The 70,257-nt window shown below is 43.5% G+C and overlaps 6 protein-coding genes across 11 annotated transcripts; 4 read left to right on the forward strand and 2 right to left on the reverse strand.

The window, feature by feature from the left end:
• Nucleotides 1–24,627: 24,627 nt before the first annotated feature.
• LOC127344836 (NADH--cytochrome b5 reductase 1) lies at nucleotides 24,628–28,531 on the forward strand. The gene is made up of 9 exons (XM_051371170.2): nucleotides 24,628–25,005; nucleotides 25,876–26,017; nucleotides 26,108–26,198; nucleotides 26,435–26,512; nucleotides 26,625–26,705; nucleotides 26,800–26,889; nucleotides 27,420–27,485; nucleotides 28,006–28,092; nucleotides 28,223–28,531. Exons 1-9 carry the CDS (start codon nucleotides 24,894–24,896, stop codon nucleotides 28,313–28,315), a joined length of 840 nt encoding a protein of 279 aa, XP_051227130.1. The 5' UTR covers nucleotides 24,628–24,893; the 3' UTR covers nucleotides 28,316–28,531.
• A 2,151-nt stretch (nucleotides 28,532–30,682) lies between these two features.
• Nucleotides 30,683–33,999, forward strand: LOC127344838 (cysteine synthase). 2 transcript variants are annotated; one of them, XM_051371175.2, is made up of 10 exons: nucleotides 30,687–31,029; nucleotides 31,348–31,457; nucleotides 31,573–31,630; nucleotides 31,712–31,975; nucleotides 32,096–32,233; nucleotides 32,760–32,811; nucleotides 32,916–32,965; nucleotides 33,073–33,132; nucleotides 33,249–33,329; nucleotides 33,463–33,999. In XM_051371175.2, the coding sequence occupies exons 1-10, from the start codon at nucleotides 30,796–30,798 to the stop codon at nucleotides 33,550–33,552; spliced, it is 1,137 nt and encodes a 378-aa protein (XP_051227135.1). In that variant the 5' UTR covers nucleotides 30,687–30,795; the 3' UTR covers nucleotides 33,553–33,999. The 2 variants fall into 2 exon arrangements, with proteins under 2 accessions (XP_071684560.1, XP_051227135.1); XM_071828459.1 differs by having other exon boundaries at nucleotides 30,683–31,029; nucleotides 31,573–31,975.
• Nucleotides 34,000–36,541: 2,542 nt separating this feature from the next.
• Nucleotides 36,542–40,023, forward strand: LOC127344840 (F-box protein SKIP24). 3 transcript variants are annotated; one of them, XM_051371177.2, is made up of 5 exons: nucleotides 36,546–36,870; nucleotides 36,950–37,123; nucleotides 38,821–38,983; nucleotides 39,069–39,196; nucleotides 39,458–40,023. In XM_051371177.2, exons 1-5 carry the CDS (start codon nucleotides 36,629–36,631, stop codon nucleotides 39,459–39,461), a joined length of 711 nt encoding a protein of 236 aa, XP_051227137.1. In that variant the 5' UTR covers nucleotides 36,546–36,628; the 3' UTR covers nucleotides 39,462–40,023. The 3 variants fall into 3 exon arrangements, with proteins under 3 accessions (XP_071684559.1, XP_051227138.1, XP_051227137.1); XM_071828458.1 differs by lacking the exon at nucleotides 39,458–40,023 and having other exon boundaries at nucleotides 36,542–36,870; nucleotides 38,821–38,948; nucleotides 39,069–39,200; XM_051371178.1 differs by lacking the exon at nucleotides 39,458–40,023 and having other exon boundaries at nucleotides 36,544–36,870; nucleotides 39,069–39,200.
• Nucleotides 40,024–40,535: 512 nt separating this feature from the next.
• Nucleotides 40,536–43,480, forward strand: LOC127344839 (uncharacterized). The gene is made up of 3 exons (XM_051371176.2): nucleotides 40,536–41,128; nucleotides 41,553–41,986; nucleotides 42,551–43,480. The coding sequence occupies exons 2-3, from the start codon at nucleotides 41,588–41,590 to the stop codon at nucleotides 43,190–43,192; spliced, it is 1,041 nt and encodes a 346-aa protein (XP_051227136.1). The 5' UTR covers nucleotides 40,536–41,128; nucleotides 41,553–41,587; the 3' UTR covers nucleotides 43,193–43,480.
• A 169-nt stretch (nucleotides 43,481–43,649) lies between these two features.
• LOC127344837 (pentatricopeptide repeat-containing protein At2g02980, chloroplastic) lies at nucleotides 43,650–47,007 on the reverse strand. Of its 3 annotated transcripts, none has more exons than XM_051371174.1 (3): nucleotides 45,996–47,007; nucleotides 44,581–45,647; nucleotides 43,650–43,975 (listed from the first exon to the last, which is right to left on the reverse strand). In XM_051371174.1, exons 1-2 carry the CDS (start codon nucleotides 46,938–46,940, stop codon nucleotides 44,820–44,822), a joined length of 1,773 nt encoding a protein of 590 aa, XP_051227134.1. In that variant the 5' UTR covers nucleotides 46,941–47,007; the 3' UTR covers nucleotides 43,650–43,975; nucleotides 44,581–44,819. The 3 variants fall into 3 exon arrangements, with proteins under 3 accessions (XP_051227134.1, XP_051227132.1, XP_051227133.1); XM_051371172.1 differs by having other exon boundaries at nucleotides 43,650–43,978; XM_051371173.1 differs by having other exon boundaries at nucleotides 43,650–44,046.
• A 5,338-nt stretch (nucleotides 47,008–52,345) lies between these two features.
• On the reverse strand, nucleotides 52,346–53,855 carry LOC127340134 (aspartyl protease family protein At5g10770-like). The gene is made up of 2 exons (XM_051365912.2): nucleotides 53,687–53,855; nucleotides 52,346–53,538 (listed from the first exon to the last, which is right to left on the reverse strand). The coding sequence occupies exons 1-2, from the start codon at nucleotides 53,853–53,855 to the stop codon at nucleotides 52,346–52,348; spliced, it is 1,362 nt and encodes a 453-aa protein (XP_051221872.1).
• Nucleotides 53,856–70,257: the final 16,402 nt, after the last annotated feature.

Genomic DNA, 70,257 nt, shown 5'->3' on the forward strand with positions numbered 1-70,257 from the left:
CCTTCAACTTTGATCCAATGCGAAGTTTGGCACCGTCAATGAACTTTTTCCACCTGGAAGTAACAGCCAAGCGGCCATCTCGTGGACCGACGGAGTACCGTCCCTCCACGGTGAGACCTTCACTCTCCATGACGAGGGAAATCTTGCCCCTTCGGCCAGCATTGAGATCCTTGGCGATACTTTTAGGCAATTTCTGATTCAAAGCAAGAGATACCAACAAAAATTAGTCAATGGCACCAATGCACTGAAGACTGAACCATGTGAGACTTTGAGCAGAGAAGACATCAAGATAAGAGCAGTTATGATGTCATATACTCACGAACATAGCCTTCAGATGCGTCCTGATCACCACACGGGTGGCCACAAAGAATGAGCCGAGACCTCGGTGATCTAGTCGGGGCAGGTGCAGGAGCTGGGCTGGTACACGAGCCGGTGCCGATGCAGGAGACTGTCGGGCACGTGCAATAAACGGTGCCTCTAGAGGAACCGGTGCTGATGCAGAGAGTTGGGCAGGTGCAGAACGGTGCAGCCTAGAGGAACCAAAGGTTGATGCGGAGCCCGCCGGGCAGGTGTAGTATATGGGGCCTCTACAGGAACCAATGTTGATGTAGGGGCCTGCTGGGTAGATGCAATAAACGGTCCGGTACAGAACCGGTGCGATGCAGAGAGTGGGAAGCCGGTGCCGGCCGGTGTGGGTGCCCTTTGTGACATCCGCTCTCGTTCCATCGGGGATCTGCAGCTTTGATCATGTTAAACCCAGCAAGCTAGAACAGAGGGAATGGTTTAGAACAACCGCTCGTAATGCAGTAATCAAAGGATATGAGTACAAAAAGTTACATATTATATATTTGGAAGTGTCTCCAACTACGTAAGCGATTACGTATATCTGCTGTTTGAGTTTCTGATCCTCAGCTCGTCGCCCTTCTTCAGACCGTAGTCAAAAGCAAACTTTCTCCAATCATGTCCATACAAATATGTGATGGCCTGCGTCTTGTAGACATACACCTCATAGACCGTGTAGGTGTTCATCAATTTTCCATTGCCATGCATAGTGAAAGACCCTTCATGCGGACACATCTGGTTAATCATTGGACGAAGTTCACAAGGTACATCTGCAGTGAAAATTGATACTAATGTAAGAAGCAGGAAGACTAAAAACAAGACTTTACTATATGCCAATTCATGCTAAACCACCGAGAATACATACTGTAACTCGTGAAGGAGTTATTAGAAAGGTAGATAGAGCCATAGGAGGTGTTATATGCGGGTATGTACATGGGCCCGCCATATTCCCGCAAGCTCGGCATCGGGATGGTGAAGGAAACATGGGAGGTACTACTGGTGCATAGCGCTGAATGTAAGTGGAAGAATTAGGTTGTGTAAAGTGCATAGTTCAGAGCAATGCAAATGTTAACAAGCGAGTGCATAACACTATGTTACAAACTGAACAGTCAAAATTTAGTGTATGATGAATATAAGCATGGTAATTTGGCGTTTCCGAATTCCAAGAAGCAAGAGATGAGCCGGTGATAATATCGTAAATAAATCATGGCATGTATATGTGGCTTAAGAAAATATACCGAACCCTTGGATGGTTACGGCCTACTGGTCCTTGGACTTGAGCTTATATAAGCATCCGGAAGGTGGGGGTGAACTTGGTGGCAGCCTCTGCAGATGCCTCATCGGCAGCAGTTACAATCCTTTTGACCAATGAAGGCTTAGCAGTTTCACTCGCATATGAAAATTGATGAGCAACAGACATCGTGATGATATATAAAATGAATCTATGAGACACTGATGCATATAGTGCCGGATGTAAGTGGAAGAATAGGGTTGTGTGTGTTTCTGAACTATTGGTAAGCATAATTAGACAAAGCCAGCAATAAACAGACAAATCAAATCATGTATGAGGATTAAGAAAATATACCTGCTTAAAAAGGATACCACCCAGCTGGCCCGTGGCCTTGTGCTTGAGGAGGTTTTCAGAAGATGGTGGCGGCACCATCATCTTCATAGCAGCCTCATCAGGATCATTTTTTATCCATTTGAGTAGAGGCACAGAAGCTTCATCCTGCATATGAATAGCAACAGAACTCATCATTGATATTTAATAAATCTATGAGATGGACTGATGCAAAAAGTGCAGGATGTAAGTGGAAGAATAGGGTTGTGCATAGACAACAGTTGACAACAATGCAAATGATTACAAAAGAAGCCAACGGAACTCAACAGTTTATATACTGGATGAGACAGACTGAAAAGTGAAAAATTAGTGTATGATGATTGTAAGCAAACGCAGTTGTTTCGAACTTTTGGTAAGCATTAGGCAAAGCCAACAGTAATTAAACAGATAATAATAAAATCATGTATGTGGATTAAGAAAATATACCAGATTCATTAAAAGGTCACCACCCAGCTGGCCCATGGCCTCGTGCTTGTAGAGGTTTTCGGATGATGGTGCCGACACCATCGTCCTCACAGCAGCCTCATCGGCCTCATTTTGCATCCACTTGAGTAAAGGCGCAGCAGTTTCAGCCTGCATAAGAATGGGAACAGATCTCAGCAGTGATATTGAATGACTACGAGACAGATCGATGCATATAGTGCTGGATGTAAGTGGAAGGGTATGGCTGTGTATGGACAACAGTTCACAACAATGCAAGGGTGTGTTCGGTTCTGAAACAGCGTGGAATGGAATGGAATGGTTCCATTTCAGAGGAATGGAATGGTTACATTTTTTTCGGTTGGAAAAAATGGAGAGCGGAATAGATCAAGGTTAAACTAATCATTTGCCTCAAAATTGTAATTAGCAATTGCAAATGACATTTAATCTCAAAATCGTAATTAACAGCGCCTAATGGTGCTCTTTTAATCTAAAAATCGTAATTAACATCATTTTTTGTTGGGTTAGGGAACTCGGAGAGTAGATGAACATTACTGTATGATGATTGTAAGCAAACGAATTTGGTGTTTCTAAACTTTTGGCTTCGAGATCTTATGGGCTTCAACTATAGCCTACCCCAACTTGTTTGGGACTGAAAGGTTTGGTTGTTGTTGTTGCTGTTGTAAACTTTTGGCAAGCATTAGAAAAAACCGACAATAAACAGACAAATATCAAGGCATGTTTTGTGGATTAAGAAAATATACCATATTCATTAAAAGATCACCACCATGGCGCGTGGCCTTGTGCTTGTAGAGGCATTTAGAAGATGGGGTCGGCATCAACATATCGGCAGCCCGATCACCAGCTTTGATCTTCCTTTTGAGTAAAGGCCCAAAAGTTTCGATGCATATGAATAGCAAAACAAAAGGCAGACCTCAAAGTGATATTGAATTACTGTATGAGATAGACTGATGCATATAGTGGATGCTCTTAGCCTTTTGCACCATGAACACTAGCTATGGACAGACAAAAAAAACTACTCCAGTTGACTCAGCTTTGTCTAGATACCTCCATCCCAAAGCTTAAGGCTTATTTATTTTTGAGAAATCAAAACAAGTAAAGTTTGACCAAAACTTTAGAACATTCTATCAACAAATATAATATTGTGTAGATACCGTAGGAAAATATATTTCACAACCTATTTAATGATATTAATTTTGTATTTTGCATGTTAATGATTTTTGGTAAAAGCTTAGTCAAACATGATATAGTTTGACTTTCTAAAAATAATATAATCCCTAAGCTTTGGGATGGAGGTAGTAGTATCTAGAGCTAAAAACACATCTAGATACATCCGTATCTACAGATAGTTGAGTCAATTAATTTGGATCTGAGGGAGTATCAGATTCAGACTACATCATGGTAAGTTGGTTAAAAAAAGTTACCCCTCGGCGGTCCCTGCCCATCTCGGCAGTGGCATTTCGCTTCTTGTGCTGCAGATTGGGCCATGCTCCTGCAGCAGGTGGGGCGCTATTCTCGTTCCCCATAGCCTCAGCACGGAACCTGGAGGTACCAACCTGATACAGAGAATATAGAGCATGGTGTCACAGAGGCTTTATGCACAAACAGTCAAGACATGTGCTACTTTAAGCATCTTCCGTAACAGGAACAGATTGAGGATGCAGACAGACAGAGTGGATAAGCAAACGGAGTACCCGCTTTATGGGCTGGGACGCAGCTCAGGCTCAGCCAACTGCCCACATGCGTGGTGGCCTTACGCTCCATTGCCCCCACCACCACCACCGAGGTATTTCCTTTCCTGTACAAGGTGACAAAAGATACATTGAGGATCTGCAGAAACTACAAAGGTTGCAAATGTCGACAAATAAAGGAAGAACACCCCAATCCAAGCAAAGGTAGCCCCCGCCCCCACCCCCAACACTAACGCCCAGCGCGAGGGTGACCAGAAGACACCCCTTCGCCTTAATAGGAAATAGTAGATGCGCAAGATATCGAGGTGAGGAAAAAAGAACCGATCTCGAGAAAGGAAAGAGCATTACTAGTACTACCTAATCCGCTTGGTCTAGATGCAGCTTGCCCCTCCAAGCTGGATGCCTGGACGGTGGAGGCGAAAGGAGGGGATCGAGCTAGCGGCTTGCATCCGTCGGCTGTCGGCACTCGATCGGGAGAGACAAAGGGGGCTACATAAAGGGGAGGGGTAACATATTTTATTACACAGTGAACTTACTGCTGTGACTAGTCATTACATGTCTCACTGAAACTGGGGCCCATAGTGTGGCACCCCAAATTCACTTGAACCTGCACGGCGGGACGCATTGGCGCGTCAAGAAAACCCCCGAATTGTAGCGGGGAAATGAAACATTTCACAAAAAATCGAAATTCAAGCACACTGCCACGCGCCAAGCACGCGGGTTGTTCCTTCCTCTTCCTCGGTTCCTCCTCCCCTATCCGAAAAAACCCCAAATCCCAAGCTCAAACAACAAAAAAAAAACAAATCCCCTGGCCGCCATGCATGTCCTAGTTAACCCGCTGGAGATCGTTCCCGGACGAGGCGGACCCCCCGCCCTGAGATCCCGAGTTCGTCCGTTCCGTCCACCTCGAGGCACTGCGTGCTGTCTCGCAGCGGCGGCTTGAGGGCGCTGCAGAGGAAGTTCCGGCGGAAAGTGCTCATGGCAACCGTGCAAGCTCACCGGCGTGCTGTATCCCGAGAGGAACTGGTCAAAGCTTTGCTATTCGCCAAAAAAAAAGCGGGCCAAGATCTGGTCAAAGCTTCGTCGATGGCTTGCCGCGAGAGGCTTGGAGTCCAGAGTCAATAAACTAGCTGCTGGAGGACTTGGGCGGTTTACACCGATTCATATTAACTGACTCAAGTTTGTTAGTCTAGTTAACAAATGCATCTAGATACATCCATATCTAGACAAAATTGAGTCAATTAATATGAATCAGAGGGGAGTGCCTGAAAGTGTTTCATGCTACCAATTAATGCGCTGGCAGGACTGGCTGTAGAAGTAATTGTGCTACTACTCATACGATGAACTGATTGTGTGGGTGTCAAATTTTGCAACACGATCATCCACTGAGTACTTAATTATAGTTCTAGCGCCAAAGGCGTACAAATCATAACAAAGATAGTACATACTACAACACCAGAACATAAAAGTACGAATCATAAAGTATCTCAACATTTTGCATCAGGGCTAGGTGGTCCTGAGACTACCGGGACGCCCCTGATGATCTCCGGGCGTGCATCCGCTTCAACGCAAAGCTGTGTACTCGGTCCACGACCTCCTTCTGTAGGCTGGATAATCTCAGGTGCAGGACCTTCGTCTATGAAAGGCTCGTCATCAGTACCATCCACAGGTGCATCAGGGCTGGGTGGTCTTGAGACTACCCGGACGCAACTGATGATCTCTGGGCGTGCATCCACTTCAACGCAAAGCTGTGTACTCGATCCGCGGCCTCCTTCTGTAGGCTGGATAATCTCAGGTGCAGGACCTTCGTCTATGAAAGGCCCGTCATCAGTACCATCCACAGGTGCATCAAACTGAGATTCATCTTCAAATCTCCCATCAAACTGAGAGACCTCTTCAACTCTATGCTTCTGCAATTAGTACATCAACAGATTAGACAAACATCTAAGGGATGCAACCTGAACAAATGTCGTTTTACATATTTACCTTCTCATCTGGCACAACACATGTCCCAGAGCTGAAACCCGGTTCCTGAAGCAAGCGCTTTTTCTCTCCTTCCCGTCCATCCATCTGCAACAAGTTAAATTTGAGTACAGAACTTGCACAGCAATGCAAACTATTGATCGAAACAGCGGCATCATCAATATAAATAATTAACTACATATGCCAGCACACATACAGTGTGAGCAAGATCTGCTTCTCCCGCTGAAGGATCATTATGTGGTTCACCATGATAAACCCACCTAACATATGTGCGGTCCATCCCAAAAATGTGTAAATGATCTTCCACTACATGGTGAGGCCTCTTCTCACCATTCATACATGTGCAGCGCGGGCAATACACGTCCAGGTCGTGACCTTCATGAGCTCTAATAAACCCCATAAAGGGTTGAACACCATTTATATATGAAGGGGAACATAAGTGTCCATGCAGTATCCAAGTTCTGTCCATCTGTTGAATTATGAGATACAATGGTTGGTGATTAATTTAAGGCGAAGTAGGAAATGTATATCCATCGAGTACAAAACTATACTAGTACATGATTATGCATTTCAGCAATCATGTCGAGTACAAAACAAAAAATGCCCCCATCGACATTTTAGCAAACAGATCGTGTACAAATCTCTACCATGGCATTTCAGCAAATTAACGGATCGAGTGCAGAACTGACTCTATATGCCCACGCAAATGAACAAATTGATCGAGGACAAATCGAGCGGAAAACTATAAAGTGCCAATTAGTTCGAGCATACTGACGATTTTTTTAGCAGCATCAAGAAAATATAAATCGTTAGGCCGTCTTGCCCGATGCATGATTGAGCTAGAGATAGCAACCCTACCGTGGATCAACTTGACCGCCGGTGCGTCTCGAGAAGAACGACGGGGAGGGGAAGCTTCTTCTTCGCACGGACGGGACGGGGAGGGGAAGCTCTTCGCACAGACGGGGATAAGTTGTGTAGCGGTGGGTGGGGGGTCATGCGGCCGGGCCGCCCGGTAGGTGGTGTTTAATGGATTTGCGTGTGTAATTTGCCGTGCACAAGGTTGAGGAATAGGCGGTTCCCTTTGCCGCGTGCACAATTCAAACTATCCCGCCCATGTAGTTTAAATTCGCCCTATTTTCGTTAAATCGACATAAAGTCATGTGAGTGGGTGGAAATTAGCAAAGTTGCTTGAAAAATAGTAAAACTCTGGAATTATCCTTTAAATATGCTCTACTTCCTGTGAAAATCGGGGTGTGGAGGCACGTTGAGCTGTTTTATTTGTACCTTCTTCATTAAAACTCCCATTTTATGCACTTTGGATGGAAAGAAATCATTTGTACATAAATTTTGACAACGCCATTTGCAAACATTAATTGTTTTACATGCCAAGATGCACCCATCCACCAAATATGGGGCAAAAGTTTATCACAATCTAGATATATATGTATAATTAGTGAGGGACCCCTTTTGATTTTGTGCAATTTCCACTAATTAGCTAGAGAGAAGGGGTCAGTTAATTAGGCCATGTTAGGGGCTATGTGTTTTAGATTAGGGTTGTGTGGATTCAAATACAACTTCTATATTTGTGTGCTATGATTAATCAAAACTAGACCGATCGACTGCGCACACATTATTAGAGGCACATGTCTTTGCGCACAAAGTGCATGTGTGTGTTGTTAGCCACCAACGAGAGAGCGGCGAGAGAGCGATTGAAATCTCCAAATTAAACACATATATAAGCATACATGGTTAGGCCATGCATGCATATTTATTATATATATTGTGAGGCAAATAAATTAAAGTACATGTGTATATATAAGTGTGTTTCTTGGCCACCAACGATATATAGATCGAGAGAGAGAGAGATTGAAATATATATATCCCCAAGAATATCTTCAAACATGTATTGAAATATATGCACGAATGATATGCAAGGTATGCCATGCGCACATGCACACTAATTATATATATATTATGAGACAACTTAATCAAACGTGTTTTCATTGGAGATCGAGAACTTGTCAAAAATCAAGTTAATTAATTTATCAGCGCTAATTAGTTAATTGGTCGCCTACTTGATGAGCAATTAAGTGTCGTTGGCCTATATATATATATATATATGTAGGGTTTAATTAGGGTTTAGGGTTTAGGGTTAGCTAGCTAGGGTTTTAGGGTTAGGGTTTACGGTCTAGGGTTTAGGGTCTAGGGTTTAGGGTTTAGTGTTTAGGGTGTTTAGGGTGTACATTTAGGGTTTATGGTCTAGGGTTTAGGGTCTAGTGTTTAGGGTGTTTAGGGTGTACGTTTAGGGTATAATTAGGGATTAGGGATTAGGGTTTTAGGGTTTAAGGTTTAGGGATCAACGATCGAGTGCACACACACATTATTAGAGGCACCCGCGCCTTTGCGCATAAAGTGCATGCGCATATATATAAGTGTGTTTCTTGGCCACCAACGATATATAGATCGAGATAACAGAGAGATTTAAATATATATATATATCCCCAAGAATATGTTCAAAAATATATTGAAATATATGCATGAATCAAGTTAATTAATTTATCAGCGCTAATTAGTTGGTCGCCTGCTTGATGCGCAATTAAGTGTCATTGGCCTATATATGTAGGGTTTAGGGTTAGCTAGGGGTTAGGGTTAGGGTTAGGGTTTAGGGTTTAGGGTTTAGTGTTTAGGGTTTAGGGCTTTAGGGTTTAGGGTTTAGTGTTTAGGGTGTTTAGGGGGTGTATGTTTAGGGTATAATTACGGATTAGGGATTAGGGTTTTAGGCTTTAAGATTTAGGGATCATCGATCGAGTGCACACACACATTATTAGAGAGGCACCCGCGCCTTTGCGCATAAAGTGCATGCGTATATATAAGTGTGTTTTTTGGCCACCAATGATATATATAGATCGAGAGAGAAAGAGATTGAACTATATATATTTATCCCCAAGAATATGTTCAGATATATATTGAAATATATGCACGAATGATATGTGCAAGGTATGCCATGCGCTCATGCACACTATATATATATATATATTATGAGGCAACTTAATCAAATGTATTTTCATTCGAGAGAACTTATCAAGATTCAAGTTAATTAATTTATCAGCGCTAATTAGTTGGTCGCTTGCTTGATGCGCAATTAAGTGTCGTTGGCCTATATATATGTAGGGTTTAATTAGGGTTTAGGGTTTAGGATTAGCTAGCTAGGGTTTTAGGGTTAGGGTTAGGGTTAAGGTTAATTAATCAATTAGGGTTTAGGGTCTAGGGTTTAGGGTTTAGGGTTTGGGGTTTGGGGTTTAGTGTTTCATTAGGGTTTAGGGTATAGGGTTAGGGTTTAGGGTTTAGGGTGTAGTGTTTAGGGTTTAGGGTCTAGGGTTTAGGGTTTAGTGTTTAGGGTGTACGTTTAGGGTATAATTAGGGATTAGTGTTTTAGGGTTTAAGGTTTAGGGATCATCGATCGAGTGCACACACACATTATTAGAGGCACCCGCGCCTTTGCGCATAAAGTGCATGCGTATATATAAGTGTGTTTTTTGGCCACCAACGATATATATAGACCGAGAGAGAAGGATTGAAATATATATATTTATCCCCAAGAATATGTTCAGATATATATTAAAATATATGCACAAATGATATGTGCAAGGTATGCCATGCGCGCATGCACACTAATTGTATATATATTATGAGGCAACTTAATCAAATGTGTTTTCATTCGAGAGAACTTGTCAAGATTCAAGTTAATTAATTTAGCAGCGCTAATTAGTTGGTCGCCTGCTTGATGCACAATTTAGTGTCGTTGGCCTATATATATATATATATATATATGTAGGGTTTAATTAGGGTTTAGGATTTAGGATTAGCTATCTAGGGTTTTAGGGGTAGGGTTAGGATTAAGGTTAATTAATTAGGGTTTAGGGTTTAGGGTTTAGGGTTTGGGGTTTGGGGTTTGGGGTTTAGGGTTTAGGGTTTAGGGTTTAGTGTTTAGGGTGTTTAGGGTGTACGTTTAAGGTATAATTAGGGATCATGGATTAGGGTTTAAGGTTTAGGGATCATCGATCGAGCTAGTGCACAGACACATTATTAGAGGCACCCGCGCCTTTGCGCATAGAGTGCATGCGTATATATATAATAAGTGTGTTTCTTGGCCACCAACGATATATATAGATCGAGAGAGAGATTGAAATATATATATATCCCCAAGAATATGTTCAGATATATATTGAGATATATATATGCATGAATGATATGTCCATGGTATGCCATGCGCGCATGCACACTAATTGTATATATATTATGAGGCAACTTAATCAAATGTGTTTTCATTCGAGAGAACTTGTCAAGATTCAAGTTAATTAATTTATCAGCGCTAATTATTTGGTCGCCTGCTTGATGCGCAATTAAGTGTCGTTGGCCTATATATATGTAGTGTTTAATTAGGGTTTAGGTTTTAGGGTCTAGGGTTTAGTGTTTAGGGTGTTTAGGGTGTATGTTTAGGGTATAATTAGGGATTAGGGTTTTAGGGTTTTAGGGTTTAAGGTTTTGGGATCATCGATCGAGTGCACACACACATTATTAGAGGCACCCGCGCCTTTGCGCATAAAGTACATGCGTATATATAAGTGTGTTTTTTGGCCACCAATGATATATATATAGATCGAGAGAGAAAGATTGAAATATATATATTTATCCCCAAGAATATGTTCAGATATATATTGAAATATATGCACGAATGATATGTGCAAGGTATGCCATGCGCGCATGCACACTAATTGTATATATATTACGAGGCAACTTAATCAAATGTGTTTTCATTCGAGAGAACTTGTCAAGATTCAACAAAGTTAATTAATTTATTAGCGCTAATTAGTTGGTCGCCTGCTTGATGCGCAATTTAGTGTCGTTGGCCTATATATATGTAGGGTTTAGGGTTTAGGATTAGCTAGCTAGGGTTTTAGGGTTAGGGTTAGGGTTAGGGTTAAGGTTAATTAATTAGGGTTTAGGGTTTAGGGTTTAGGGTTTGGGGTTTGGGGTTTGGGGTTTAGTGTTTCATTAGGGTTTAGGGTATAGGGTTAGGGTTTAGGGTTTAGGGTGTAGTGTTTAGGGTTTAGGGTCTAGGGTTAAGGTTAATTAATTAGGGTTTAGGGTCTAGGGTTTAGGGTTTAGGGTTTGGGGTTTAGTGTTTAATTAGGGTCTAGGGTCTAGGGTTAGGGTTTAGGGTTTAGGGTGTAGTGTTTAGGGTTTAGGGTCTAGGGTTTAGGGTTTAGTGTTTAGGGTGTTTAGGGTGTACATTTAGGGTATAATTAGGGATTAGGGTTTTAGGGTTTAAGGTTTAGGGATCATCGATCGAGTGCACACACACATTATTAGAGGCACCCGCGCCTTTGCGCATAAAGTGCATGCGTATATATAAGTGTGTTTTTTGGCCACCAACGATATATATATAGATCGAGAGAGAAAGATTGAAATATATATATTTATCCCCAAGAATATGTTCAGATATATATTGAAATATATGCACGAATGATATGTGCAAGGTATGCCATGCGCGCATGCACACTAATTGTATATATATTACGAGGCAACTTAATCAAATGTGTTTTCATTCGAGAGAACTTGTCAAGATTCAACAAAGTTAATTAATTTATTAGCGCTAATTAGTTGGTCGCCTGCTTGATGCGCAATTTAGTGTCGTTGGCCTATATATATATGTAGGGTTTAATTAGGGTTTAGGGTTTAGGATTAGCTAGCTAGGATTTTAGGGTTAGGGTTAGGGTTAAGGTTAATTAATTAGGGTTTAGGGTTTAGGGTTTAGGGTTTGGGGTTTGGGGTTTGGGGTTTGGGGTTTAGGGTTTAGGGTTTAGGGTTTAGGGTTTAGTGTTTAGGGTGTTTAGGGTGTACGTTTAAGGTATAATTAGGGATCATGGATTAGGGTTTTAGGGTTTAAGGTTTAGGGATCATCGATCGAGCTAGTGCACAGACACATTATTAGAGGCACCCGCGCCTTTGCGCATAAAGTGCATGCGTATATATATAATAAGTGTGTTTCTTGGCCACCAACGATATATATAGATCGAGAGAGAGATTGAAATATATATATATCCCCAAGAATATGTTCAGATATATATTGAGATATATATATGCATGAATGATATGTCCATGGTATGCCATGCGCGCATGCACACTAATTGTATATATATTATGAGGCAACTTAATCAAATGTGTTTTCATTCGAGAGAACTTGTCAAGATTCAAGTTAATTAATTTATCAGCGCTAATTATTTGGTCGCGTGCTTGATGCGCAATTAAGTGTCGTTGACCTATATATATGTAGTGTTTAATTAGGGTTTAGGTTTTAGGGTCTAGGGTTTAGTGTTTAGGGTGTATGTTTAGGGTATAATTATGGACTAGGGTTTTAGGGTTTAAGGTTTAGGGATCATCGATCGAGTGCACACACACATTATATTATTAAAGGCACCCGCGCCTTTGCGCATAAAGTGCATGCGTATATATAAGTATGTTTTTTGGCCACCAACGATATATATATAGATCGAGAGAGAAAGATTGAAATATATATATTTATCCCCAAGAATATGTTCAGATATATATTGAAATATATGCACGAATGATATGTGCAAGGTATGCCATGCGCGCATGCACACTAATTGTATATTACGAGGCAACTTAATCAAATGTGTTTTCATTCGAGAGAACTTGTCAAGATTCAACAAAGTTAATTAATTTATTAGCGCTAATTAGTTGGTCGCCTGCTTGATGCGCAATTTAGTGTCGTTGGCCTATATATATATGTAGGGTTTAATTAGGGTTTAGGGTTTAGGATTAGCTAGCTAGGGTTTTAGGGTTAGGGTTAGGGTTAAGGTTAATTAATTAGGGTTTAGGGTTTAGGGTTTAGGGTTTAGGGTTTGGGGTTTGGGGTTTAGGGTTTAGGGTTTAGTGTTTAGGGTGTTTAGGGTGTACGTTTAAGGTATAATTAGGGATCATGGATTAGGGTTTTAGGGTTTAAGGTTTAGGGATCATCGATCGAGCTAGTGCACATATACATTATTAGAGGCACCCGCGCCTTTGCGCATAAAGTGCATGCGTATATATATAATAAGTGTGTTTCTTGGCCACCAACGATATATATAGATCGAGAGAGAGATTGAAAAATATATATATCCCCAAGAATATGTTCAGATATATACTGAGATATATATATATGCATGAATGATATGTCCATGGTATGCCATGCGCGCATGCACACTAATTGTATATATATTATGAGGCAACTTAATCAAATGTGTTTTCATTCGAGAGAACTTGTCAAGATTCAAGTTAATTAATTTATCAGCGCTAATTATTTGGTCGCCTGCTTGATGCGCAATTAAGTGTCGTTGGCCTATATATATGTAGTGTTTAATTAGGGTTTAGGTTTTAGGGTTTAGTGTTTAGGGTGTTTAGGGTGTATGTTTAGGGTATAATTATGGATTAGGGTTTAAGGTTTAGGGATCATCGATCGAGTGCACACACACATTATTAGAGGCACCCGCGCCTTTGCGCATAAAGTGCATGCGTATATATAAGTGTGTTTTTTGGCCACCAACGATATATATATAGATCGAGAGAGAAAGATTGAAATATATATGTTTATCCCCAAGAATATGTTCAGATATATATTGAAATATATGCACGAATGATATGTGCAAGGTATGCCATGCGCACATGCACACTAATTGTATATATATTACGAGGCAACTTAATCAAATGTGTTTTCATTCGAGAGAACTTGTCAAGATTCAACAAAGTTAATTAATTTATTAGCGCTAATTAGTTGGTCGCCTGCTTGATGCGCAATTTAGTGTCGTTGGCCTATATATATATGTAGGGTTTAATTAGGGTTTATCGTTTAGGATTAGCTAGCTAGGGTTTTAGGGTTAGGGTTAGGATTAAGGTTAATTAATTAGGGTTTAGGGTCTAAGGTTTAGGGTTTAGGGTTTGGGGTTTAGTGTTTAATTAGGGTTTAGGGTCTAGGGTTAGGGTTTAGGGTCTAGGGTTAGGGTTTAGGGTTTAGGTGTAGTGTTTAGGGTTTAGGGTCTAGGGTTTAGGGTTTAGTGTTTAGGGTGTTTAGGGTGTACGTTTAGGGTATAATTAGGGATTAGGGTTTTAGGGTTTAAGGTTTAGGGATCATCGATCGAGTGCACACACACATTATTAGAGGCACCCGCGCCTTTGCGCATAAAGTGCATGCGTATATATAAGTGTGTTTTTGGCCACCAACGATATATATATAGATCGAGAGAGAAAGATTGAAACATATATATTTATCCCCAAGAATATGTTCAGATATATATTGAAATATATGCACAAATGATATGTGCAAGGTATGCCATGCGCGCATGCACACTAATTGTATATATATTATGAGGCAACTTAATCAAATGTGTTTTCATTCGAGAGAACTTGTCAAGATTCAAGTTAATTAATTTAGCAGCGCTAATTAGTTGGTCGCCTGCTTGAAGCGCAATTTAGTGTCGTTGGCCTATATATATGTAGGGTTTAATTAGGGTTTAGGATTTAGGATTAGCTAGCTAGGGTTTTAGGGATTAGGGTTAGGGTTAAGGTTATTTAATTAGGGTTTAGGGTTTAGGGTTTAGGGTTTAGGGTTTGGGGTTTGGGGTTTAGGGTTTAGGGTCTAGGGTTTAGGGTTTAGTGTTTAGGGTGTTTAGGGTGTACGTTTAAGGTATAATTAGGGATCATGGATTAGGGTTTTAGGGTTTAAGGTTTAGGGATCATCGATCGAGCTAGTGCACAGACACATTATTAGAGGCACCCGCGCCTTTGCGCATAAAGTGCATGCGTATATATATAATAAGTGTGTTTCTTGGCCACCAACGATATATATAGATCGAGAGAGAGATTGAAATATATATATATATATATCCCCAAGAATATGTTCAGATATATATTGAGATATATATATGCACGAATGATATGTCCATGGTATGCCATGCGCGCATGCACACTAATTGTATATATATTATGAGGCAACTTAATCAAATGTGTTTTCATTCGAGAGAACTTGTCAAGATTCAAGTTAATTAATTTATCAGCGCTAATTATTTGGTCGCCTGCTTGATGCGCAATTAAGTGTCGTTGGCCTATATATATGTAGTGTTTAATTAGGGTTTAGGTTTTAGGGTCTAGGGTTTAGTGTTTAGGGTGTTTAGGGTGTATGTTTAGGGTATAATTAGGGATTAGGGTTTTAGGTTTAGGGATCATCGATCGAGTGCACACACACATTATTAGAGGCACCCGCGCCTTTGCGCATAAAGTGCATGCGTATATATATAAGTGTGTTTCTTGTCCACCAACGATATATAGATCGAGAGATAGAGATTGAAATCCCCAAGAATATGTTCAAATATACGCACACACATGAATTATTAGAGGCACCCGCGCCTTTGCGCATAAAGTGCATGCATATGTGTGTTGTTACCGCCACCAACGATAGATCGAGAGAGATAGATAGATTGAAATCCCCAAGAATTAGAGGACCCCTTGCACAAGTGTTGGCCATCTATATATAATATGAATCCCAATAATGTTCATACATGATAGGGCATATGGTGTGAAGCAATTTTTTTCGAGAACTTGTAAAGATTCAAATTTATCAGTGCTAATGGAAACTAGTGCACATTAGAGGACCCCCTCTTACACGTGTTGGCCATCTATGTATAGTTTGAATCCAAATAATGTTCATACATGATAGGCTATATGTGAATCAATTTTTTCTTCCAAGAACTTGTCAAGATTCATATTTATCGGTGCTAATGGAAACTAGTGCGCACTAGACGAGCCCCTTGCGCAAGTGCTGGCCATTACATATAGTTTAAAACTCAAGAATGTTCATACATGATAGGCCATATGTGCAAAGGAATTTTTTTCCCGTGAACTTGTCAAAATTTAAGTTTATCGGTGCAAATGGAAACTAGTCCAAAAAATTACATAGAGGTCCAAGAGAACTAGACAATAACTAATAGGACCTGCAACTTTACAAAAAGGACCCCAAAACATATAGCAGAAAATCAGTCGAGTCCTTCTGGACCGCACATCAGATCTCAGCTCCGCATCCTTTCCAGCAACTCCGTCGCTGGGGACGCACCACTTGGGACGGTGTCGCCGGTAGTCGCCAGGACGAAGGAGAAGAAGGGCCTCAGCAACGGCACATTGGCTCTGAGAAGGGCCGCTGAAAGGCCAAGATGTTCACGGGCAAGACGTATGACGCCGTCGTATGCCCCGAGCTTGTGAACGTTAGCAGCTTGACTTCCCCATTGACCAGATCTGAAGCACTGACCAAAGCAAGCCTCACCGTTAGCGCCATCACCTTGATGGCACCAGATCGGGTTTGGCCAGCAAGATCCGCCGATTCACCGTAGGCCAGATCTGAAGCCGATGACGAGATCCCCGACTCCATTGCGCCATTCTGCTCATGGGAAACACTGGATCTAAGCTTACAACAACATAAACTCCCTCGGATCCAAATTAACTGACTCAACTTTGCTTATCTAAATATGGATGTATCCACACAAGTTTTTACTCGAGATACATACACGTCTAAGGAAAGTTGAATCAATTAATTTAGTTCGGAGGGTGTACGATATACAGAGAGAAGTCGGCGTCATCTCCGGCCGGCGAGGCTGCCGGAGAGAAGGGGGAGAGGAGCCAGGGGAGTGGGAGAGACTCGAGAGAGAATGAGAAGAGGAAGAAATGAGAGCTCCCTGGGGAAGAACATTATTTTTGTCGTTCTGCTCGTAGCTTGAAACTGAAAATTTCGGCCGCGCGCCAAATCATCCCGCCGCATCCATTCGAAAATCCCGTGACCAGTTTTACCCTTTTAACCCTGGTCCGGAAGCTACAACCCACCGACCATGGAGGGCTCATTCGGTAACAATGAAATATCTTGCCTAGATCCTGAACCCTCCCCACAGGCCCACACCCACCCACCAACCATTCGCCCCATTAGCTCAAAAATACTCTCACACGCCAAAGCTCTGACTCTCTACAGTACTAGATCTGCTTCGCCGCTGGCATACTCCTCCACAGCCTAGCCTTGATCGTGTTGGCTGTCCACCCACCTGATCCGCTCCCCCGCCGCCCTCGCCACCGACGGATCTGCTTCACCGCCGACCTCGCCACCGACGGATCTGCTTCACCGCCGACCTCATCCACAGCGTAGCAATCAACGCCTTTCCTGTCGACGCACCGGATCCTCTCCAACGGAACCGTGTCTACTTCACCGCGGCCCCTCCACGTAAGCCGATCTATTCCACCGACTACCTCGGCGCAATGCTGTATCAACTTCACCGAATCCCTTGCCAGCCAACCAGATACGCTTCACTAACGCCCGCTTCTACAGAAACAGGGTCGACTCATCGTCTCCCGCGTTCGCCGCCGCTGGAATGCAAGTTGCCGCCCCCGTCCACCCCGCCGCAGCTTGGTTAGTACGCTGGCCCGTTAGATCGCGGTGTTTCTTTAGCCATGTTTTGTGTAGTTATTTGCATATCTCATATGCCATTAAATTTCTTGATGTGTTACTTCGCATGAAGTTCGTTCAAATATTGTACAGTACTAAAGCATTATCCGGTCGCTACCATCCTGTTCATTCTACTGACACCTGTGTGCATCCACATATTTATAGGGGACCCATTCATTTGCTGCCAACTGTTTTTGTACTGCATGTTATTCCTTTTATAGTCATGCTATGGACATTTCCAATCTGGTTGTTCTTATACCACGTCATTAGCTCACCGCTAGCCGCTAGCTGTTTTCTCGTGTCTGCTATTCTTTTATCGCTTTTTATAATCATGCTATGTGCATTTCCAATCTGCTTGCTCTTATACCTCGTCTTTAGCTTATAGCTATTTTTTTCCATGAATGCTCATGTCGCATGCCTTGTATAGTTATTGCTGCGTGCATGTCCGGTCTTTGTATTATCGTAGACTAACTTGTCAATGTTATTTTTCCTAGGGATTGATCATGCGAACCACTTATTAGAATATCCAACATTAACAGCGGGGACGCTAGGGAAGGTTGGAATCTGAGTTCTTGGTTGGTAACTTTGGCAGTTTACTTCCGTTATTATCTATAACCTATATGCATTGTTCCTTATGCAAGAGATAAACACTTGGAACCCTGCCATAGCAATGCCATCCATGCTTTACTATGTTTCTGCCTATTTGATATGCTTGTCTTGGAGAAACTGCGAAGGTGATTTGAACCTGACATTTGGTCATTCTTAATGCCAGTTTACTTTATGTGGAAAACCTTGGCATTACCCTACTCTAAATCTGAATGTCTGAAATTCATATCTCATGCAAAGCAACATCTAGTTGGTTTTAATATGATATCTGGTAAATATTGGCTTATTCATTTGGCAGCTCAAGTTTTTTGTTATTTGAAACCAGCTGACTTGGTCTTAAATGTGATATCTAAACACAGATTAAGGACAATGGAGCAGGAGGATTAGCATTTCACTTGATGGCTGAACCTAAAATGACAGGCATGTCGACCACGACTAGTGCACGCAAGAGAAGGACTGCAATGAGCCAAGATGTTACGCTAAATGTCGTTATCGATCTCTACATTGCGTAATACATGTTTAAATAGTTAATTGTTGTAACTATTTTTGCAATATTACTGTAATGCAGTTTTAGTGAAGCAGTCATCATTAGAAGATAGTCGCCAAAGCGACCCTGTGCAACATTATGATGTAAGTCTGCTTAGTACAAGTTCCATACATTGTCTTATTTATGCACCTTGTTATTATCTTATATCTACATTGCATAATAAATGTTTGAATAGTTCACTGTTGTAACTATGTTTGCAATATTACTAGAATGCAGTTGTAATGAAGAAGTCCTTAGTAGAAGATATAGCGCAAAAAAGGTTCCGGCGTGAGCCTATGCAACGATATAATGTAAGTCTGCGCTTAGTACTTGTGACTATCTCATATCGACAATGCTTAATACATGTTTGCATAGTTCATCGTTTAATCTTTTTGCATTATTATCGTAATGCAGTTACGATGAAGCAATCTTCATTAGAAGAGAGGCCCACAAAAGTTCGATCTTTGTTACGATGCATCCTCTCATAGCCAGTCAACCTAGACCATTCTTTTCATCAAACAGTTGAACATCTCAAGGTTGTACTTTATAAAAGACATGGTATTGTCGCTTTAAGGTCTCAGAGTCGATATGTTGACCAAGAGTACACAAGATTCAATCAAGGCGATTGCCAAATGTCAACATGTTATTGATGATGCTAATAGAAGTCCTCAATGATTCTATGTAATTTTTTTATTTGGGCACATTAATTGCCTTGTAATTTTCCTAGTTATTTTATTTGTGTATGTAATTGTGTGTATCATTGATATCGATTTTAGGCTCATGAAATTTAATGCAAGTTGACTAGTCAAACAACCAGGGCCCTATAACAGATTGGGCCGGCCCATTAACGATAGTGTGGGACCCACTTTCATTTTGGGCCGGCTCACTTACTTTGGGCCGGCCCGTTAACAGGAAAGTGGGACCCACTGTGCTTTTAGCCCGCCCACTTGTCTTGTTGGGCCGGCCCACTTGCTACATGATGGACCCCACATACTAAATGGGCCGGCCCTTTAAGAGGAAAGTGGGACCACCTGCGTTTTTGGCCGGGCCCACTAGCGTGTTGGGCCGGCCCACTTGCTATATGGTGGACCCCACATATTAAATGGGCCGCCCTTTAACAGAAAGTGGGACCCACCTGTGCTTTTGGCCCGCCCACTATCTTGTTGGGCCGCCCACTTGCTATATGGTGGACCCCACATACTAAATGGGCCGGCCCTTTAACCGGGAAGTGGGACCCACTGTGTTTTTGGCCCGCCCACTATATTGTTGGGCGGCCCACTTGCTATATGGTGGACCCCACATACTAAATGGGCCGGCCCATTAACAGAAAGTGGGATCCACTCGTGCTTTGGCCCGCCCATCGGCTTGGTGGGCCGGCCCATTTGATCTAATGTGGACCCCACGCACTAAATGGGCCGCCGATTAGCGAGGAAAGTGGGACCCAGCTAATTGGGCCGCCCAATAACTTCTTGGGCCGCCCACTTGCTTTAAGGTGGACCCCACTTTGTAAATGGGCCGGCCCGATAACATGAAAGTGGGTCCCACATGTTTTGTGGGCCGGCCTTTTGCTCGTTGGACCGGTCAAACGAGTGCATTCGGCCCGGCCCACATGCTTAGTGGGCCGGCCCATTAATGTTTTGACCAGTCAACCTTAGAGGTTAGGCCCGGCCCACGTAACTAATGGACCAGCCCAGCTATATAGTTGACCGGTCAAACTAAGTCAGCTGGCCCGGCCCGCAAACTTAATGGGCCGGCCCGCTTAAGATGTGGCAGGCCTCGTGTGGGCCTACCATCTACCACGGGGTTTCAGCGGTTAACGCCGTTAACTGGACGTCAGCAGTCAACGGGCTCCCGGAAACACTTCTGCAACGGTCCGATTTTCCGTGGCGGAAGGGCACCCAAGCGCGACGGACCGAAAAATACGTGGTAGGACTTTGCCTGACGCAGTTTCGACAACAGAACCCATATCGTCGGGTTAGGCCCATAGGCGACGAAAAATACCCCTTAGCGGACGATTTTGAGACGTTGTCTATTTGAACTTTTCTTGTAGTGTATGATATGAGATATGAACTTGGGCAATATGCAAATGTGTTGTTCATCATGTGAATGCTTACATGTTGATATGATATGCATAATTATGATGAATGTTTGATTTAAAGTGTGTATGCGATGCATAATTAGATTTCAAACTTTGTGTGCATTGTAGCATCATAATGTCTCACCAAGAGTTGGTTGGCTACATTACCGAAGAGAACAAAAGAAGAAACAGAAAAAGGATAGTGTTTACAAATATGTATTTCGACGTGTCTATGGTTGCTTTAGCTTATGCTAGTACTCTAAGGGCACCGATGGACCTAGGAGCCATGAATAACTATGAGCGGAAGGTTGCATATAGGAAGTATGTATTGAGAAAAACATACAATGAGTGGGAGACAAGATGCTATAATGAGCTATGGTTAACCAAAAGAAATTTTCATCTGACCACCAAAGGTGATTCCTTTCATCTGAAATCCTTGCTAAACTAAAGAAGATACCAATTTTGGAGGGTACTGATCTGCTAATAGCTTATGGGAAGCTCACCGCCGCGCAGGTTTGAATCACTCATGTCACTATCCATGGAGATGAGAAAGCCATGGCTCTTGAACTTGCCTTGATGATTGCTACCGTGTCTGGTTATTCTTATGTACTGCTCCATGACCTTCTGATGCACTTTGTAGTTTATGGAATGTATTTATTATCCATATTTTACAAATTGTTGCAAGTAGTTCACACTATTTTGTGTCAAATGGAAGTATTTTCTAGATTATTAAATTGTTATTATGTGAAAAATAATATTGAATCATTCTTATATGTACATGTATATTTTCAGTCATATTACACAATTTATATTATTCAAAGTCAAAATAAAATTCAATTCCACATAATGTACATCCAAAAAGGATTTAGAATTCCATTGTAACCTTGATTCTACATGTGAATACCAACGCGCATCCAAACAACCAAAATGGTATTCCATTAAAATCATTGATTATGTATTCCATTGCCAATTCAATTTTGAGGCTCATTGTGTGCAATCAAACAGGGTTATAGTGATTAACATAATAATAGAAAACGCATCAACTGCGCAAGAAAACGACAAATAATCACTAATTGTGGAAGGTTGCTAGTTTTTAACAGAGAACGGCCACGAAAGGCTCGGAAGCTGAATTATAAGCGGTGGGCACATAAATTACAATGATGCCCTTTCATAACTATTGCCCTCAAAAACCTACAATTTGAAGATAAGGTATCAAAATTTACAAAAAGAACCCTACCACAAAAATGGAAAAAATAATCAGGTGCCTCAGAGCCAACTCCACCACTCGCCGGCGACCGCAAGGCACAAACCGCACTGTAATATGAGAGGAAGTTGCTCGAGATGCTCTCCTTTCCGACGAAGAACCAAAAACGCCGGCCATCTCGACGCCTACGGGGACGAGCCACTTGGGGGCGAAGCGACAACGAGCTCCAGTGCATGGTTGATAAAGACCTCCAAATGGAGGTTGAACTCGTGGACGAGGGCTACCAATCAGCCATAGGATTCAGGAATTTTTGTCAAAAGGGACCACCCTCCCCAATTCATCGACAAAAAGGACCACCTGTGAGTAGAATTGATAAAAAAGACCACCTCATGTGTGGCGGTAGAGCCCCCAGGCGACACGTGTCGCCTGCCGCCACAGCCGGAGGCGGCAGGGCCTGCCGCCGTTGCCCGTGGCGGCATGTCCACCTAATCAATGAATAGTGTCCTGATCGATGAACAGTACACGTTAGCTACAAAATTTGTTGAATTTGTCTTTTTTGCTGAGCCCAAAATACAACGTATTTTACATTGAATTTTTTGCACGATTGTAGTGCATAGAGTTAGCTACATGTAGATATATTTTTCGATTTTTTTGAGATGTTTAAAAAAAATTCAAAACTGGTTACTATTCATAGATTAGGATAATGTGGACATGCCGCCACAGGCAAGGCAATGGCGGCAGGCCCTGCCGCCTCCGGTTGTGGCGGCAAGCGACACGTGTCGCCTGGGGGCTCTGCCGCCACATACGAGGTGGTCTTTTTTTTGTCAATTCTACTCATAGATGGTCCTTTTTGTCAATGAATTGGGGAGGGTGGTCCTTTTTGACAAAAAATCTAGGATTCAGGGGCGAGGCAAAGCATCCAACATGAGTCCCCTGGTGGTGAGCTCTCCAAAGAGCGCGTCGTCGCGACAAGAACAACCACAACTTCCACATAGCACCACTTGTGTGATTTATTGCAGCAAGAAGAGAAGAGAGATGATGGAGCAAGGCCAACCAAAGCCACTCCTTGCCATGGATTCGGCAGCGAGGTGCTAGCATAAGGCCCTCCAGCACTCTTCCCCCGTCCATCCACCTCGAAGCAGAGAGGAAGAAGAACACAAGGAAGAGCATGGGTGGATCTGGATCTAGCCGCCTCCTTATTCACCGGAGAAGCTACAATTAAAAGAAACCAGAACCCTCTCCCACTCGTCGTCGGCCACCATGGCCACCAGCGGCGAGGGGGGGAGAGGTCGGTGAGGGGATCCAGAGGAAGAGGCTCAAGCAGAGCAGTCTCCACATGGGTACTCTCTTGAGAGGTAGGGATTGCGTATGGGGCCGTAAGGTTGCTATTCAGAAGTCTCATGAATGATTAAAACAAGGAGTAGCTACATGTGTCTAGATACTACTACATCAACAATCAAAATCATACAACGAACAATTTGTGGAACCCAACACAATTGAGCTTCTATGGAACGACGGGCTTATGCCCAAATTGATGGGAGATTGCTCAATTTGGTCTGTTCAGTCTTGTTCGGTTGGTTGGGCTAAAAATCGAATTCTACCAAATCCAGTTCATTAGTATAAATGGAAAGAAAAATTAGCATGTGATGCGAATAACCGAGATTTTGGTTAGTTTGGTTTCAGCGCTTCAGTTCAGTTTCCGTTTATGCCCACCATGACCCAGAAGTGCCAATAGCTCAGCCGTTTAAGGCCGAACAAACTTGATTTGGTCATGCAGCTGCAGTCTCTAATAAGGAAGGCCAAATCTAGCAAAGTGGCAAACAATATATGCATTTCATCGGAAACCAATCTGAGATTGGATGGTTATGAGGGTGGTTGTACCCCTATTTCATTAGAGTTTAAATTCCAGGTTTGATATCTGTGTGTCTCATTCAGTGGGAGACGGCGTTCCCGTCGACAGCGAGGCGCCAGTGGCGACTTCGTCAATTTCAAGATCCAATTCGTTGGCTCAGTCTTCTATGTGAGCGTCTACGTTTGTACCGTGTCTCTAAAAAAAATGCATTTCATCTCTTTGACAGCTGAAAGAGAAGGTGATGCGGCTGGCGCTCCAAAGTCAAAAGTAAGTAATCCGCTCCTGAGATATTCCGATCCGACCACAGGAAGAGGAAATGGGACATGCACAAGTGGTATACCATAAAGCGGTCTAAACAACTGACCAAGCAAGCAAGTATACCCAGATCGGGAAGCACACACCAGACACCACGCCGGAAACGAGTTGGGCCAAGACAGCGACTGATGTTGGCAGGAAATTACTCTCCCAGCCCCAGTACTGTGATGTGCGAACCTTGCATTACCACTCAATACAACGCTGAAAGATACAATTTTTTTTGTAAACATTCTTGTACCAGTATGAATTTTGAAGAAATTCAGGAGAATCTAAAAAAAAGAAATTCAGGAGATTGTGGTTTCAGAGAAAGAGCGGTCTCGGATCAGGCGCTATGTCTGGTGTGCAAACTGGCACATATTGTAAGTTTTTCTAAGGCAGATTTGCAGTGCAGACAGGGAATCGCGCCAGAGATTCAGTCAGTACAAGTCTGAATTTTGACGTGGGCAAAGAAGGGCGAATACGACCTCGCGATCTCCGCCACCGCGCCCACCGGTTCCGTCTTACCACCACCACCGCAAGCACCACGGCACCACCACCACCGCCACCTACCGCCGTTCTCGCAGCTAACCCGCTCCACCATATCTAAACCCAGCTAAATCCCCACACCGGACAGGCACCGCAGACCAAACTGAGGCGCCCAACCAACCAACCAACCCCCTGCAGCCAGACGTCGTCGCGAGGGGGACGCCGGCGTGAGCCATGGATTTCCTGCAGGGCCGGAGCGTCGAGACCATGGCGGCCATCGCCGTCGCGGTCGTCGCCGTCGCCGTGGGCGGCGCCTTCCTCCTCCGACGATCCAAGAAGCCCAAGGGTATGTACGCTCGTTTGTGCGCAGATGCATGCATGCTTAGACGAGATGCCCGTGATCCGTACGCGATCTGGTTGTCCGGAATCCGTGGGCTTTCGATTAGTTTCGGTGGAAAGCGAGTGGAGCCGCGAGCCCTTCTAATTCTGCCCATTCTGATATGCGTGGTAGTGGTACCAGCTAATTCTGCCCCTACTTTTTACTAGCTACGCCATACCTGACTGGTTCTGCTGAGTGTCCATTTGTAGTCTCGAAGCCGCTAACTGTCACAGTACGGATACAAGAACACGAGAAACAATATGGCTTATTAGCTATTTCTCTATGTTAAACAGAGCCACTTTAGTACTGCTGATGCCTGAAGTTAGTCTGTTGGACGACTAAGATACAACTCCTAGGGAGTTGTTTACTCGTGTTTCAGTTTTGACGTCTCGTTCAGTGAAACCTAATGGTCAGAATGTTGCAGCTGTGTTTCTCTCTAAGCAGAGAGCTGTGCTACTGGCTGAATTTTCCCATTTGTCTTGGTTGATCTAGTCTTACCATGTTACCATGAAAAGTGCTTGTAAAGAATTATTGCCTGGACTACAGGGTCTAAACAAACAACCCATTTTACATGCCTAGTGTCTAATATCTACTGATGTGAGTTCAATAAATGGGCGTCTTGTACTCTGCAATATCTTGTTTATTTTGTTCTTTATTGTGCGTGGTTCTCTAGTATCTTAGAATTAGTTGCTTGTGGAGCTGTGTGACTCATCTACCATCAATTGTTTCTTTCTTTCATCACCCAAATAAATAACTTGTGCTCAGACATTATTCCTGTTGTTGGAGGCTAATATGCTATAGCTTAATGTCATGTTGGTGTTCTTTTCCCATAATCAGGCTGCTTGGATCCTGAGAACTTCAAGGAGTTCAAACTTGTGGAAAAGACTCAAATAAGCCACAATGTTGCTAAGTTTCGATTTGCTCTTCCAACCCCTACTTCTGCGTTAGGCCTTCCAATTGGTCAACATATCAGCTGCAGGTATGAATTCCATTTTGCTTCTGATTTCTGTAGGCTGCTTCCATAATGACCTTTTATTTTAAACGGTGTTATGTTCCCTCCTTCTGACAGAGGACAAGATGCTACTGGTGAAGAAGTAATCAAGCCTTACACACCTACTACCTTGGATTCTGATCTCGGAAATTTCCAGCTTGTTATAAAGGTATGTGTTCACTTCTTTATACTATGTAAATATTTTGTTTCACAATCATGAATTCAGCTTGTTATAAAGGTATGTGTTCACCTCTTTATACTGCGTAAATACACTGCTTCACAATCTTGAACCTTTATCCTTTTGTGCCACACTGCTTCACACTGCTTCACAATGTTAAAGAAAAGAAAACCCGTAGTTTGTTAACTCTTGCTTCTTTAACATTTTTTCTTTTCCTCAAAATGCAGATGTACCCTCAAGGAAGAATGTCCCATCACTTCCGTGAAATGAAAGTCGGCGATTATATGTCTGTGAAGGGACCTAAGGTAATACTCTTTCTTATCCAGCACAGGTGTTCTTATTTATAGTCCACATTCACGATGTCATGCTTATTTGGCCTTCAATTGTAAGTTTAACACGATTTTTTCGCTGGTCTAGGGTCGTTTCAAGTACCAAGTCGGGCAAGTTAGAGCTTTCGGAATGATAGCTGGTGGATCAGGGATTACTCCGATGTTCCAGGTAAACACAAGTTTGAAGTTCAGCATTGCAGTCAATGATGCTACAAGCCAGTTTTTTCTCGTCTCCACTAACAATATTTTTTCTGTTCTCATAGGTTGCAAGGGCAATTCTTGAGAACCCTAATGACAAAACGAAGGTTCATCTAATCTATGCAAATGTCACAACTGAAGACATCCTTCTGAAGGTGGAATCACCTTTTTTGTTTTATGTAGAAACCCTTATTTTGGTTTTTGTGCAGTCATCGGATACATAATCTATATTTTAGACATATATGTTCAAACTATTGACCCGCTAGATCGGAGCTGAAGTGCGTGCATATGACACATTTGCAAGGTCGTATCAGTTATATATTCACTTTGTTTAGCTGTTGATGATAACACTTGAATGTCAAGTACTATTTTTTTTTTTGTCTTTCTGCTCACTTTAGGGTATTTTTTGTGCGAAAAAACTAGAATGTTCAGGTAATACAGAACTTGTGCACAACTTGTACTGCAGCAAAAGGGAAGTCATACATTGTACTTTGTAACTCAAACTAATATATAGCTTCACTAACTTACTTTTCTGATGTAGTGTATAACTGATAAGTTACTCAAACCCATGAAAGCAACATGTGATTGAGCAAAGAGATATTCTTGTGTGATGAATGCACTTCAATGGTAGTATTGTTCTATATTGCTTTCGTGCCAAATTGATAGGTCTGTTGAATCTGTGCAGGAAGAGCTGGACAGCATGGCTGAAGAATACCCCGACCGCTTTAAGATCTACTATGTGTTGAATCAGGTGCACCCTATGTTCTTCTCAGGTTTTAACTAGACATGTGCATCAAATCAGTATGGTGCATTTGATGCATGGAAGGCATTAGTAGCTTTCTTAGGCAACATTGGAATCCAGGACTCTATATTCTACATTTATCCTCGGAACTAGCAGGAGCAGTTTCTGTTGTGAGTCTCATAGCCATAACATGGGCTGTTCTGTTGGTAGTTGAGCACACGGAACACGGTAATGTAGCACTGCTAGATAATTGCAGGGCAGAGTGCTATGCATAAAGACTGTCACACAGATAGGTTTTGCGTATTGTTGGGATACTTTAAATAAATAATTGCTAGTATGTGCGACAGACATATTTGATTGGACGAAATTCAAATTCTGAAATATAACCGCGTTATTAATTTCTCTTTTATGTTTAAAAATAACTGTGCTCTCATCACCAGTCCATGGTACAGAGGTGCATTGACGGTTATAACTAACATTACTACACTGGCATTGCAATAGATTGTGATCCTGTCATTTGCTTCTGCAGCCTCCTGAAGTCTGGAACGGTGGTGTTGGGTTTGTGTCCCAGGATATGGTTAAAACTCATTGCCCAGCGCCTGCTGACGATATTCAGGTAAAGCTAAGTTTTTATTCCTTTGGACTTTGTTTACAAGCAGGTGCAGCAAGTGTCCGGTCATTTTTTTCAGAAACTTGTGCCTCTATCGCCTCTCCAGGTTAATGCATGTTTTTCAATACCATTTCAGGTCTTGAGATGCGGCCCTCCTCCTATGAACAAGGCGATGGCTGCGCACCTTGAGGAGCTCGGGTACACAAAGGAGATGCAGTTCCAGTTCTAGGCTTCTGGAGGACCCGAATAAGGCCCCTACGGCCGAGACGGTGTTTGACCCCTTTTGATAGCTTACAGAAGCAATGCATGATTATAGCTGTAAGACACGATTCTTGCACCTCGATTTTTGTGGGCAAGTGTTAGCTGCATAGCTCGGCAGAGGCCCACATGTCATTCGACTCCACTTGTATTACTGGTTCAAAATGTGAACATTGGATGCGACCAACCGTGGGCTCAACAGAGATATAATGGCATTTACCTATGGAAAATGCTTATTATCAGGCGGAGGCACCCGGGCTTGCAACCTCCGGTTTGGCAGCGTGACACGCGTCCACCGGGACCACATTAAACCTTATCTCCTCTTCTTCCTCCCCAGAATTTTCCTCCCGAACGTGCTCGCCTCCCACGGTCTGAGGCCGCGCCCGCCGCCGGCTTGACCTCCGCGAGCGCCTCGCCGCCGGCCCTCCACCTCCGCGAGCTGCCCCGCCATGGCCCTCCACCTCCGCAAGCTTCCCCGCCGTCGCTGCCCACCACCGAGCGCGCTCTGTACCGGGGCCGTCACCGACCCGGTGAGGTCCTCGCGCCGAGGCGGCGGCGGTCAGCCTCTACGGGAGCGCGGCGCCGGCTCCTTTCCTCGCGACGGCCGGCCTCGACGCCGCCGCCTTCTTCCTCCGCGGTGTCGGCTCGTCCGCCACGACGGCCGCCGCCTCCATCTCGGTCGCCGCCGCTCCTTCCCCCGCGGCGCCGGCTCCATGCGCCGCCTCCGCCCGGGCTGCAAGCGGCCACGGCCGGAGCTGCAAACGACCTCCACCAGAGCTGCAAACGGCATCGCCAGGAGCTGCAAACGGCATCCGGGTGAGCTGCCCTCGGCATGGCCGGGAGCTGCAACTGGCCTCCGCTGGAGCTTCAATAGGCATCGACCGAAGCTGCAAACAGCCTCCGCCCGGCCGCAAGCGGCCACCGCCGAGCCGCAAACGGCCTCCGATCGGGCCGCACCCGGCATGGCCGGGAGTCGCAAACGGACTTTGCCCGAGCCGCACCGGCGCCCGCCGAGCTTCAATAGGCATTGACGGGAGCCGCAGACGGCCTCCGCCCGGCCGCCGTAGCGGCCACCGCCGGAGCTGCAAACGGCCTCCACCGAAGCCGCAAACGGGCTCCGCCGAGCCGCAATCGACATCGATGGGAGCCGCAAAGGACCGTCGACCGGCGCAGCCGCGCAACCCGCGTCGGCGGACCTGCAAAGGAGCACCGTCGGAGCTGGACGCCGCCGCCGGCGCATAGCGACAGGGTCGGCAGACCGCAGGTGACGGCCCTACCATCGGGTGGAGGCGGTATTGCAAGGAGAGGGCGTTGATGCTGCGGTGGTGCTGCCGACCGGAGTTGACGCGTCTCCGGCGAGCTTGCCGGACTTTTTTCTGGGTGCATTGGGGACGGTGGTGCTGTGGTGGTGTGGTTGTTGCCGTCTGTGTGGTGTGGAGATTATTTTGTTCTTTTTCTGTGCAGGAGGTTGAAGAAGTACGGGGTTGAAGATGCACATGGGTGGTGGTCCTTGATGGACACGTGTCGCGATGGGGAGTCGGAGGCACGGGAGAAATTAGCCTCCGGAGGATTATCAGCACTGTCCTTTACCTATTGGTAAAAGTAAAACTTTGTATTCCCCCTGGTTAACACAAGCACAATCCAATATGATGGTACCATTGTTTAAGGAAGTTAAAACTGAGTTTCTATTCCTAACCGAGTTTCTCTTCACTTGTACCTTCAGAGCTGCTAGCCTGTGTTGGCGTTGGTATGCTCGTGTCGGTGTTTATAAGGAAACCACTAATTTTAATTTTATACGGGGCCTAGATTTAAGTACTCCCTTATTTACATAATTCTAATTTAAATTTGAACTAAAACGAACGACAAGAATTATTGAACGAAGGGATTACCGAATTTGGTCTGTGTGCTACAAAAACTCAGTTTCACCCTACAAAAACTCAGTTTCGCCCTATTTAGGCCTTGTTTGGTACTAGAGTTTTAGTGGGGATTAGCGGGGATAATCCGCTCAAAATTTTAAATCCCCACCTATCCCCAATGCATGTTTGGTGCTAGAGTATGAGAGAGTTTAATCCCCACTTTTTCCCCAAATTTTAGTGTAATTTTTTCAATCCTCAATACTCTACCCCTACCTAGTGGATTGGGGATGGGGTTTTGTGGAGATTGGCAGTAATTCACCCAATACTCTATCCCCAGTAATCTTCACTGATACACTAGTACCAAACAAGGCCTTACCGTGGTGGTGGCACTTCGAGAGCCTGGTTTCGAACGCAGATATTTTGCAGAAAATTTTAGGTTGCAAATTCTAAATTGCCAATCTCAGAGCAACTCACAGAACTGGCCAGGGAAGCGGCTAAACCCCCGAACCCGACAACGCATTCCCCATTTCCCCTTATCCGAAGGACGGCGCTCCTCTCTTCCCCCTCTCTAAAACCCCTCGCGCAGGCAGCGGCCATGGCGACGGCGGCGCCGCCAGCCTGCTCCCTCCTCCTCCCATCCACCGCCGCCACCGCCTACGCTAGCGGTCGACGAGCACCCCGCTTCCTCGCCTCCGCGCGCTCTGCCTCAGCCCGTCGGCCCCTCTCCACGGCTTCCTCGCCTAGGGTCGCGGCCCCCGCCGCCGTCGAGATCCCGGAGGAGTACGTCGATGAGATTGAAGCGGTGAACATCGCGCTGGACGTCACACAGGTGTGCGGCCTATTCCCACCCTAATTATTTTTGTGCTTCTTACACTGTAGTTATCTTTGTGGCCTCTATAAAACCGCATCCAGGAGTTGTCTGAGGCCACCAAAAAATCGGATTATACTTGAGAGAGTGGGTGTTCGATTCTGGATTGTTGTGATATGCTTAGGCAACATTTTATGTCTGGTTTGGATACTGAACATCGGCTATTTTCACTGATATATGAATTTTATAAATCAATCAAACTAGGCACTACCGAAATCCCATAGGTCCTTTTCTATTTCCTTTTTGTTTTCATATAACGTTTTCCATCTTCTTGATCAGCTAATCGGGAAAACCCCAATGGTATATCTAAACAATGTTGTTGAAGGTTGTGTCGCTAATATTGCTGCAAAGCTTGAGTACATGGGACCTTGCCGAAGCGTCAAAGATAGGTATCCATTGTTTTCTTGAGATTAATTATTTCTTATCACAACAGGTTTGCATTGTTGTTGCACCATGCAATGCAAATGTTGTTTGTACCACCTCTCATTCAATATGTTTTGGCAGGATTGCGTTAAGCATGATTACTGACGCCGAAGAGAAAGGACTAATTTCTCCAAATAAGGTTAGGTTGCCCTTCTGTATATGTCTAGAGTATTATCATCATGAAGGTGGTAACTTATGGCGTTGCTTTATACTTCTGCAGACCATCTTGGTAGAACCAACTACAGGGAATACTGGCATAGGCCTAGCTTCAGTAGCTGCTGCCAGAGGATACAAATTCATAGCAACTATGCCGTCATCAGTAGATGTTGAGAGGCGTATTCTTATACGCGCATTTGGAGCAGAAATCGTGTTAACTGACCCTACAAAGGGACTAAAAGGAGCTTTTGATAAAGCTGAGGAAATTGTTTCAAAGAGGCCAAATGCGTACATGTTTCATCAGTTCAACAATTCAGCTAACAGTGAGGTTGACACTTCAAGTCATTGTCATTTACTCATATGACATCTGTAACACGGCACATGTGAAATTCATTCATTTGCCAACTTCTTTAAATGATCTATTGAAAAGCCACTTGGATAATTACAGATCCACTTTCAAACCACAGGCCCAGAAATATGGGAGGACACACTGGGTACTGTTGACATACTTGTTGCAAGCATTGGGACAGGCGGTACTATTACCGGCACTGGTCGCTACTTGAAAATGATGAACAAGGATGTTAAGGTTTCCACTCTTTCCCTCATTAAGTTGTTTGATTCATGTTAAATAAATTGCGCTAAAATGATTATCTTTTATTGTGTCAACTTAATTGATTTTGCATCTTTGCTTAATCTTGTTCTACTAGATTTTATTCTCCTGCCATGGTTACGTTGGTTTAATTGATTTTGCATCTTTGCTTAATGTTGTTCTACTAGATTTTGCATCTTTGCTTGATTGAGTACTGCAATACTGTTTTTACATTCGTGCACTTCAGCTTTCAGGAGGACTTACATGTACTCTACTATTTAACTAGTCTATGAAAAAAATAGTAGTGCCATCCTTCTGTTCCTTGTTTCATTCTGAAGTTATTTACCATCAGAATTTCTAGAAACATGGTGATTTCCACATTGTTGATAACTTGATATATTTCCACAGTGGCATCTCCCTAAAATTTTGCAACCTGAAACTGTTTGACTGTGCCCATGTATTTTCCAGTCAATTTTGTCTGTTATACGCTTGTATAACCTTTGTCTTGTCATGTCATTATCAGGTCATCGGGGTAGAACCTGCTGAAACTAGTATCATTTCTGGCGACAGCCCAGGTAAATGAAATAGCACATAGAAAGTGAATGTATTTGATGAGATGAGGTTGTTAAATATTCTGTCATTGGAATTTACACCTCTTTGGTTAATGTTCCAATGACAGGTTATATTCCAAGCATATTAGATGTTGAGCTGCTCGATGAGGTTGTGAAGGTCTGGAATGCTAACTTTAGTACTCTGTTTATGTGTTGTGGATTGGGCTGAACTTCACAGTTCTTATAAGCCATCAAATTGATTATGATTGTTGAACTTGCATGCAGGTTACCACGGGAGAGGCAGTTGATGTTGCAAGGCAACTTGCACTGAGAGAGGGCCTGCTGGTAAGCATCTGCACAACCAAATAAAAGTTACCAATTTGGCTTTTTGTTTGTGGTAGCATTTGCCTTAAATTTCCCAAACTGAGATCCTTGACTTGTTACGTTGGTTGTTTTTACAGGTTGGCATTTCGTCAGGTGCTGCAGCAGTCGCTGCTATGAACGTGGCCAAAAGACCTGAAAATGCTGGAAAGCTGATTGCGGTGAGACATTTCATCCATTTGAATATGTTATCATGATAGCATGTCTAGCTGTTTAAATATTGAAACAAATATTCCTTTCTAATGAACATCCTCCTATCGACTCACATGTTTAATTGAACACATGAATTTGCAGGTTATTTTCCCCAGCTTTGGAGAGAGATATATCTCTAGCATCCTGTTCCGTCCGATATATAACTCGGTTCGAAGAATGAGGAAGAGATAACTGACTAACTAGAACGGTGAATGTGATCGTTTGTAAACCGGACTGCCTTCCGTGACATGTGGAATTTGAAGAGTCAAAGTCCCTGGTAGATGCACTTCAAGCAGGGTCTGAAGTTTTGAAATGCAATTGCCAAGGGTGAATGGTCATGGAAGTTTGACATTGCACGCAGTTTGGCTGCAGAACTGCAACTTGGTTCCAGGAAAACCGAGCAAAAATGATGATTTAGACTTTTAACTATCTGCCTCGAACGCGATGGTGAAACATGAAGAATTAGATGTTGCAGCTCGCTTAGGACCTTTCTCCAATAGTCTAGGACCTGGAGCAAAATAGTTGTGTGACATGATATTTCAGCTGATCTTACCAAACTAAATTTGTCCATTGTTCTTATTGGTTAGCCTTGTATCGTATGATCTCATCTTTTTCTTGATAGTCTGTATGTTCTTCTTCTCTTTTAGTGGGCTTATGGTTCACGTTATTAGTTTTGTTTATCTTGAGATTGGGAACTTTTTTTTGCAACTTCACATAAATTCAGATGCATCTGCTATTAAGCTACTTCCTCCGGATCGGTTTAACGGGCGCGCACGCAATTTAAGGTAAAGTTTGACCGTTGAATTGGTCAATAAAATATAAATTATATATCTACAAAATTTATACCATTAAATTCGTATTTAAACAAGGTTTCTAATGATATAATTTTTGTAACATATATTCTATATTTTATTGACCAAAATAATGGTCAAAGTAATTTTTTAAACTACGTGCTCGCCTGTTAAACTGGTCCCGTTCAAACCAAATTACAAAGATTTATCTGCTGTTTCAAATGTGACTCGTGACGTGAGAATCATGCATCTGCTTGTGAAAAAATGCCTCGGGGAAAAAAAAATGCCTCGAAGATAACCACCCAAAGTCAAAACGTTCAGATACATCTATAATATCTAAATAGGAGCAACCCACTAAGGATAATTCTCTTAACATGCAAGCATGCCACATCATCAGGTGGGCCTACATTTTTTTACCAATCAACAAATCAGGTTGAAAAAATTAGTCAGCATTTCTTTTCATTCCATCCCTCGCTCCACCTCCATACCCAATTGACTCCACTTCCGCGTACATAATAATAATAATAATTTTGTTAAGCAGTACCCGCTCCACTTCCTCCAATTCTCCACTACAAGGCAAGCACCTCTTGGTCTCCTCTTTGCTCATATCTATTCCAGATTAATTGTCAGTAATAATTAGTACATGCATTGCTTCCGGCCGGTCCCAAGAAATATATTTACTAGTGAATCCTCCTCCGACCTCCCACACAGCCACACCATCTACTGCTAGCACCTCTTCATGCCCTCTTGAACCACACCGATCCTGATCATCATCTGAAGTCTGGAGTTCATCGTGTGGGAGTGTATTGCAAATGATATGAAGGCCCTGTACTCCGCCATCTGCACTCCTTCTGAAGCTAGCCGGAATTCTGCTTCTCTCTTCTCGGATGTCTCCATTGGCCGGCCGTAGTTCAGTAGTCTGGTACACACTACACAGTAGTCCTGATGATATGGAACCAACATGCTGAATGTTGCTGCTGGAAATGGCGTGATGTTCTACCCTATTTTGTTGCAGGGAGTCGCACCAGTTCAACTGCCCCTGTATCTATCATATGTGCATTGCTACATATTCATTCTTTTCAGTAAATTATTATGATGATGATGATATTTTGTCTCATGTGCGATTTAATCATGGCTGGCTTTTTGCATGTTGCGGGAACTATATACAGATCGCCTGTTACAAAGTGCTAGGATCTGTCTACTTCTAGGTCTCTGTTTCCTACCACTAAATTTAGAACCTCTAAAGGCTTGAATTTACCTATCTTGAGTTATCGTTCTAACACGTATTTCCTTCTGGTGTTTTATATAATTATGTATGCATACAGATCAGGAATCGGAACTGAATTGATCAAACTCTCAATGCTGAACTGCAGATGATACATTCGCCGGCGATACTGCCATGTCCATTGACATGCTCCTTTTCTACATAGCAGGTATGAGATCCACACTTTTTCTCCGCACTCTTCCTTCCTTATTTATTTTGTTTGATATTTCGCTCGTCTGTAGGTTATCCGATTTCAATTTTATTTCCATTTCTATTGACAGGTTTAACCCACACCAATTTTGGCCCGACATTCATATGTCCGTGGGTCTTGATCTCTCCTCCATGTGAGGCACTCTCTTTGATTGTATGACAGTTCCACTTGCTGTTGTAGGATTTCTTGATTTCTATATGATATTTATGCTGGTTAGTTTTAATTTAGGTTACTAATTTCTATACGATAATTATCTATAACAGTTCCACCATCTTCTACCATCTACATGAGGTGCAATAGGTATGTCATTTGTCATTCATGCAGAGAACATTTTCCTTGGCATCTATAGCTCTGTCTGCCTCTATGTCAGGTATGTAGTAGCTAAGTTTCGTGAGAACATTTTTTTTTTGCGAATATGAACAAACCTGATTGGACGAACACATGACATTCCACGTGCATCATCATAACCCAAAGCGGTAAACATACATGCGTATATGCACAATCGATCAGTGACCTTCAGGTTTGCTTCGTAGGAACAAGGACTACAACTCTGCATGCAAATTTTAAAATAAAGAAGCAAAGAAAACAAGTTGTTCCGATTCTGCCTTGGTAATTTTCAAGGTATTCCAACTAGAATGCAATACATCCCGAATTATGGTTTTGTTCATCTTCTCAGAGTTTTTTTTGTTAAGATGAAAACTTGATGTTTTTATTTGGGATCATCGACTCATTTGATACAAGAAACTTATTGGTGTGCATCACACTATTATCTAAAATTATACAATATTTGGATAACCTCTAAGTTATTCTACACTATTTTCATATGAGATTTTAACATTTGATGTGGTCAATTATTAGTTTCTAAAAGATCCCGCAGCAACGCGCGGGGTATTTTCTAGTTCAGTCGGCGGACGCGCCTTCCTGATTTCTCTAGCCCGCCGAGCCGTCGAGGGAAAGGCGCGATAGCCAGCTGCGTCGTTGCCCGCCCGCTCTCAGATCAACATGTCGGCGTCCGATCTCCCCGACGAGCTGTGGGCGCGCATCCTGGAGCTCGGCGCCGCCTCCGCCGCGCTGGGGTTCCGCGACCTCTGCTGCCTCGCCATCGCCTCCCGCCGCCTCCGCCGCCTCTCCCTCCACCCCTCCCTCTGGTCGAGCCTTCTCTCCCGCGACTTCCCCTCCCAATCCCAGCCCTCCTCTTCGCAGCAGCTGCAGCTTGTCGACCCCAAATCCCTCTACAAAACCAAGTAATTACCCCTCCCCGCCTCGTTGTTCAGCTTATTTAATCCCCCGTCTGGGCGCCTGACTTATGCTCCGCTGCCGCAGGTTCGAGAGGCACAAGCTGCGGATGGCCGAGGCGAGGCGGCGCGCTGTGTACGAGGCGGAGGGGCGGCTGCTGGCGTGCCGGAAGCGGCTGACGCAGCTGGAGGGGAGTATCCGCGCGGAGGGGGATAGGATGAAGGCCGCCGCGCAGGAGCTGGACAACCTCGAGAGGGTCAGGTCGGTTGTAATTTCCTCAACCTGTGTTTTTTTCTCTCCATGAGTTGAATGCCTTTTTGGTGTTGTGAGTAGAAACATCAATTTAACAGACTAGCTAATGCAACGAGTAGAAAGAGCATCGGGATTTTGGGACGATTGGAGTAGCAATTATTCAAGTATCCCCGATTAATCAGTTAGAATTAGTACTGAATTGCCCGTAGCTGCACTATGGGGGCAAAAGTTATTGCTCAAGGCTAGTGTGAGTTTCTCCTGCTACCCTTTCACAACTGTACAGGGAAACTCTGGTTATAATCTCAGTGATCTCCTGCTGTTGCCTGTTGGTCCTGTAAGACTACTCATAGTGGGGAGTAACTAACTTAAGACCTCCTTTAGCAAAACAGTCTCTTGCACGCCTGTCCAGCACTTGACTTGCTGCACTGCTATTTAGTTGGCAAAATGTTTGTCATAAGTCAGAACAATTGCTTCCATGGTTATTGGTACTGCTTATCTCGCAAGAGCTTGTCCGAGGTTGTTCTCTTGGCTGACACGTTCAGCATAGCATAGCTACTTCTGCTGCCTTTTAAACTGAAATAGGACAACTCTGATTATCTCATGTTTATGCTCTGTATCGGAACTTGGAACGATCCATTAAATTTAGAAACACCTCCATTAGTATGTTGTTCTATCAGGGTAAAATGCCCCTGTTTACACTATCCTTGGTATCTATAGGGCTTCATTTTAAGCATCAATAGCTTAAATTGCTGGGGTAAACCAGGGTTCTTTTAATGGTCAATGGACAATTAAGTTATATGATACACTCTCTGCTCTCCTTATCCTTACATAAACAATTAGTATCTCCAGTGTTTCTCAGGCAGGAAAAACTGAAAATTTAGACCTTGGTATAAGAGTACATCAGTTCCTCGATTTTATCTTATTCTTGTATGTTTGGGAAATTCCTCCTCATCGGTACTATCCGTATGCTGCCTTTTGAGCTAAAATAAGATAACTCAAGTTCTCTCATATGAACGTGTTGATATTGGAACTTGACACGGTGCATTAAATTTAGAAACACCTTCATTACTATTTTGTTGTATCAGGGTAAAAGGCTCCTGTTTACATATGGTCAAGGGAATAATTCAAACAGTGCACAAAGGAATTGTACCTCACTTGCCAACATTCAGGTCTGCTGTAACTGCAGAAATGAATAATACATATTATACATAGTGGATAGAACATCAAGAAACATGTAGATTTTTAGTCTAGTGCAATCATTTCTGCAAAGTAGGTTGCTATCCAGATCACTTCACCCATAATTGTGTGCATTCATCTCTTTTTTAAGATGTTGCTTCTGTAGTCCTTGTCTGGTAAAGGAACAAATACAGGCTGTGTGAAGTACCTCGTTAGGAATTTAGCATCATGGAGAATGCTTATGGTTGCAATCGGGCCTGTATTAAGCATCGATAGCAAAGTGCTGTAGAGTTAAAATAAGTTTCTTCTATGGGTCAATGAAAAATTAAGTTATATTAAGTACTCCATTATCTGCTTTCCTTAAAAAAAATATTTTCTCCGAAGGTTCTCAGCCAGGGAAACTGAAACTTTAGACTTCAACACAAGAGTACATCACGTCATTGATTTTTTGCTTAGTCTCATACGTCTGTGCATCTCACCTGGTCACATATGCTGATTGCCTAATTCATTATTGTCTGAAATGTCAACAGGAGAGCTTCTGTGGCATTGAACGTATGGCAACCACAAGTAGTCCGTGGGCGACAGAAACAGTTGGTTCAGCAATGCACTGTTCCTGTTGATTCTCGCCTTAGCGATCTACGCATGGAGCTGAAAGTTTGTAAGCAACAAATAGCAACTTACAAGAACGTTTACGTATGTGATCTCTGGTTTCAGCAAATTTGCAGAAGACCTTACATGGCTAGCCTTACTATAGTTGTGCTTTTTGATCTATTAACAGAACAAGGAGAAGCTGAAGTTGAACGAGTGTGAGGAAGCACTGAGACGAGCAAAATATCATCCACTGCAGAATAGTAGTCAGACAAGCTCAACTGTCGATGAACCTCAAGCGAAGAGGAAGAGGCTGAAGTAAGACTGTTCTTTGCCATCGAATCTTCCTTTGCCTCATGTTACTAGAATTTGGGCCAACAAAGTCGTATTCATTTGCAACATGTTTTACTTTCACGATAGAGGAGCATGGTGTCTGATGTGCACACTCACAGTTCTTTTTGAAATGACGTGCTCATAGTTCTTTCCGTAGTCGAAGTGGATAAGTAGCAACGTAGTATGGGCGCCACATTTTTTCTGTGAATTTAACAACGCCAGCTTCATTTACTCTATTTTGTGCAGGTAAAGGTGTCTCGTGGCCGTTGGAAACGAATCAAAGCCAGACGGTTCTGTTTCCCATCCTTCCTGCAGTGGAGGAGGTTGCTCAAGAGCCTACTGCAATGCAGCAAGTGCTATGCATCTCAGGGCAAAAGATTCTGATGCACCGCAGATTCCCCGACGGGTTCGTTTTCAACTTTTTCATTGCGCCATGGCATGTGTGCTGTGTGCACATGGCGTACGTGGCATTGTTCCTTTCCGCGCGGGCAGAATGGTTGAAGCTCGGCTCAGCAGAGCTTTCCAAGTGGCCGGAAGAATCCTATCCTCCGCCGCCCAGCTGCCAGCGACCCCATGGCACAGGGACGCCAACCATTTTGCAGAGCAGATTAGTCTGGCCCTGGTGCTTGCCCTCCACGAAACCGTGGGCGGTCAACTGTTCTGCAGCAGAAGGACGACATATCTGACCCGATTGTTTGGGTTGGGTTGACCTGTGTTCTGTAGAGACGTACTGCACTGTATGAAACTATCTGTTGACTGTTGTATATGTTGCCTCCTGTTTCGAGTTTGGATATGCATGGCTGTGGCTGATATATGTGCAACTCGTACTAACATTTCATCAGCATTCATTTATAAATGTGCTCATACTGTTTTTTTTTTTCAACTTGGGCGCCGGTGCCAATTGTCTGACGGCGATAGTTTCTGCCACGGCAGTTTCGCCTACAGCTGCATCCCAACTCCCAAATCTATGTTTAGCATACGCATCGATATTCAGCGAGCACACGATGGACATGACTCCCCCAAAACGGGAAGAACAAGAAAAATCTCAGTCAAAACAAGATGGCACTGAAGATCATGCCTGATATTCATCGCGATTTTTGCCTGGTCCAAATCGAGAAAATACGAAAACCGTTTCCCCCTTTCCCCGGGCTGTGTATCCTACGTGGCGCGCCTTCCGTGCCGCATCTTCCCGCCCGCCACGCTGTTGACCCGTCCACCTCTCACTGCGCGCGGGGCCCGCCCCAGCCTGTCACCCACCATCCTCGTCCGTATCCGGGCCCCACTCGTCAGGCATCCGAAATATAAGACGCACCCCGATCCGCCCCCGGCCTCTCGCCGTTCCAGTAGCCAATCCGCGCACCTCGCCTCCCGCATCCTCCGCCGATCCGATCCCCAAATCGCCTCTCCGTCCTCGCCGTCGCCGTCCGCCGTCGTCATCTCCGACCGCCGGTCCGGTCGACCCACGCGCAGGGCGTGACCCTCCCCGCGCCGGCCCGCCCCGCCCTGATCCTCCTCCGCCCGCAGGTGGTAGCCGCGAAATCCGACAAGTTGGATACCTAGGCGAGGATACGATGTCTGCGGCGCGAGCCGCGTGCCCCTCCTGCTGCTGCGTCCTCCGCGCCGTCGCGTCCGCCGACTCCTTCCCCTCCTCGCACCGCCTCCAGCTCTCGTCCTCGCATCGGTTTAGTAGTAGTGGTATCGGTAATCCTGGTAGTAGTAGTTCTAATTGCCTCTGACGTTTGCCTCCCCCTCGTCGCCCACGACCTTCGGTTCGATCTCGCCCCTGCGCTCGTCCTGAGGCTTGTCCGGTTGTGAGGGTCTGTTGCTTGGTCTCGGGATTTCGTGTCTCCGCAAGTTTGGTCTCTGGGTTTGACCGGTGTGTTGGCGCCTGTGATTGCTGCTTCTCCGACGAAAGAGGTACGGAAAATTTGCCGGTTCCATTTTTTTTTTGAAATTGTAAATACGCGCAGGTTTACTTTTCTGTTGGAACTGCAAATGTCGTAGAAATGTTCAGATATCGAACATGGAATTACGATTCTTTCAAATATGAAATATCTATGACCATATACAGTTATAAGATAGATTGTTGCTCTTTATTTATTTACACCATCAGGGAACATTGTAGCCCATGCTATTGACAGGCTTTTAACATTTTTTGCGCGTAGTTGGTTTACATGAGCTTCAAATATGAATAATATATATGAATGCACATAGATGTGCACTTGATTCTGTTATGTTGTCTTAAAACTCTACCAAGTATTCTAGTGTGTGGTCCTTGTTGTGTAGTCCTTTTAATTATTCTAAGGTTTGCTTCTGATTCAAGCTTTGTCCTGCTATGCAGGGAGTTCTCTTCTGACCTTGGGGTTAAGGTTGTGGATGGGCGGACCTTTGGTAGGCTTCAGTGCCGAAGGTGTGAGCAGCAGCTCATGTCTCTGCCCCAGCACCTGTGAAAAAGCAGGTTCTCAGCACAGCTCTTGTGCTCGCCCTGAAGATGAGAATTTTGAAGCTAGAGTAGCGCATGCGCAAGATGGTTTTGGTGTCGAGGAAATCGGACTGGCTCTTGCTGAAGTGATGCAGGTATATGATGACAATGATGAAGGGAAAGATCTGAGCGAAGACTCTGATGAAAATGAGGATTCACTTTCTGTTGAATCAGATTCGACTGATGGCTTGGTGGATGTTGACACTGAACTGGTCACATCGTCAGCCTCCCTTAGTGGCAATGCATCTGAATCTTCAATTGGAAAATCAGAGGATGGCGATTCTGTATCAAAGGTGAGTATTTCATTGAAGTAGGAAGTATGGAGTCTTCCTTGTTAGGATTATCTTGCTATTCAAAGTGTTTGTTCTTGTTCTATTTATACCAAATGAATCATAGGGCAATAACCCTTTAGCTTGATTGAAAGATGGTTCTGTAAGCATTACACCTTTATTTTTTACCAATGACTCTGGCTTCTCATAAATTATTATAACTTGTTTAGAATTCCAGATAGTTAAATGTAATTCTGCGCTTGTGATATTCCACTCCTCTGTAGGAGGAGGTTTAACTACTCTGTTTGGATAAATATGTTGGGTTGATGCCTCTATGCCAGTTGTGATGCAATGTTGCATATTTGTCTGAATAGATTTGAGAATGATGTTCATTCGTTTGCATTATTTACTTATATTTTTTTTTTCTGTTCATTTTAGTGGCTGGACTATGCTTATCTGAATTATATGTGAAATATGCATGATCTCTTAGGGCTGTTCTTCTCCAATTATTGTATTGCTTCCGTGGAATGTTTTATTTTGGACATGGATTGACCATACCCTGATTTGTAACATCCATTGTATATGCAGGTGACCCCAGTGCTGGTTTCTGCAATGAAAGGAAGCCGAGCGAAGCGGGGTATTGTCACAAATTTGAGTGTTTCATGGGCCCCTGATGTATATGATCCTCCTGTTACTTCTGACTCGCACACCGTGAGGCCTCACCATAGAAGTTTGAGGAAGAGCAACTACAAGTACAAGCCTCCAAAGGGAAGCAGCAGCAGCCGCAGTAGCAGTGGCAGTAAAAAGGACAAGAAGCATTCTCACCACAGTAGCAGCAGCAAAAGAGATAAGAAATCATCTTACCGCAGTACCAGCGGCAGCAGCAGAACTGACACTAGTGATCCTCAACATCTCAAGGCATACGACAATAGCATTAGCAGCAGAACTGACACAAGTGATCCTCAACATCGTCAGGCACATGCCAGCAGTATCAACAGCATTGAGAATACAGTTCCTGAGTATCATAAATTATCTCTATGGCTGCCACCAGATAGTGTCAAAAAGGAAGAGGCCGTATCTCCGGCACCTGTACTGAAGAGCATTGAACCAATCAAGCGTAGCGCTAGCAGCTGCAAGGAGGCGCCCTTGAGCATGCTATCGCGTCAATTTGTGGCTGCCAAGTACAAGGGGATGTTCTCCTTTTGGGGTCAGAACCAACTAGCTTCTTAAGTATATGCGAGACCTCGTGGGTGCTACTCATAGGCTGCTTCCTGGTATCGGGCTACCAACAAAGCCTTACTTTGCTTATGTTTCAGTATGTGAACTTCAGAGTTGGTATCTCATTCTTTGTTGAACGGTTTGCTCCACATTCGTTTCAGCAACAGTGATCGTTGTTATAAAAATTGTCAGTTGAAGTATGTACGCCCTTGTGTTTATTTTGTGTAATCAGCACGATGTCTATTTTGCTGTCTGTTTGAGTTTTATATTGAAGCTGAATTTGTTTGGCTTCGTTACAAATCATCAAGTTTTATATTGAAGCTGAATTTATATTCTTCTTTTTTTTTTCTGTTAGCCTTCGTTTGGCTAGCTGTTAAGTTTTCGATGAGATGATTAGTACTCTGTCTACCATTAAGTTGTAATGGCGATGAGATGAGATGTTTTCATTCCAAGAAATTGAAAAAATGGGTAAAAGGCGAGTGTAAGATTTGTCTAAATTGCATGTGTAGATACATTTAAATTAAGGTGTAAGATGTAACCAGTACAGTAACCGATTAATAGGCTTGTGGTGATGTAACCAGTTTCCCAGTTCACATCGAATCACACATTTTCAGCATTGCAAAGTTGAGTCGTGCCTCCAAAGCCTAGCAACACCATTTTTTACTTCTGGGACCGGCACGAGCAGCCACCGAACAGGTCATGTTCACCAGCTACCTTGCCTGACAAACGCGAAATGTTCTAGCGTCCCAGCCCTCCTGCTCTTCCACTGTGGTCTGAAACTCTTGGACCTTATGCCTGCTGGTAGCACCATGCGGGAAATGGAGGGGTTTAGTACTGAGAAATGTTGGTGCCCATCGAGTAGCCACCTTGTCATGGGGAATAAACATTAATCAAACATTTGAATTCTAATGCATCCGATGGTAGTTTTAGAACTGATCAACATGTAGAGGTCGTGTTATCAATGGCACAATTAATCATTATTTTGTTTAAGCATGTATCAAAAAACAAACATTGAGAAAGCATGGACAGAGACCTTTCAGAGACATATGAGCAAGCCATGACAGCAATGCAGTCGCCTTCTCTTCTAGGTTATGTTAGTTTGGTAGAAAATCCGTTGTCGCTAATTTAGATAAGAACGACAGTACTTAACCGTCAAAATAAGGTAAAAAGAGTACCTCAATGATGTAAAATATAGTTCCATTGAAGTATGTTACAAACGATGCAACTAATATTTGATAACGCATGGACAGAGACCGATAACAGACATTTAAACAAGTCATGACAGCAACATAGTCGTCTTCTCTTTTAGGTTATGTTAGGTTGATAGAACATACCTCCATCACTAATTTATATATGAACAACATGACCTAAACATCAAATTACGGTAAAAAAAAAAGTACCTCGGTGATGTAAAATATACTTCAATAACTTTCAGTGGTGGTATCAGAATAGGAAGCTCCAATATCTGCACCTGGAGTTAATTAATCTAGGTGTGAGAACATGCACATACGTCGTTGCACAATGTGGTTTTTTCTGGTATTTCCATCTTATCACTTCTGAAACAACCTTCTTCTTAAGGCATCACATCTGGCACGCTTTGAATAATCATTTAATATACGTTATTCAGTCGGTTAAGCAATCACCAGAAGTCCTTGCAAGAACAATGTCCTCCAATAAATCTATGGAAACGAACACGATCCCTGACAATGATCTCTCGGTCATATGATTTGCTTATTATTTTTGTCACTTCATGGCAATCAGGACAGAACCGCAAATTCTTTACTACCCGAATGACATGTGGTGCTTTTGTCTTCAACAACCCATACGCAATGGCTAACCTTTCACTGTGCTCACAAAGTGCAACTTCTTTTTCCTCTTCATCAACATCATGTAGAACGGCTGCAGTCCAAGGCTTGTGTCCAGCACGTAGCACCCGGTCAGCTATTTCCCTCAGCACCAGCCTTATCTCCTTGATTTCAGGGTGTGAACCATCGCTCACCACAAACTTGTGCATGTAGCCATTTATTTCAATCGAACTACAGCCAGCAACAACAGTAACTTTGTTAGCCTTCATCATTTTCCTCATATACCTCACTCTATCCCACTGGGAGTTCGACGCAAACAGATTAGAGAGGAGCACATAGTTCTCTGAATTTTGAGGTTCCAACTCTAAGAGCCTCTTAGAAGCCGATTCTACTATATCAACTCTGTTCGAGTTTTTACTCGCCACAAGAAGATTCCTCCAAATTACTGAATTTGGTGATATGGGCATGTCTGTAACGAATGAGTAAGCTTCATCCAAAAAGCCAGACCGACAGAGAAGGTCAACCATGCAACCGTAGTTCTCCATTGAAGCTTTAATGCCCATTTCTTGCATAGTAGACCAGTATCGCCGGCCATCATCCACTAACCCATTGTGAGCACAGGCGGACAAAACACCTATAAATGTGACATTGTTGGGTCTCACCTGAAATATAAACACGAGAATTTTGGTGAGAGCCATTAGAATGGATACAAACTCTCCTTTGTAAAGACTGCACGCTATGACAATTTATAGCAAAGTTGAGCACGTGAGCTGATACACATCAGACAGTGTAGGTAGAGATCATCCATGTAGTGCATGAAATCAGTTAAGCACATTAGGCGTTCATGAGAAAAGTGAGAAAATTTTCTGGTATAATAGCATAAAACCAGATGCTGAACAAAGGTAACCAGCATTACATTTTACCACGCGAGCTAATGTATATGATCATGTTATCAACAAAAGCTAACCAAGCAAATATAACTGTAAACAAATCGGTGCAACTTTTTTTACCTTAAGCTGTAGCATTCTTGAGAAAAGCCCCAAGGCATCCTCTGCAAGCCCATGCATCGCCAGCCCAACTATCATCGCACTCCATGCCTTGGTATCCCTCTCCACCATAGCGTCAAACACCGACCTTGCCCGCTCTATCAGACCGCACTTTGCATACATATCAATTAACGCCGTGCTCAGCTCAAGATCGACTGTGATCCTCTTCCTATCTATAAAAGCATGCACCCACCTGCCCAAATCAAGAGCGCCTGCCTTGGCGCATGCGGAGATGACGCTGACCATCGCGACCTCATCCGGGTTCACCCCAGCAGCCTGCATTTCTCGAAAGAGGTCCAAGGCTTCGTTCACCATCCCCACTCTCGAGTACCCGCCGATCATGGAGCTCCAGGCGACCAAATTCTTGTCCTCGGCCATGCCATCGAACACGTCCCTGGCGAGCGCAACCTCCTCGCACCTGGCGTAGAGGTTAAGCAGCCCGGTCTGCACGTACAGGCTCGGTTCCAGCCCATGACGGAAGGCCTGCGAATGTAGCTGCTGACCCTCTCTGAGAGCCGGAGCCGTGGCGCACGCCTTGATAGTGAACGCGACCGTGAAGCTGTTGGGTGGCGGGGCGCCCGCCCGCAGCATGCAGCGGTAGAGCAGGAAGGCGTCCGCGGCGGTGTTGCTGGTGCCGGACAGCGCGCGGATGAGGGAGTTGTAGCAGAAGGTGGTCGGTTCGGGGATTTGGTCGAACAGGCTGCGCGCGTAGGAGGTGGCAGCGGAGGCGGCGAGGAGCTTGGAGAGCGCGAAGGCGTAGGTGAGGCGCGGGAGGCTGAGCCTGAGTAGGCGCGCGTGGGCGCCGCGGAGAGCGCGGTGGCCGGAGCATTGGCGGACCAGCGAGACGACGTGGGCTTCTAGGAGGTGGCGCGGGAGGGTGGCTGCCTCTTGCGGTCCGAGATGTTGCATCCGGGGAGAAAACAAGAAAGGTGAGGAGATTTTCCTTGAGCGGGGGCGCACAGCGTGGCTCCGTGGAGCATCGGCGAATGGATTTGGTGTGTGCTGGTGCCAAAGGTGCCAAGTTTAAAACTCATCGCAGTTCAAAGTTTAAAAACATCAAAAGTTTAACTTGTTAAAATTCGTAGCACATCAATTTGGCATTTGGTATCCACTTGGATTTAGGCCACCTCAACGGACCACCGCAATTCGGACACAAGATCGATATGTTTTTGTCCGTATGCGGTGGCAAGCGGACACAAGTAAGACGGCCTATTTGTGGTAGCGAGCAGCCCCAACGGTTCTAAACCACAAAAAAATGAAAAGAAAAATTAGCATAGTTTACATAAATATAGGGCATAGCTATGGACCCAGAAGTTCACAGTTTACACTGAAAAGGAAAAATATAGGGTAATGGCTTGCAAGCCGGTGGTTCCTCGTCCTCCTGGTCAGTGCCGCCAGTGTCTAGTCCTTGTTGCCGAGGTCGATGGAAACCTGTGGCGGCGGCCACACATTCATCATGGACGAGAAGCTCGCGCGCTAGGGTTTGGGAAGCTGCGTGCAGCGTGGGACTGCGAGGTGGCGTGTTGGGAGCTGATGGGGTCTGGGGAGAACGACACGTCCCCATTAGTACGTACCGCGTGGACCTGTTGGAACCACTTCGCTTGGTCATTGTTGCTTCGTGAAAACTCATGATTGTTCCACATACACACCACTATGGGATAGCTTCATAAGGAACATGTTAACATGTCCATCATCATAAAATGGACGGCAAGTTTTAAGCATATGATCTTCTCGAGATGATCATCTTTAACTTACCCTTCTCAATCTTGATGGACATCACCACTTGATGTCATTCTCTCATTGGCTATACGAAATCTGACTTTTGATGCATGCCTACAGAAAGATACAAAACCCACATGACACCATAATAACATATATTATGAGTTATTTTAGGAAGTATAATTGACAAGGCTTACCATACCACGAGATCACTTGATCCCACTTGGTACATTTTTTATGCTTCACGTGTTGACCAACGTGAATCCAATCTTCACTCTTTTTATTGGTCAAATTTAATTATATCTTGGCATGATCTATCACAATATCTTGAGGTAAGTAAACAACTCTTCATTTCATTACATGATCTAAATCTTGGTTAATCATAGTTCAACTCATGAATCTATTATGACACCGACTTAGATTCATATCTTGAATTCTTCTCTTGAAATCAAACTCTCAAGATCTTGATCCTTTATGGATTAGCACATAAGGTAGAACATGGCTTATTTGATTTCACACACGAGCACCATCTTCATTTCTTATTCTTATTGGTCATATTGAATTACATTTTAAATCTATGAGCTCGATGCCAATATTTAACATATATTATGTCTTCATGGCATCCACCCTTAAATCAAACGCATGGTCTTCAAACATTATCTATGGATGATTTCTTCATATAAAACTCAATGAAAACATTAGTCCATGGGAATTATCATCAATTACCAAAACCACGCATGGGGATTCATGCACTTTCAGTCTTTCACTAGTGCCTCCCTAGTATTTGATGCTTTGGTGGGACTTGAGAGATAAGGATTTAAGCATGTTTCTTGGTGTTCTTGCTTTATATACTTGCATAGTGTTGAGCTTCTTCATTACGATTTGTTCAAGTGAGAGACTTTGAGCTCTCCATTACGATTTGCTCTCCATTGCAGGCCGTCGTGAGAGCTTTCACTCCGGTGCCACTACACATGTAGTTGGCACCTAGACCTGCTGGTGCAGAGGACGACTCCTCAGACTTCTCGGACGATAGCGCAACCCTCGCCGTTGCGGAGCAGAAGTGCTTAAAGGACGAGGTCTCCTAGAGGGGGGTGAATAGGTGTTTTAAAACTATTGCGGATTTGGCTTGTAAGAATGTGGAATTAAACTAACGTTTATTTTACAAGCATGATACCTAAATATGCTAGGCTCAACTAAGTGCAACAACAACTCAAGATAAGAAAGATAGGAACAAGATATATGTAACACAAGTGATAGCAAGGTATATGTACTTCAAGCACGATGGCTATCACAAGGAAAGTAAACTCGAGTATAGAGATGACCGAGGCACGCAGAGACGAAGATGTATTCCCGTGTTCCCCCATACAAGGTGAGGTATGTCACACTGGAGAAATGCGGGCTACCACGAAGGTCTCCCGAACACCACGAAGGCCCACCTTCTTCTCCAAGCCAATACCACGAAGGATAAAGGCCTTTGCCTTATGCCTAGCTTTTTCTCCACTCGGGAGATGGCAAGCTCCACATACACTTCACAAGCTCCACAAAGGAGAAACTCGAGCCTTTTCACAATCTTCCACAAAGAGGCCATTGAAGCACCAACCGCCAAGCCAACTAGGAGGTAACCCCTCCAAGAGTAAAAAGCTCACAGTCTCTCACTCGAACTAATCGTAATGGAGAGTTCAATACTTTTGCAAGGATGTAAAAGCAAGAACACCAAAGGTGGTCAAATCATTCACACTCCAATTCCACCAAAGCAACAAATGCTATGAAGGAACTAGAGAGGAAGAACAAATGAGGGAATTAACAAATAACTCCAAGATCTAGATCCCAAGAGTTCCCCTCACTTAGAGGAGGAATTGATTGGTGGAGATTGTAGATATAGATTTCCTCTTTCAAATCCCTCAAGAAGATGCAAGAATTATGGGAGGGATAGAGAGAAAGCAAGCTTTTAGATTCAACAATGTAGTAGAAGAGAGAGAGAGAGCAAATAGAATGGTTGACCTTACATCCTCAAGGAGGAAGAAGGGATATAAATACTCCAAGGAGAAAACTAGCCGTTTTAGGGCAGAGTCGCGCAACCAGGCGTACAACTCGGCAAGGCCAGGGGCCGGGTCACCCGACAACAGCACCTGGTGGGTCGGGCTAGAGGCCGGGCCGACCAGGCGGCTCGGACACTCGGCGCCACACCCAGTAGGCTGGGCCAGGTGTTGAACTACCCGGCAGCAGGACGCGGTCCTGTCGGATTGCTCGACTTTGCTCAAACGATCATTTTCTGAGAAGTAAAAAAGCTCTCTCACGTAGTTTCCAAACTCCAATTGATATGAAACCAATTTTGTTGAAAATACTGAGACTCCTCACAAAATGTTTTTAGATGATTTTAGAAAGGGAGCCTCCTAACATCAACAAACGGTAAAGACGTCCAAACTCGAAAACGCAATAGAAGATGCATACGGATTCCGTTTTCGATGAACTTGGGCTTGTTGAAAAGCTAGCAACAAACTCAAGAACCTCATACGGAGAATACCAAAGAAGCAAAAAAGAATATAGGAATGCAAAGAATTGAGATTCCTAAGACGATGCAATCAAGTTACTCAACCGAAAACCACTCTTGATAGTGCGGCTATCTATCCTATAAACCGGTCTCCCAACAACCACCTTGAGACCGGTAAAACTAAAACCTAGCAAGGTCATACATTTGCCTTGCGCATCCCACTTGATCTTGATGACAACGCTTCAAGCTCCCTCAAGCTGGAATGTCTCACTTGATCATTGTTGCTTCGTGAAGACTCACAATTGCTCTCACATACACCATGATGGGATAGATTAACTGAGGTACATTTTCACATGTCTATTATCACCAAATGGACCGCAAGCCTCAAGCATGATATCTTCGATATGCTCATCTTGAACTTGCCATTATCAACCTTGATGACATCCAAAACTTGAATGCCATCCTCTCATGGGCTATGTGAGATCATACTCTTGATGCATATCCATGGCAAGGTACCTAACCATATAGACAACACAACTGCACATATATAGTGGGTTAGCACATGAAGCAAAATTTGGCAAAGCTTACCGCCCACAAGATCACATGATCCAAAGTGGTACAATCTTTATGCTTCATGTGTTGACCAACTTGAATTCAATCTCCACTCTTAGTCTCGGTCAACATTGTATCTCTTCATGCTCTATCACAATATCTTGATCATTCATTGCTTAACACATAAGTTAGAGCATGGCTAACTAGGTTGAGTTCCACACAAGAACTCCATCTTCATTTCTTCTTCTTGATCATATCATATCCTTCTCTTCAAATCAATGATCTTGATGCGAATATCAAAGGTATAACATTATATTCATGGCATCCACACTTGAATAACATATGAACTTCACATATGTAATATTCTTTCATATAAACACAATGAAAACATTAGTCCATAGAGGATTGTCATTAATTACCAAAAACACACTAGGCGCAATGTACCCTTACAAGTGCCATGACTTGCAAGTCGTCTAGCGCCGCTACCTTGATAGCACCATCTCAGATAGCTCCAATCTCCACCGTGATAATGCCGATCAGAAGAAGGTGGATCTCGCCGAGGCGCGGTGGCACTGCATTGCAGATGAAACCTATAGCAGTTGCTTGGTCGTGGTCAACTACAATGATGATGATTGATGTCGCCAGCGTTGGCGCCTCATCGTAGATGACCCTGAGATATCCCAGGACTTTAAGGGCTATGTTAGATCTACACGATGAACTAGCTAAGCAACTAGTTTCTAGCTTTGCATCCAGATTAATGTTTAATTGTGTCCTTTTGTATGAACTAGTAAAATCGTTTTAAAAATCTGGCGCCAAGGCCTTTTTTTATTATGTAGTTCATTTATGCGGTATCTAGCAAATCTCAAACAGCAAAAGTGGTTTACGGTTCGATACCGAGTTTTGCGGTATATGCTAGAGTTGCTCTTAGTGCATGCAACTAGTTCTTTTCACGGTGAAAAAGCGGATCGATCGGGCCAGACCTTCGTTCCATGTTTTTGTTACATGGTCAATCAAGTCTGATACCAAGTTCAGCATATAGTGCTTTAGCTTTTCCAGTAAAATTACTTCTTGAGCTCAAGTTTTTTAAAGTACTCTCTCCCATTCATAATAAGTATCCTATTTTTAGTTCAAAACTACAGCGCTAGGCATAGGGGCATCATTGCAATCACCATGTACTGATGTACACAAGAGACATTGTAAAAGGATCTTCAAGATGAAATGATTAAAAGCCGTCTTATAATCTATCTTATGTGAATCAAAATGGAGGAGAGGTACAACAACCCAATGTAAAATATGGCGGCAAAAATGTTGAAATAACATCAAGTGTAAGCATTGTATCTAGCAGAAAATAAGCAACTTGCAAGGCCGCATAACAGCAGCTTCCGAAGCTCCTGCTTATCTCTCATGTTGAGAACTTCACGGTGACAAACTGACACGTCGGTTATGAATCATATTATCAAGTCATTTTGAAGAAGCAAACCATTGGTGTATACCAAGATGCGACGGATAGATGCACGCCCCCACGTGCTGCTTGATCCGTTTGATCGATCAGCTAGCAGCGGTCGGGGACGAGCCCAAGCTTGCCTTGAAGCACATCATAGACCACCTCCGTCTGTGACTGCGCCAGTGACCCGATAACCGCAGCAACTGGTGCGTAGGCCGGCACCGGAGCGAAAGCGAGGCACCCCACGGAGAAGATGTTGCGGGGATCCTTGAAGTACATCATCTGCTCGATGCCGAGCTCCAGGGTCGCCCCGCCTTCGAACCTCAGCGAGATCATCGGCATATCGATGGTGTTCAGGTGGGTGAAGTCGTAGCATGTCTCGAGCCCGCTCGACGACGGTGCCACCACATACTGCCTCATCCCCCGCCTGAACATGTCGCGAAGAACCGCATACACCTCCGGTTTCAGGTACGTGAAGGTCGTGTGCACCTCGACCAGCGCGTCACCGGCGATCGCCGGCGCGGGGGGAACAGGGATCTCAGACAGGCCGACGGTTACGCCCACGAGCTTGACGAAGTACATGCTCGGACGGGCGGCGTTGTGCCGTAGCGTGGCGTAGGTCACGCCGCGGCCGGCGCGTTCCGGGCGGGCGGCGCCGAAGGAGAGGAAGCCCCTAGAGGTGGGGTCCCATGGCAGGCAGTAGGAGAAGGTGACCGTTTCCGGAGTCAAGACGACTCGTGAAGCCAGAGAGTGGCTCTCACGGCTGAGGTCGAGCACTCCGGACGAGCTGTCACTGCCAGTCGTTCTGGCGCCGCCCATCTCCAGGCAGGCGAACCTGAAGTCATTCACGGGGATGGCCGGCGCAGCCGTGAGCGTGTCCGTCACGAAGGTGGCGTTCAGCACGACGGCGCCCTTCTTTGTCACGGCAACATTGCAGGTTGGGCCGGAGCATGCTTTGAACGGGCAGTCCTGCGAGCCACATGGGATCTGCGCGAGGGAAGACGAACGGGACGGGTCGAAGGCTTTGTGGCATGGATCGCCGGCAGCGCATGGCTTGCACCGGAGAAACGTGGCTCCCACGGTGGCCGTGTCGAACCCCATGGTGAGTTTCTGCGCCGGCGTGCCGTAGCCGATGCTGACGTGGTACTCGAACGCGCCCGGCAATGCCACGAGCGGGGTACCGGTGGAATCGCCAAAGAGCGCGTGAAGACGGAGGGTGTCACGGTAGAAGGCGTCGCCGACCCCAGCGTCAGAAGGAGACCACGGGCTCAGCCGATGCATCACAGGTAGCCCGCCGTCTCCTGAAAAATGGGGACAAGTTATTAGCACATGAGTAGTATAAAACGAGCTCACTGTTGAAGCATGTTAAATGTGCATGAGAGTGTGAGAGATTGAGAGGGGGTTCTAATTAAATCTTGGTGTGCAAAGATTTGATGCAGGAATCATCACCAGAAGGGATAGACGTGAAGGTGGACTGGATCCTCGAGTCGTGAGATGAACGAACAAGGACATGCCTTCCACCATAAGTGTTGCTGGTGTGGTAACAGCTGCTAAGATGAGGAGCAACAAAAAGCAGGCACAGGCACAGAAGCAGACAGGGATGAATGGCTGGAGCCATCGCAAGTATAGCAAATTAATGGGGCGACCTCTGCGAAAGCATGCCGTATATATATATAGCCATGATGTCAAATCGTCGATCGTCGCCGGCATTGTTCTTCTGTGGCAACTGATATGGGGCATATAAAATGGTTATTCTCAGCCTTGGGTACATGGTTTCTCTTGTTAAGATCATCATATACCTCATCGACCAGCACAAAGCTACTGGTATGTCAGTAACGCTACATCTACTGAATTATGGTGTAATTTCCCTAACCCTCCAACTATACGGCTGTGGATCGGGATTGTCAACGTCCGAAAAATATGGGAGTGACGTCGGGGAAATGTCTTGGCTTTTCTTCAAAACGGCTTAACAATTCTTTTTTGAAAGGAATGGGTAGAGGAAGCCTCTACATCAGTTTGTTTTAATAATAAGAACCCTTTTTTAGGGAAAGCTACCACGGCAACTTTATTGGTTCATAAACATGATTACATCATTGGCTAGCAAGCCTACTATAAAATCGGGCGGATCCTCATGCCAAACTACTGGAAGCCCCTCCGCTCTACTAGCAAGATAGTGGACTACACAGTTGCTTTCCCTAGGGCTATAACTAAAAAAGACATGAGCAAAACCTCAACACAGAAAAGAACATTCTTCATAAATCGCAGCAGCAGGTCCGATTGAGTTTCCCGCTTCTTTCATTACCTCAGTGACTTTCATCTAGTCGCTATTCACTTCAATTTTGGTGAACCCGATTTGGCTACCAGTAGGAGACCATCACGCGGTGCCCTGGCATCTGTCGTCGCTGCATCACCTACATGTGGTATCTCAGTGGAGCTACCTGCTATGGAAGTTCCATGATCATCAATCACTGCTCCCGAGGCTCCTGAGAAAGACTCCACCGAAAACGCAGCATCCAATTTAGTTTAACATAACCATCTCTTGGTTTTTCCCACCCCTCCTTTCTCACTCTTGCATTTTTCGTCAAAGCTTTGTCATAGTTTAGTGTTAAGGACTGAATAGCCTGTGAGGATTTTGCTGGCCTCTGAACGTGCTCATCATGGGCAATTTTTCTTCTATCCCATCACATATACCAACACGCCATTGCAACAAGCTCCTTTAGTCCTATACCATTCAAATTCACCAGTGTCTCGTTGCTCCGTCTCATGATCACCTAAAAAACGCCTAAACCTGCCCGGTCTTCAGTAACCGCCTCCTGTATCAGACTCGAGAGTTCAAGATTTTCCCAGATTTTAGCTACTCTAGGGCATTTGAAGAAGGATGTAGAGTGCCTTCACAATGAACTGCAAATATGGTACATAGACCGCTCCTAATAATATGAAGATTTGCCAGCACCCCCTTGCACGCCAAAGTGCCCGGTAGTAGCCTCCAAGAGAAAATTTTAACCTTAGCTGGCACTCTAAGAGACCATATATTTGCCCACACTGGGTTAATAGATGACCCGGCTTGAGCATTAGTTCTCAGAAGCTTGCGGCCATGCCGATGATCCCATTCTACGAAGTAAGCCGAACGTACCTAGAAAATGTCGTTCCTCGTATAATCCCAAGACACAAAGTCCCCCATCGTCCCCATCGCTAGTGGGATTTTTAGGATTCTCCCAACATCCACCGAGAAGAAAACAGATCGAAGTTCTCCTTCATCCCGGGTCTGAGTATCTGGATCAATAAGTTTAGAGACCTTTGTTGCAACATTCAGTCCTCTTGGTGTAATCACCATCCTCGATGGGCTGCTTGGGATCTTGGCATCCCCCATATATCAATGTTTTCTCCATCCCCAACTCGCCAAATATGACCTATCTTGAGTGTTTGGATTCCCGCCCATATGATTTGCTACGTGTAAGATGAACCCTTCTTTAATTCAATATTGAGTAGATCCCCATTAGGATAGTACTTAGCTCTGAGAATTTGAGCACACAGCGAGTCTGGCCCACACAAGTCTCCAAGCCTGTTTGGCCAACATTGCTAGATTAAAATAGTGGAGGTCTCTAAACCCCATGCCACCCTTCTTCTTTGGTACACACATCTTCCACCAAGCAAACCAGTGCATGTGTTTCTTATCATCTTCATCTCCCCACTAGTAATAGGTCAAAACATTTGTGATCCCTTTTGTTACTAGCTTGGGGAGCTTGAAAATAGACATTGCAAACGTGGGTGTCGCCTGGAACACCGCCTTCAAATAATAATACCTCCTTTCCACCATAGGATAGAAACTTCTCCTTGTACCCTGCTAACCGGGCAATAACTCTCTCAACAGGATGCAAGAAACAATCGGTTTTGTCCATGCCTATTAAAGGAGGCAGGCTGAGACACAGTAAGAATGTTCAACTCTGAACATACTTCTAGTCTTGTTTCAACTCTTGTATTTGGACTAAAGAAAATGCTCGACTTGTCTTCACTCACCATTTTCCCAGATGAATCACAATAATCTTGTAAAGTCCTCCTGAGCGTCATAGCATTCTGTAAATCCTCTCTCATCAAAATGATAGAATCGCCTGGAAACAATAAATGTGAGACCTCCGGGGCCGCTCTGCATACTTTAACTCCAATCAGATTCCCTATCTCCTCCTCATGTTTCAGTAAACTTGTCGATGCCTCTGCACATGAAAGAAATAAGTAAGGAGAAAGGGGTCTCCATAACGCAACCCGCTGGTCGAGACAAACTGATCAGTTTCTTTCCCATTGAACCTCACTTGGTACTTGGCAGAGCCAACACAATACATAATCAATTTGATCCACATAGCATGAAACCCTAATGAAGCAAGAATTTTTTTTCTACAAAATTCCACTCTACCCGATCGTATGCCTTGTGCATATCCAATTTAATTGCATAAACGCCATATTTTCCTTCTTTCTTTCCTTTTTATTGTTTGATATGATTCAACGGCCACCAAGACGTTATCCATGATCAAACGACCAGGCACAAGAGCACTACGAGTTGGGGAGATAATTTTTGGAAGAATAATTTTCAATCTTGCCGCCAAAATATTTGAGATCACCTTACACATGCTTATAGGCCTATATTGTGTAACCAACTCAAGACTCTCCACTTTTGGTATCAAGACCACTGCAGTCTTATTCTAATCATCAGGTACTACACCTAAATTTATTGCCAACAAAACCTCATCAATCAGCTCCTCTCCAAGTTAGCTCCAGTACCTTTTATAGAAAATGGCATGTAAGCCATCAGAGCCGGACGGCTTCAAATCCTTGATATTAAACATGGCCTTCTTAACCTCCTCTCTTGTATAAAGAGAACACGGAAAATCATTCATAGCCTCAGACACACATGGATTTACCTTATTGATGACCTCTTCATTAGGAGAATCCACCTCAGAAGTAAAGAGGATGCTAAAATAACCATTTATATGGCCAGAAATATAATCCCATCTTTCAATCCAATTCCCATTCTCATCTTTCAATTTCTTTACGAAGTTCCTATTTTTTCTAGCCGTGGAAAAACTATGAAAGAAGGATGTGTTCCGGTAGCCACCTTTCATCCAACTAGCCCTACTTCTTTGGATCCAATTGATTTCGTTCTGCTCATGTATATTCTCAATATATAGCTGGATTTTTTGTTGCATCATTATTGCTTCATTTGAAAGAGGACCACTCAACACCCAGTCAAGATCAGATTGGAGTTCCTTCAACCATCGTTTCGTCTCCCCTAAATCCCTCTTATCCCATACATGCAGGGTCAAATGGACCTCTCGAAGCTTCTGGGCCAAATTGCCTAAATATATGTTTGTGAGGATTTGAACCTGTTTTCGTTTTTTAAAACGGTTTTGCTAGCTGAGAACTAAGTAATTACATCGTGATTCATGCATATGAGTTACAAATTGGGTTGCAACTGATTTTTTCAGTTGCAATTATAGAAATTGTTCTGAACCGCCAACTTTGCACCGTGATTCATGCTATTCATGAGTTGCAACATGCGTTGTAACTAAGATTTGATGAAATCATCTGATTGAGAACGAAGTAACTTATAAGACGATTGAGTCTAGTCACTCCCTTTCTTAAAATGTCAAATAGTCAACGCACTGGTCTTGCAGATTATATGGTGGAAAATAAAGAAACCACCTGTAGTTCCATGGCATGACCTAAATCTTGCTAGACAAGTGCACTAAAACAGTCTACTACACATTTGAAATGTGTGGATGTTTTGTACTTACTCTGTTTCATATTTGAAGTTGCCCTACTGAAAGGACATGGATGTCGCCTAGAGGGGGTGAATAGGCGGCTTAAAAAGTTTACGAGATGGCTTAACAAATGCGGAATAAAACTAGTGTTTACTTTGTCAAGCCCAAAACCTATATACTATGGTTCACCTATATGCACCAACAACTTATGCTAAGCAATACAAACAACTATGTGATATAAAGATATATAACTTCAAGCACGATGACTATCATCACAAAGTAAAGTGCATAAGTAAAAAAAGCTCGGGTATAGAGATAACCGAGGCATGCGGGAGACGATGATTTATCCCGAAGTTCACACTCTTGCGAGTGCTAGTCTCCATTGGAGAAGTGTGGTGGCTTAGTGCTCCCGAACGCCACAAGAGGCCTCACCTTGAGGTGTGGTTGCTCGATGCACACCAACTCCACAAAGGTGTCACTCCAAGATGCGGTAGTCACACCACACACCAAGCGACACGAAGGCCCCACCTTATTCTACGGTGACCCTTGCCACAAAGGCCTGGTTCACTGTTCCACTAATGGATTTTCTTCGAGGCTGAAACCGGGCCTTACACAAATCTTGGGGCACACACCCACAACTTAATTGGAGGCTCCCAAGAAAGTCACCACAAATGTATAAAAGCCGTCTAGGGTTCCAAGAACCCAAGAGTAACAAAATCCTCACTTTCACTTCCACGAATAATCGTGGAAATCTAAAACCGATGCACCAAATGCAATGGCAAATCCTTCACTCCCAACTTCCAACGAAGCTACAGAAGCTTGTGGGGAAGAAGAGAGGAAGAACAAAGGAAATTCACAAAGAACTCCAAGATCAAGATCTAGAGGATTATACTCACAAACATAGGGATTTGATTGGTAAAAATGTAGATCAAGATCTCCTCTAGCTTTTCCCTCAAAAATATTCAAGAAGCATAGGAGGAATAGAGGGATAGGGCAAGCTCTCAAGGTCAGTAGTGGTGGAGAGCAAAAGGGGAAGAGGGGTTAGGTGCCCAAGGAGGAAGAAGGGGACTTTTTATAGCCGCCCACAAAATATGTCTGTTGGGACATTCCAGGCCGGAATATCCGGCCTAAGTGGTGGCCAGAATATCCACCCCCTGCATCCGAATATTCGTCCTGACATGAAATGTCTGGCCAAATATCGCGGGGGGGGGGGGGAGGGTACTATAAGCCTGGCCGCTAAGTCTTTACCCGATTTGTGGGGCCCATATATTTGCAAATATCCGCCCCCAGATTATCCCCGCCCCCCTAGAAAAATGACAAAGACAGTCAAACAAGAACGAACAGATCTTTAGCATCCAGACTCCGGTTGAGACGAAACCAATTTTGTTGGAAATATGGAAACAAGTTGGGGATGATTTTCTATGAATTTTAGAGTGAAACCTCTCAATATGAGAAACTGAGAAAAACTCCAATATCCAAAACGCAACAAGTAAATCATGCGGAATCCGTTTTCGATGATCTAGAGCTTGTCATGAGAATAAGCACAAGCTCTAAAACATCACATGGATAAGATCCAAATAACAACCAAGAAAGATGATGCAATGATGCAAAGGTTTGAGCTCTCTCCGAAGGATACGATTGAGTTACTCACTTGAGGGCCCTCTTGATAGTATGACAACTAAACTATAAACCGGTCTCCGACTACACCGAGAGGTCGGTAATTAAAGAAAGAAAACCTATCAAGAGAAAACGGATTCTATTCCTGTAGACAGTGTTGGGCCTCCAAGAGCAAAGGTTTGTAGAACAGCAGCAAGTTTCCCTTAAGTGGATCACCCAAGGTTTATCGAACTCAGGGAGGAAGAGGTCAAAGATATCCCTCTCAAGCAACCCTGCAACCACACTACAAGAAGTCTCTTGTGTCCCCAACACACCTAATACACTTGTCAGATGTATAGGTGCACTAGTTCGGCGAAGAGATAGTGAAATACAGGTTGTATGAATGTATATGAGCAGTAGTGATACGTCTCCGACGTATCAATAATTTCTTATGTTCCATGCCACATTATTGATGATATCTACATGTTTTATGCATACTTTATGTCATATTTATGCGTTTTCCGGAACTAACCTATTGACGAGATGCCGAAGTGCCAGTTCCTGTTTTCTGCTGTTTTTGGTTTCAGAAATCCTAGTAAGGAAATATTCTCGGAATTGGACGAAATCAACGCCCAGAGTCTTAAAACTCCACGAAGCTTCCAGAACACCCGAGAGCCGCCAGAGGGGGGCCACAGGGGCCCCAGATGACAGGGTGGCGCGGCCAGGGCCTGGGCCGCGCCCCCCTATTGTGTCATCGCCTCGTCGCCCCTCCGACTTCGCCTCTTCGCCTATATAAAGGTCCCTGACCTAAAACATCGATACGGAAAAGCCACGGTACGAGAAACCTTCCAGAGCCGCCGCCATCGCGAAGCCAAGATCTGGGGGACAGGAGTCTCTGTTCCGGCACGCCGCCGGGACGGGGAAGTGCCCCCGGAAGGCTTCTCCATCGACACCGCTGCCATCTCCACCGCCATCTTCATCACCGCTGCTGTCTCCCATGAGGAGGGAGTAGTTCTCCATCGAGGCTAAGGGCTGTACCGGTAGCTATGTGGTTAATCTCTCTCCTATGTACTTCAATACAATAATCTCATGAGCTGCCTTACATGATTGAGATTCATATGATGATGCTTGTAATCTAGATGTCATTGTGCTAGTCAAGTGGATTTTACTTATGTGATCTCCGGAGACTCCTTGTCCCACGTGTGTAAAGGTGACAGTGTGTGCACCGTGTGGGTCTCTTAGGCTATATTTTATAGAATACTTATTCACTGTTATGAATGGCATAGTGAAGTGCTTATTTATATCTCTTTATGATTGCATTGTGTTTTGTATCACAATTTATCTGTGTGCTACTCTAGTGATGTTATTAAAGTAGTTTATTCCTCCTGCACGGTGTAATGGTGATAGTGTGTGCATCGTGTAGTACTTGGCGTAGGCTATGATTGTGATCTCTTGTAGATTATGAAGTTAACTATTACTATGATGGTATTGATGTGATCTATGCCTCCTTTCGTAGCGTGAAGGTGACAGTGTGCATGCTATGTTAGTACTTGGTTTGGTTATGTTGATCTGTCATGCACTCTAAGGTTATTTAAATATGAACATTGAATATTGTGGAGCTTGTTAACTCCGGCATTGAGGGTTTTTGTAATCCTACACAGTTAGTGGTGTTCATCATCCAACAAGAGGGTGTAGAGTCTAGCATGGATCTATTTATTCTGTTATGTGATCAATGTTGAGAGTGTCCACTAGTGAAAGTATAATCCCTAGGCCTTGTTCCTAAATACTGCTATCGCTGCTTGTTTACTGTTCTACTGCATCTGTACTTTCTGCAATATTACCACCATCCATCACACGCCAGTCCTGGGCAAAGCACTTTTCTGGCGCCATTACTACTGCTCATATACATTCATACCACCTGTATTTCACTATCTCTTCGCCGAACTAGTGCACCTATTAGGTGTGTTGGGGACACAAGAGACTTCTTGCTTTCTGGTTGCAGGGTTGCATGAGAGGGATATCTTTGACCTCTTCCTCCCTGAGTTCAATAAACCTTGGGTGATCCACTTAAGGGAAACTTGCTGCTGTTCTACAAACCTCTGCTCTTGGAGGCCCAACACTGTCTACAGGAAAAGAAGCATGAGTAGACATCAAGCACTTTTCTGGCGCCGTTGCCGGGGAGGAAAGGTAAAAGGCACTCATACTCCGGTTCCAGGTAACAGTACTTTTCTGGCGCCATTGTGTTTGTGCTCGAAGCTATTTCCTTTAGATCCTGCAATTGCATCTTTTTATTTCTTGTTTACACTAGTAAGGCATAATGGACAACAATGAGCTTCTTATTCTATTTCCTGATTTAAGACATGGATGGTTTGATCCGAAAATTAAAAAAACCCATGAAATATATTAGTATGAATACTTTGAACACCGTTGTTGCTAATGATATGGAAAATTCTAAGCTTGGGGAAGCTGGTTTTGATGAGCATGATCTTTTTAGTCCCCCGGGCATTGAGGAGAAAATTTACTTTGATGATACTTTACCTCCTATTTATGATGATTATAATGATAGTAGTCTTTTGGTACCGCCTGTTATGGAGGATAAATTTGATTATGAATACAATATGCCTCCTATATTTGATAATGAGAATAATAATGATAGCTACTTTGTTGAATTTGCTCCCGCTTTTACTAATAAAATTGATTATGCTTATGTGGAGAGTAATAATTTTATGCATGAGACTCATGATAAGAATGCTTTATGTGATAGTTATATTGTTGAGTTTGCTCATGATGCTACTGGACATTATTATGAGAGAGGAAAATATGGTTGTAGAAATTTTAATGTTACTAAAACACCTCTCTTTTTGCTGAAAATCTTGAAGCTGCACTTGTTTTATCTTTCTATGCTTATTGCATTATGCCTACATAACTTATTTATTTACAAGATTCCTATGCATAGGAAGCATGTTAGACTTAAATGTGTTTTGAATTTCCTATGCATAGGAAGCATGTTAGACTTAAATGTGTTTTGAATTTGCTTCTTGATGCTCTCTTTTGCTTCAAATACTATTTCTTGCGAGTGCATCATTAAAACTGCTGAGCCCATCTTAATGGCTATAAAGAAAGAACTTCTTGGGAGATAACCCATATGTTTATTTTGCTACAGTACCTCTATTTTATATTTGTGTCTTGGAAGTTGTTACTACTGTAGCAACCTCTCCTTATCTTAGTTTTGTTGCATTGTTGTGCCAAGTAAAGTCTTTGATAGTAAGGTTCATACTAGATTTGGATTACTTCACAGAAACAGATTTCTGTCTGTCACGAATCTGGGCCTAATTCTCTGTAGGTAACTCAGAAAATTATGCCAATTTACGTGAGTGATCCTCAGATATGTACGCAACTTTCATTCAATTTGAGCATTTTCATTTGAGAAAGTCTGTTGCCTCTTTAAAATTCGTCTTTACGGACTGTTCTGTTTTGACAGATTCTGCCTTTTATTTCGCAATGCCTCTTTTGCTGTGTTTGATGGATTTCTTTGTTCCATTAACTTCCAGTAGCTTTGTGAAATGTCCAGAAGTGTTAAGAATGATTGTGTCACCTCTGAATATGTAAATTTTGATTGTGCACTAACCCTCTAATGAGTTGTTTTGAGTTTGGTGTGGAGGAAGTTTTCAAGGATCAAGAGAGGAGAATGATACAACATGATCAAGGAGAGTGAAAGCTCTAAGCTTGGGGATGCCCCGGTGGTTCATCCCTGCATATTTCAAGAAGACTCAAGCGTCTAAGCTTGGGGATGCCCAAGGCATCCCCTTCTTCATTGACAAATTATCAGGTTCCTTCTCTTGAAACTATATTTTTATTCGGTCACATCTTATGTGCTTTACTTGGAGCGTCTGTATGTTTTCATTTTTGTTTTTGTTTGAATAAATGCTTGAGTGGGAGAGATACACGCTCCGCTGGTTCGTATGAACACATGTGTTCTTAGCTTTTAATTTTCATGGCGAAGGTTGAAACTGCTTCGTTAATTGTTATATGGTTGGAAACGGGAAATGCTACATGTAGTAATTGGTATGATGTCTTGAATAATGTGATACTTGGCAATTGTTGTGCTCATGTTTAAGCTCTTGCATCATATACTTTGCACTCATTAATGAAGAAATACATAGATCTTGCTAAAATTTGGTTTGCATAATTGGTCTCTCTAAGGTCTAGATAATTTCTAGTATTGAGTTTGAACAACAAGGAAGACGGTGTAGAGTCTTATAATGTTTACAATATGTCTTTTATGTGAGTTTTGCTGCACCGCTTCACCCTTGTGTTTGTTTCAAATAACCTTGCTAGCCTAAACCTTGTATCGAGAGGGAATACTTCTCATGCATCCAAAATCCTTGAGCCAACCACTATGCCATTTGTGTCCACTATACCTACCTACTACATGGTATTTCTCCGCCATTCCAAAGTAAATTGCTTGAGTGCTACCTTTAAAATTTCCATTCTTCACCTTTACAATATATAGCTCATGGGACAAATAGCTTAAAAACTATTGTGGTATTGAATATGTACTTATGCACTTTATCTCTTATTAAGTTGCTTGTTGTGCGATAACCATGTTCCTGGGGACGCCATCAACTACTCTTTGTTGAATATCATGTGAGTTGCTATGCATGTCCGTCTTGTCTGAAGTAAGGGAGATTTACCACTAAAATGGTTAGAGCATACATAATGTTAGAGAAGAACATTGGGCCGCTAACTAAAACCATGATCCATGGTGGAAGTTTCAGTTTTGGACAAATATCCTCAATCTCATATGAGAAAATTAATTGTTGCTACATGCTTATGCATAAAAGAGGAGTCCATTATCTGTTGTCTATGTTGTCCCGGTATGGATGTCTAAGTTGAGAATAATCAATAGCGAGAAATCCGATGCGAGCTTTCTCCTTAAGACCTTTGTACAGGCGGCATAGAGGTACCCCTTTGTGACACTTGGTTAAAACATCTGCATTGCGATGATAATCCAGGTAATCCGAGCTAATTAGGACAAGGTGCGGGCACTATTAGTATACTATGCATGAGGCTTGCAACTTGTAGGATATAATTTACATAACACATATGCTTTATTACTACCGTTGACAAAATTGTTTCTTGTGTTCAAAACCAAAGCTCTAGCACAAATATATCACTCGATGCTTTCCTCTTTGAAGGACCTTTCTTTTACTTTTATGTTGAGTCAGTTCACCTATCTCTCTCCACCTCAAGAAGCAAACACTTGTGTGAACTGTGCATTGATTCCTACATACTTCCATATTGCACTTGTTATATTACTTTGCATTGACAACTATCCATGAGATATACATGTTACAAGTTGAAAGCAACCGCTGAAACTTAATCTTCCTTTGTGTTGCTTCAATACCTTTACTTTGAATTATTGCTTTATGAGTTAACTCTTATGCAAGACTTATTGATCTTGTCTTGAAGTACTATTCATGAAAAGTCTTTGCTATATGATTTATTTGTTTACTCATGTCATTTACCATTGCTTTGATCGCTGCATTCATTACATGTGCTTACAATAGTATGATCAAGGTTATGATGGCATGTCACTCCAGAAATTATCTTTGTTATCGTTTACCTGCTCGGGACGAGCAGAAACTAAGCTTGGGGATGCTGATACGTCTCCGACGTATCGATAATTTCTTATGTTCCATGCCACATTATTGATGATATCTACATGTTTTATGCATACTTTATGTCATATTTATGCGTTTTCCGGAACTAACCTATTGACGAGATGCCGAAGTGCCAGTTCCTGTTTTCTGCTGTTTTTGGTTTCAGAAATCCTAGTAAGGAAATATTCTCGGAATTGGACGAAATCAACGCCCAGAGTCTTAAAACTCCACGAAGCTTCCAGAACACATGAGAGCCGCTAGAGGGGGGCCACAGGGGCCCCAGATGACAGGGTGGCGCGGCCAGGGCCTGGGCCGCGCCCCCCTATTGTGTCATCGCCTCGTCGCCCCTCCGACTCCGCCTCTTCGCCTATATAAAGGTCCCTGACCTAAAACATCGATACGGAAAAGCCACGGTACGAGAAACCTTCCAGAGCCGCCGCCATCGCGAAGCCAAGATCTGGGGGACAGGAGTCTCTGTTCCGGCACGCCGCCGGGACGGGGAAGTGCCCCCGGAAGGCTTCTCCATCGACACCGCTGCCATCTCCACCGCCATCTTCATCACCGCTGCTGTCTCCCATGAGGAGGGAGTAGTTCTCCATCGAGGCTAAGGGCTGTACCGGTAGCTATGTGGTTAATCTCTCTCCTATGTACTTCAATACAATAATCTCATGAGCTGCCTTACATGATTGAGATTCATATGATGATGCTTGTAATCTAGATGTCATTGTGCTAGTCAAGTGGATTTTACTTATGTGATCTCCGGAGACTCCTTGTCCCACGTGTGTAAAGGTGACAGTGTGTGCACCGTGTGGGTCTCTTAGGCTATATTTCACAGAATACTTATTCACTGTTATGAATGGCATAGTGAAGTGCTTATTTATATCTCTTTATGATTGCAATGTGTTTTATATCACAATTTATCTGTGTGCTACTCTAGTGATGTTATTAAAGTAGTTTATTCCTCCTGCACGGTGTAATGGTGACAGTGTGTGCATCGTGTAGTACTTGGCGTAGGCTATGATTGTGATCTATTGTAGATTATGAAGTTAACTATTACTATGATGGTATTGATGTGATCTATGCCTCCTTTCGTAGCGTGAAGGTGACAGTGTGCATGCTATGTTAGTACTTGGTTTGGTTATGTTGATCTGTCATGCACTCTAAGGTTATTTAAATATGAACATTGAATATTGTGGAGCTTGTTAACTCCGGCATTGAGGGTTCTTGTAATCCTACACAGTTAGTGGTGTTCATCATCCAACAAGAGGGTGTAGAGTCTAGCATCGATCTATTTATTCTGTTATGTGATCAATGTTGAGAGTGTCCACTAGTGAAAGTATAATCCCTAGGCCTTGTTCCTAAATACTGCTATCGCTGCTTGTTTACTGTTCTACTGCATCTGTACTTTCTGCAATATTACCACCATCCATCACACGCCAGTCCTGGGCAAAGCACTTTTCTGGCGCCGTTACTACTGCTCATATACATTCATACCACCTGTATTTCACTATCTCTTCGCCAAACTAGTGCACCTATTAGGTGTGTTGGGGACACAAGAGACTTCTTGCTTTGTGGTTGCAGGGTTGCATGAGAGGGATATCTTTGACCTCTTCCTCCCTGAGTTCGATAAACCTTGGGTGATCCACTTAAGGGAAACTTGCTGCTGTTCTACAAACCTCTGCTCTTGGAGGCCCAACACTGTCTACAGGAAAAGAAGCATGAGTAGACATCAAGTAGTAACGGCGCCAGAAAAGTGCTTGCTGGCGTGCAGTTGATGGTGGTAATATTGCAGGAAGTACAGATGCAGTAAAACAGTAAACAAGCGATGATTGCAGTATTTGGAAACAAGACATAGGGATCGTACTTTCACTAGTGGACACTCTCAACATTGATCACATAATAAAACCACTCTACACTCTCTTGTTGGATGATGAACACCACTAATTGTGTAGGGCTACAAGAGCACCTCAATGCCGGAGTTAACAAGCTCCACAACATTCGATATTCATATTTAAATAACCTTAGAGTGCATGATAGATTAACACAATTATACCAAGTACTAACATAGCATGCACACTGTCACCATCATACTATGAAAGGAGGAATAGATCACATTAATACCATCATAGTAATAGTTAACTTCATAATCTACAAGAGATCACAATCATAAACTACGCCAAGTACTACATGATGCACACACTGTCACCATTACATCATGGAGGAGGAATAGAGTACTTTAATAACATCACTAGAGTGGCACATAGATTAATAGTGATACAAAACTCATATGAATCTCAATCATGTAAGGCAGCTCATGAGATCATTGTATTGAAGTACATAGGAGAGAGATTAACCACATAGCTACCGGTACAGCCCTTAGCCTCGATGGAGAACTACTCCCTCCTTGTGGGAGACAGCAGCGGTGATGAAGATGTCGGTAGTGTCGATGGAGATGCCTTCCGGGGGCACTTCCCCGTCCCGGCGGCGTGCCGGAACAGAGACTTCTGTCCCCCAGATCTTGGCTTCGCGATGGCGGCGGCTCTGGAAGGTTTCTTGTACCGTGACTTATTTGTATCGAAGATTTAGGTCAGGGACCTTTAAATAGGCGAAGAGGCGGAGTCGGAAGGCTGACGAGGCGATGACACAATAGGGGGGCGCGGTCCACCCCTTGGCCGCGCCGCCTACATGTGTGGGGCCCCTGTGGCCCCCCTCTGGTGACTCTCGGGTGTTCTGGAAGCTTCGTGGAATTCTAAGATGCTGGGCGTTGATTTCATCCAATTCCGAGAATATTTCCTTACTAGGATTTCTGAAACCAAAAACAGCAGAAAACAGGAACTGGCACGGCGGCATCTTGTCAATAGGTTAGTTCCGGAAAATGTATAAAATCATCATAAAGTGTGAACAAAATATGTAGGTATTGTCATAAAACAAGCATGAAACATCAGAAATTATAGATACGTTGGAGACGTATCAGCATCCCCAAGCTTAGTTCCTACTCGTCCCGAGTAGGTAAACGATAACAAAGATAATTTCTGAAGTGACATGCTACCAACATGATCTTAATCATACTATTGTAAAGCATATGAGATGAATGCAGTGATTCAAAGCAATGATAAAGATAATGATTAAACAACTGAATCATATAGCAAAGACTTTTCATGAATAGTACTTTCAAGACAAGCATCAATAAGTCTTGCATAAGAGCTAACTCATAAAGCAATAGATTCTAAATAAAGGCATTGAAGCAACACAAAGGAAGATATAAGTTTCAGCGGTTGCTTTTAACTTGTAACATGTATATCTCATGGATAGTTGTCAACATAAAGTAATATGATGAATGCAAATAAGCAAGTATGTAAGAATCAATGCACAGTTAACACAAGTGTTTGCTTCTAAGATAGAAAGAAGTAGGTAAACTGACTCAACATAAAAGTAAAAGAATGGCCCTTCGCAGAGGGAAGCATGGATTGCTATATTTGTGCTAGAGCTTTTATTTTGAAAACAAGAAACAATTTTGTCAACGGTAGTAATAAAGCATATGTATCATGTAAATTATATCCTACAAGTTGCAAGCCTCATGCATAGATTACCAATAGTGCCCGCACCTTGTCCCAATTAGCTTGGATTTACATGGATTATCATTGCATAGCATATGTTTCAATCAAGTATCACAAAGGGGTACCTCTATGCCGCCTGTACAAAGGTCTAAGGAGAAAGCTCGCATTGGATTTCTCGCTTTTGATTATTCTCAACTTAGACATCCATACCGGGACAACATAGACAACAGATAATGGACTCCTCTTTAATGCATAAGCATTCAACAACAGATAAAATTCTCATAAGAGATTGAGGTTTGTTGTCCAAACTGAAACTTCCACCATGATACATGGCTTTAGTTAGCGGCCCAATGTTCTTCTCTAACAATATGCATACTCAAACCATTTGATCATGATAAATCACCCTTACTTCAGACAAGACGAACATGCATAGCAACTCACATGATATTCAACAAAGGTGAAATAGTTGATGGCGTCCCCAGGAACATGGTTATCGCTCAACAAGCAACTTATTAAGAAATAAGATACATAAGTACATATTCAATACCACAATAGTTTTTAAGCTATTTTTCCCATGAGCTATATATTGCAAAGACAAAGAATGGAATTTTAAAGGTAGCACTCAAGCAATTTACTTTGGAATGGCAGAGAAATACCATGTAGTAGGTAGTATGGTGGACACAAATGGCATAGTTATTGGCTCAAGGATTTTGGATGCATGAGAAGTAATCCCTCTCAATACAAGGCTTAGGCTAGCAAGGTTGTTTGAAGCAAACACAAGTATGAACCGGTACAGCAAAACTCACATAAAAACATATTGCAAGCATTATAAGACTCTACGCTGTCTTCCTTGTTGTTCAAACCCTCACTAGAAAATATCTAGACTTAGAGAGACCAATCATGCAAACCAAATTTTAACAAGCTCTACAGTATTTCTTCACTAATAGGTGCAAAGTACATGATGCAAGAGCTTAAACATGATCTATATGAGCACAACAGTTGCCAAGTATCAAGTTATTCAAGACATCATACCAATTACCACATGTAGCATTTTCTGTTTCCAACCATATAACAATTAACAAAGCAGTTTCAACCTTCGCCATGAACATTAAAAGCTAAGAACACATGTGTTCATATGAACCAGCAGAGCGTGTCTCTCTCCCACACAAGCATGAATTTATTCAAACAAAACAAAAATAAAAACAAACAGATGCTCCAAGTAAAGTACATAAGATGTGACCGAATAAAAATATAGTTTCAAGAGAAGTGACCTGATAAATTGTTGATGAAAAAGGGGATGCCTTGGGCATCCCCAAGCTTTGACGCTTGAGTCTTCTTGAAATATGCAGGGATGAACCACGGGGGCATCCCCAAGCTTAGACTTTTCAGTCTTCTTAATCATATATCATCCTCCTCTCTTGACCCTTGAAAACGTCCTCCACACCAAACTC

This window comes from Lolium perenne, chromosome 3, assembly GCF_019359855.2.
Source record: "Lolium perenne isolate Kyuss_39 chromosome 3, Kyuss_2.0, whole genome shotgun sequence".
Taxonomy (NCBI): domain Eukaryota; kingdom Viridiplantae; phylum Streptophyta; class Magnoliopsida; order Poales; family Poaceae; genus Lolium; species Lolium perenne.

Coding starts and splice junctions, on each gene's coding strand:
- LOC127344836 (XM_051371170.2), top strand. CDS start 24,894: ATGGATTTCCTGCAGGGCCGGAGCGTCGAGACCATGGCGGCCATCGCC. Junction 26,199..26,434: donor ATTTCCAGCTTGTTATAAAG/GTATGTGTTCAC, acceptor CTCAAAATGCAG/ATGTACCCTCAAGGAAGAAT. Junction 27,486..28,005: donor TCTACTATGTGTTGAATCAG/GTGCACCCTATG, acceptor TTGCTTCTGCAG/CCTCCTGAAGTCTGGAACGG.
- LOC127344838 (XM_071828459.1), top strand. CDS start 30,796: ATGGCGACGGCGGCGCCGCCAGCCTGCTCCCTCCTCCTCCCATCCACC. Junction 32,234..32,759: donor TGATGAACAAGGATGTTAAG/GTTTCCACTCTT, acceptor TGTCATTATCAG/GTCATCGGGGTAGAACCTGC. Junction 33,330..33,462: donor ATGCTGGAAAGCTGATTGCG/GTGAGACATTTC, acceptor ATGAATTTGCAG/GTTATTTTCCCCAGCTTTGG.
- LOC127344840 (XM_051371178.1), top strand. CDS start 36,629: ATGTCGGCGTCCGATCTCCCCGACGAGCTGTGGGCGCGCATCCTGGAG. Junction 36,871..36,949: donor AAATCCCTCTACAAAACCAA/GTAATTACCCCT, acceptor CCGCTGCCGCAG/GTTCGAGAGGCACAAGCTGC. Junction 38,984..39,068: donor CAACTTACAAGAACGTTTAC/GTATGTGATCTC, acceptor ATCTATTAACAG/AACAAGGAGAAGCTGAAGTT.
- LOC127344839 (XM_051371176.2), top strand. CDS start 41,588: ATGGGCGGACCTTTGGTAGGCTTCAGTGCCGAAGGTGTGAGCAGCAGC. Junction 41,987..42,550: donor ATGGCGATTCTGTATCAAAG/GTGAGTATTTCA, acceptor TTGTATATGCAG/GTGACCCCAGTGCTGGTTTC.
- LOC127344837 (XM_051371174.1), bottom strand. CDS start 46,940: ATGCAACATCTCGGACCGCAAGAGGCAGCCACCCTCCCGCGCCACCTC. Junction 45,648..45,995: donor CAAGAATGCTACAGCTTAAG/GTAAAAAAAGTT, acceptor TTTATATTTCAG/GTGAGACCCAACAATGTCAC.
- LOC127340134 (XM_051365912.2), bottom strand. CDS start 53,855: ATGGCTCCAGCCATTCATCCCTGTCTGCTTCTGTGCCTGTGCCTGCTT. Junction 53,539..53,686: donor CTTCACGTCTATCCCTTCTG/GTGATGATTCCT, acceptor CCCATTTTTCAG/GAGACGGCGGGCTACCTGTG.